This window comes from Megalobrama amblycephala, unplaced genomic scaffold, assembly GCF_018812025.1.
Source record: "Megalobrama amblycephala isolate DHTTF-2021 unplaced genomic scaffold, ASM1881202v1 scaffold338, whole genome shotgun sequence".
Taxonomy (NCBI): Eukaryota; Metazoa; Chordata; class Actinopteri; order Cypriniformes; family Xenocyprididae; genus Megalobrama; species Megalobrama amblycephala.
Window position 1 is genome coordinate 350,150 of NW_025953346.1, and position 72,089 is coordinate 422,238.

Here is a 72,089-nt window from a genome sequence, read left to right on the forward strand (position 1 = left end):
ACAGTTTAATTAAGCTTTCTAAGTAAACTCAACTAATTACATTTTACAGTGGCATGCTTTCATCACCAGCATGGTGGATTATTGTAATGGGCTCCTCACTGGTCTTCACAAAAAGACCATAAGACAACTGCAGCTCGTACAGAACGCTGCTGCCAGGATTCTGAGCAGAACCCGAAAACATGAACACATCACACCAGTCCTCAGGTCCTTGCACTGGCTTCCAGTTGCATTTAGAATTGATTTTAAAGTACTGTTACTTGTTTATAAATCACTCAATGGCCTAGGACCTCAATACATTGCAGATATGCTCATAGAATATAAACCTAACAGATCACTCAGATCATCAGGATCAAGTCACTTAGAAATACCAAGGGTTTACTCAAAGCAGGGAGAGTCTGCTTTTAGCTGTTACGCCAGCCGCAGCTGGAACCAGCTTCCAGAAGAGATCAGGTATTGTTAAAACATTACGTTTTTTTTTTTTTTTTTAGAAAATTAGCAATTGTTTCTCTAGATAAGACCCTTATTTCTCATCTGGGATCACTGTAAACTGTAATTTTGACCTTCAACCATTTGGGCTCCATTGAAGTCCACTATATGGAGAAAAATCCTGGAATGTTTTCATCAAAAACCTTAATTTCTTTTCGACTGAAGAAAGAAAGACATGAACATCTTGGATGACATGGGGGTGAGCAAATTATCAGGAAATTTTAATTTGAAAGTGAACTAATCCTTTAATTGAAATCAAAAGATGACAAAAGTTTACTTTAAAATCAGTGGCCAGCTGATTAAACGGACAGCAAACATGGACGTTAAAATCACCACAAATCAAAAGTTGATCATATTTAGCAACAACATAAGCTAAAAACTCAGAAAACTCTTGGATAAAATTCTTATTGTGTTTAGGTGGACGGTAAACAACATCACACAACACAGGGCGTGTAAACTCAATTAAAAATAACTGAAGTTTAAAACAAGATTAATTATTTATAGATAAAAGTCAGCATTTAAAATAGAGTACCCCAGGGATGACGTGATTTTGTAGGCCAACCCGGAAGTTAGTGGCGCACGGGTTCCCTCGATTGAAAGCCTATGCATTTTTCCCAGACTTTTGGAAAATCGCAGAAAATAAGCTCTGTGTTTAACAAAGGGTTATGACACTTACACGTTTTGTCTATCAAGATAATCTTTACAAGTTAACACAACATTTATAGATTTTGAAGCCTAAATAAAGTCGTCAGATATAAAAGGCTAACAGTAGGCTATAAACGGACTACAGCACACCATGGTCGCGGATCAACGTCGTCACCACCAAGCTTCCTCAAACTGTATTTATAAACATGCTTGTTAATTATGCTCTGGGGGGTATTCCAGAAAGCAGGTTATGTAACATACCTGGGTATGTTTAAGAGTAAGTAAGCGGATAACTTCAACTTTCGGTTCCAAAAACAGAGGTAACTTTTAGGGTATGTAAGTAGCAGGAGCAGGTTATGTTCAATGGTTAGTTAGCTTAAGAGGTATTCAGATGCGTGTAATATTATTAATATGGTTATATTAATGTATTTAAATTAGTTATATAGTTACAGTTATATACACAATGTTATATTATACAATATATAAATGTTTATTCAATTCTAATATATGAATTTATTTTATTGTTATCTCACACATGGATCTGCTTTTTATCTTTTATAACAGGACATTTTCTATGCTATAATTTCTATAATAAAATACATATCATATATGTGATATCTTATTAAATAATTATCAAATTATTGCACAACCAATAGGTGGTGATGTGCACCAAGTAGGTTATGTAAATCGCCATTAAACAAAAGAAGAAGTATGAAGTAGAATGGTGCGCTTTTTCTTAGCGTCTGTTTCCATGGTGAATCATTGATTCGTCGCTCTGTTGAGAATGTCTTGTGTGTTAACCGGGAACATACTCTGGGTTTGCTGAACTTACTCCCGGACGCATTTTTGGAACCAGCATACCTCGAGTAAGCAAGGTTTGGGTTAATCAACTGAGAGTTCAGGGTATATGTGACAGTAAGTTAACCCTGCTTTCTGGAATACACCCCTGTGCTGTTATGAATACTTATCCACTTTTTCATGAGAAATGCTGTCCAAATGTCCAGTTTTTAGTGATGACGTCTAAAGTCCCCGCCAAAGGAAGTAGTCCCTTTTAGCAATTTGTTAGCAACCGCCGATTTTAAGACACAGTAAAAGTTTAAAAAATCACAAGTGGGTTATAACTGGTGTGTTTTATGTCATAGATCAATACGTGAAAGTATTTAGAGGCTTTGTTAACCACAGACCTTATTTCAAGTGATTTAGCAAAAACCCATTCAAAAATCCATAGTCTTTACGGCGTTGGAATCGGAAGTCCTAAAATGCTAACTCGCTTCTGGAGTTTGCCTACAAAAATGCGTCATCCCTGAGGCACTCCCCACACAGCAAGGGACTCCTAGGCGGATCCGCATTCAAGTCGCCAAACCCGCGTGACTGTCACATCCGTTTTGGCGCCGCCCAGAGGATCAGGTCCGCATCCGGACGACGCCATAAATTCTACTGTCAATCAGCGGATCCTGAGCGGACCCATGTCGGATCTGCGGACGCGCACGCGCCTTTACTGTAACGGTTGTATCAATTTGCGGGTCCCAAACGGACCCGCCGCGGAGGTAAGGTTTTAATCGCGGATGCGGAGCGGATGCAGCGCAGAGCCAAGGCGGGGTCCGCGATCCGCCTTCGTTACAGATCCGTCAGTGCGCGCAAGTGGACTCCGATACGGGTCCGTTCGTGGCAGAGGTAGAAAGTCCATGGGTCAGAAAGTAAAAGTCCTGCTATATTTTTTTCCACCCGCTGAAGCGCTGTTAAAGTCAATGAGATAAATAAGTGTTTAATTGAGTGATGATTGACCATTATTGACACCTGATGATAACGAGCAGAATCACCAAAGGAGAAAATCACAATTTTTTTAGACACCATCACAGAGGTCATGGTTTGCTTTAGTTGAGCTCTTGATCCTTCACTTTTTAATATTAGATTTTGTTTGGGCTGTTGTAACAGCCAGACAAACAAAGAGAAAAGATGATCAGGTGGTGTTGGTGATGTTTTCACATAATCATTATTTGATCTGAATCTCTGAGCTCATTTAGAGCCCAAGTTAGATTTACATTATTGATTACAGCAGCACTGTGATTCTACAACAGAAGATCAGCTTTATCAATAAAATATGAAGGATTTCTTAAAAGTTGTTCTGATCAAAAACAATGTCAACAACGGTGACAAGCAACATATTCTGATCAACAGATCAACTCTGAACATTAGAAAACAAGCTACTAAAAAGTCACATAAAAACAGCAAAATTTAAATAGTGAGAATAAAGAAAATTACTAAGACAATTCAGCTCATAATTTATTCATGCAGCAATGCATGATGGGAGCCATGGATGAATTTTGATTGGTGGCACCCAGAATGCATTGCAACATGCTTTATTATTCTCACCACTGTTGAGATTCACAGGCTGATTCTTGATGTCTGTGTGTCTAAATGAGAGCATTTTTTTTTTTTTCTAAGAGCAACTTTTGATGAAACTTTTGAATTATTTTGAAAAAAAAAAAAAACTGGATCTTCTGCAGTATAATCACAGTGCTGCTGTAATCAATAATGTAAATCTAACTCAGAGATTGGGCTCTAAATGAGTTCAGTGATTCAGATCAAATAATGATTATGTGAAAACATAACCAACACCACCTGATCATCTTTTAACTTTGCTTGTCTGGTTGGTTTTAATGCAGTTAAAACTGCCCAAATAAATTCTAACATTAGAAAGTCAAGGATCAAGAGCTCAACTAAAGCAAACCATGACCTCTGTGATGGTGTCTTAAAAATTGTGATTTTCTCCTTTGGTGATTCTGCTTGTTATCATCAGGTGTCTTCAATAATGGTCAATTATCACTCAATTAATCACTTATTTATCTCATTAATGCTTCAGTGGGTGGAATACAAATATGGCAGGACTTTTACTCTCTGAGCCCTGGACTTTCCACCTCTGCCGCGATACCTCCGCGGTGGATCCGCCACGGAGTCCTTTTGCTGTGTGGGTTATCTCATTAACTCCAGCATGTTTCTGTGTTACATTTAACAGCCTGTAGTGTGCACACTGAACAGTGTTCAGTTCATCTGGGCTAACCCATGTGGGGCCTCCATGGAAACCGTGGACAAAAATGTCTGTTGTAGTTCTTGTGTTTGTCTTTTCTTCAGTGATTCTGCTTGCCATAAGAGCAGGTGTTCATCATTAATATTCAATCATCACTTAAGTAATTGCTTAATTATCTGATTAACATTAACTCTGTTTCAGTGTTACTTTATCACTATTTAAAGAGGGACCATATATACTCTGAGCAGAGTTGATTTAACTCTGGGGATTTTACTGTGCTGTTAGACAGGTTGAAAGGCCACAGGTAAATATGACACTTATTATAATGGGTTTATGTGAAGATTGATTTAAGTTTACTTAAAAGTTATTTTTTAAAGCCTAATAAAAAATTGATAGCTTTTAGTTATACTGTAATGTTCAGTGTCTATAATTAACATTTAAAAAAAAATCAGTTTCATAGAGACATCAGTGATATAGCCTTCATTCATAAATGCCATTAAACAAATATTTAAAATATACTGTGTTTAAGTTGTTTCTTGTTCTAGGACAAGATTTTTGTCTTTCAGAATTATCCATGATTTCTGTGAAATTGAAACTTATTGGCTCTGTTTAAACAGGTTGCTCAAATTTCCTGTGTAGGTGTTGGCCATATACAACTAACTAGATATTATTCTATTATTTAACTGCTTCCTGTTTCAACTTCCCATCCTCCTCACTGAATCCTAATCCCTAAAGCCTTTCTAATTAAATAGAATTTTCTTTCTTCTGCAGAACACAAGCAGATATTTACTTTCTTCTGTTGAACACTTCTGTGTTCCAGACATACTGGATTTGAATGACATGAGGGAAATAAAAGATGATAGAATTTTCATTTTTGTGAGAGCTATCACTTTAAGAATGTTGGTTAGACCTATACATTTATTGCAATTCCTTATTAAACCTTCCTTGATCTTTAATTGCCATTAAATTAAGTAAATTATGTAAGCTTAAGTTTCTGTTTCAAGAAATGGGTATATTTCTGTTACACTTTCATTTTCTCATGAAGACCCTCCCCTTTTGATAAGCTATAAAATGGGCACTGAAACAGACGTTATTTCATTCTCCTCCTGATCAAAGATGGATCTGCAAATCTCAGTTTTTCTTCTCTTCATTCTTTTCACTGCAGGTACAAAGACAAATAATGTTTGTGAAGTTACTGAGAATAATAACAGATCACTGATGCATCTCTCTCTGTTTTATTACTACAGGACACTCTCTCGGCTGTTATGAGTGCAAGAGTATAACGGGTTCTTGTGCGGGACAAACGGTAAAAACATGTCCCAGTGGATCTCTTCAGTGCGCGAGTTCAACAGTTGTGGTACAAAGTAAGTCCAATATGATTGAAATTTATGCTATTATTTACTGGTGCTGCAACAGAACAACTACTCGTTTTTCTGGCAGAATTTACAATTACAATCACAGAATACACTGTTAAAAATAAATGTAAATCTACAGGTAATGGTCTGTATTTTTTTTACAGATTTTTCCCGTTTTGTCATTATACACTGAAATGCATGTTGTTTTACAGATATTTGCTGTAATTTAATTTTCCACTATTAAATTTACAGGGAATTGCATGTATTTTAGTATTACATTAAATTTCTGTTTTTTAAAAGAAATGTTCTGTATTTTTACAGAAAAATTTGTAAATTTACATAAAATGTTGATTTAATATTTTACAGATTTTTTTTCTGTAAAAATAGAAAAAAGGGAACAAATGTATAACTACAGAAATCAACAGCCATTCAACATGTTTTTCCTCTTCCATTTAAGATAATGAAAGTTGAAAGTTAGTTTTTTAAGGTTCAATTATAGTATTGGTACATATGGTGTGTAGGCCTTCTATATATTATGCATTGTTTATTTTAGTAATATTTTAACCTCAACTTGCACATATGCTTATTTTGAAACTGCTGATTGGCCTTGACTTATTCTCCTCTAAATTTCCTGAACACATCTATTATTGATATGTACATTTTATGTTTTTCCAAATCGAGCTGCAAATGCGTAGCTTTTTGTGTGTGTGTGTGTGTGTGTGTGTGTGTGTGTGTGTGTGTGTGTGTGTGTGTGTGCGCGCGCGCGCCGCCGATTACTTTTCCGTTAGTCCCGCCCACAACAGTTCCCGGTAAGGGGTGCGTTTCCCAAAGCGAACTATGGTCGTAAGTTCCGTCGTTACCAATAGAGTTCAATGGGACTTACGACCATAGTTCACCAACGATGCTTTCGGGAAACGCACCCCAGAGCCGTACAGTGATGGAAGGGCGAGCGCCGCGGGTAATTTGAATTTATTTCAGGGCAGGCTATGCTTTTGGGTCGTGAGATTAACAGTAGTGTAAAGGGTCCGTGTATCTTTTGGTCATTCGTTTTTTGATGTAATAATGAAATCGGAAAATGAAAAACTGCACCTTTTTCGTTTTTCTTTTTTTTCAAACAAAACGAAAAACAAGAATTCGGCTTGATTTTTCGTTTTTCGTTCAAGGGTAGAAAATGAATAAACAACTTGAATATTTGATCTCAACACGTGGGCGGGAATGAAACGCCCCTTTCCGCTGATTGGTCAACCAAACATTAAACTGTGCCGTCATCAGTTCTTCCGCTGTTCAGAGCAGCAGAATAATAGTCCTTCGCTGCGATGGACTTAATGCATTTATTGCAACTATAAAATCACTTTTAAATTTACATTTAATCTTAATCTCTATCTCTTGATCTTTATCTCTCAAACAGCCAGATAAGACGAATGACTTAAGACACAAATCGAGGCAGAGCCTATAGACAAGGCTTTCTTCTGTGTGTCCATAAAAACGCGTGTTTAGCTCAGAAATAGGCTATTATAATCATCATACCTCAGAAATAACAATTTACTTCGCATCTGCACTCACAACTACCTAATAGCCAACACCTTTTACACACTGCCTGTTTTATTATTGCTGACCACCTATCAAAATCTGTGTGGCAACGCTGCGCGACTCAAGCGACAGCACAGAGATAGCGGCACGCACTCAAGAATTGCGTGCGCAAATGCGCCAGCGCGCGCTGCATTTAATTACTTTATTATAGCTTAAATAAAGCGCAAAAGAAACTACGAGCAATGACCGTCGTTGTTCTGTTGTAAGCTAAGTCATGAAATTACCAAACATGCGATTAAAGCTGCCTCAAAACTGAGCATGCATGTATTTGTTGACATGGTTTTAAATTGTCATCCAATTTGTTGGCCTTAAAGGGATAGTTCACCCAAAAATGAAAATTTGATGTTTATCTGCTTACCCCCAGCGCATCCAAGATGTAGGTGTGTTTGTTTCTTCAGTAGAACACAAATGATGATTTTTAACCGCTGCTGTCTGTCAGTGGTATAATGCAAGTCAGCGGGAACTTGGACTATAAGAGTAAATAAAACACGACAGACAAATCCAAATTAAACCCTGCGGCTCGTGACGACACATTGATGTCTTAAGACACGAAACGATCGGTTTGTGTGAGAAACCGAACAGTATTTATATCATTTTTACCTCTAATACACCACTATGTCCAACTGCATTCATCACTCGATTTGTTTGGTCTGATCGCGCTCTGACAACGGCAGTGATGTCTCGCGCATATACTTCAATGAGAGCGAGACATCACTGCCGTTGTCACTGCCGTGTTTTATTTACTCTTATAGTCCAAGTTCCCGCTGACTTGCATGATACCACTGACAGACGGCAGCGGTTGCAGTTAAAAATCATAATTTGTGTTCTACTGAAGAAACAAACACACCTACATCTTGGATGCTCTGGGGGTAAGCAGATAAACATCAAATTTTCATTTTTGGGTGAACTATCCCTTTAAAACGTCTTAAACATATGTACACCAGGGAAATCTAAATTTTCGGGGGAGCATGCCCCCGTACCCCCCTAGCAAACTACATTTTCTGACCTCGGTTTATGAAACCCTGCGTACGGCCCGGCTTATTCTATCTAATGAAATATGAGGTAAATGTGCATTTCTCCAAATGTGCTCACTTTTGGACTTAAAGTTTGTAAGTGTGTATGCACTGTGATCAAAAATAAAAAAACCCTATTGAATGTAAAGGTTTGTGTCTCGTTATTCTATTAATTACTGCTGATTGATTTTGCATTTCTATCAGAAATTAAGAATTATTAGTGTCATTGTAGTGGTGCAAATATCTCAGCTATCTAATACTTCAAATCTCAAGGTTAAATCAGAAGATGTTTTGTAAAAATGTTTCTGTAACAGCTGCCAAAAATAGTATATAGCTCCACTGCGGTTTTTAACAATTAAAAAATAAATAAATAAATAAACCTTTTCAAAACATCCCCCCCTCTGTTTTTTTTTCACAAATCGCACCCTGCACAGATGTCATAACTTTTGTTTTAGGCAATACGCTGAGATTATTTAATTAATATTAAGTATTGGCCGGCTAACAGATGGCATACAGAATGGTTATTTTCTCTGCAAACTAAACCTCCAAAGCAAATAAAGTCACAGAACCGTTGTGCGACTGACTCGCATTAGGCACACAGTGTTTCTTTCCTGAATGAATAAGAGTCTTTGAACAACCCATTGACGATATTCAGTGACCAATTAATATAGATAATTAATACAGCCACTTGATTTTATTCCTGAATGAATCAGCACTTTGAACGAATCGAAAAATTAATAAATGACTCCTTCTTTAACACAATGACTTACCGCCACCTAGTGGCGATATTACTTTCAGAATCCAATTATTATTTAATCTTGTCATTTCATATTTCGGAATAAAAATGTTGCTTAAAATATTTATCTCATTATATTATACAGTTGTAATTAATGTGTACATGTATTTACTGTAAGTAGCTCTGAAAGCATCATGCAGTTGACTGATACTGATTTAACTGATAGCAGCCTGTCATATTATTCTAATTTATTTGACTACATTTAAGAATTTAACATTATAGATAGCATACATATTTAATAAGTTTAGGAAAGAAATATATAACGGTAAAAAAAATAATACCCCTGAAAGTAATTTGTCCCATATAAGTTAATTTCTGACACTGGTAGATGGCATTAAATATGAAAACCTTTCATCTCTGGTTTATTGTACAAAGTCTTATTTCAGGGTTTTATTCATATAACTCAAACAAGTTCACCGTAAAATCGTTATGTCAAATTCAAGATAATGACATTATGATATCCATCTGTTGACTGAATAAAAATCATAATAGAACTATAATAGATGTGCTGTGAACATTATCTACGATGGTGGTCAGCAATAATAAAACAGTCAGCGTGTCAAAGGTGTTGGCTATTAGGTAGTTGTGAGTGCAGGTGCGAAGTAAATTGTTATTTCTGAGATAAACTAACAATGATTATAATATTTCTGAGCTAAACGCGTTTTTATGGACACACAGAAGAAAGCCTTGTCTATAGGCTCTGCCTCGATTTGTGTCTCAAGTCATTCGTCTTATCTGGCTGTTTGAGAGATAAAGATCAAGAGATAGAGATTAAGATTAAATGTAAATTTAAAAGTGATTATATAGTTGCAATAAATGCATTAAGTCCATCGCAGCGAAGGATTATTATTCTGCTGCTCTGAACAACGGAAGAACTGATGACGGCACAGTTTAATGTTTGGTTGACCAATCAGCGGAAAGGGGCGTTTCATTCCCGCCCACATGTTGAGATCAAATATTCAAGTTGTTGTTCATATTCTACCCCTGAACGAAAAACGAAAAATCAAGCCGAATTCTTGTTTTTCGTTTTGTTTGAAAAAAATGAAAAAAACGAAAAAGGTGCCGTTTTTCATTTTCCGATTTCATTATTAAATCAAAAAACGAATGACCAAAAGATACACGGTCCGTGTACGTTTTGATAGTTTGTTTTCCAATTTGAAATGAAATACGCAGAAACGAGAAAATGGTCGTTTCCCGTTTTTTCGTTTGTTAAAAAAAAAACGGAAAAACGAGATTTTGACTCGATTTTCGTTTTTTTCGGGTCACGGATAGAAAACGGAAACACGACTTCAAAACTCGTTTTCCACATGTGGGCGGTCATTACACGCCCCTTTCAGCCGACTGGTCAATCAAATCTGAGCCAGTGACGTCATCTTCAGTTCGTTCAACAAAATAATAGTCCTCTGCCGCTATATCAGTATGTTAACCTTTCCTGTTTCTGTTTCCTAACTGTGGTTGGGAGACACAGGGGAGATCCGTCTTCTCCAGGGCCGGAAGTTCTCCTCCCGGGGTTAACTCCCTAAACTTCACGCTGCTTAGTGCGATGGTAGCATAAAAAAAAACAAGGAGGCCGTCTTGCCGAAGAATTTAGGTGCTTTATTTTGCTGGCTGCACTGAAATACGCTGCACACAGCTAACTACCTGCACCGGTCACCGTCTCCCTCTCACACACACTCTTCCGCTGCTCGCGGGGATCAGACAGGAGGGGAGGGGCGCGCCTCGGACACGCGCTCTCACTCACTCTCATTCACACAAACACACTGAGCTGTCCTAAACTAAACACGTTGAAGACACATCCCACAACAAGTAGATGTCATAAATCGGCTTTCTTCTGTGCAACCTAACGCGTATTTCACAGAAATATGTTTGCACACCCTAGTGAAAAAAAAGTATACTTTATTGTATTTTAAATATATTCGCTTTTTCTATAGTACACTGCAAATATACTAACAAAAAATGTACTATCATTAAATATATAAAAAGTATATTAGTATCATATTTTCACAATGCAACTTTTAACACACTTTAAAATAATTGTACTTTAGTATATTTTCTAAAAATATATTTTAGAAAAATATACTTGAAGTGTAAGTTCAGTTTATTTTTTAAAAGTGTATTTATTTGCACTTTATAAAAATATATTTGAGGTATATTTTAACAGTGTGCTGAAAATGTTCATTGTAACAATGCACTGAAAGTATATTTAAAAAATACATTATTTAATATCCTGAAGTTGTAGTGTATCTAATGTTAAATTTGAGTATATTTTTTAAGTTTACTTCTTCATCCTTGGAATTCATTATATTACTTGTGCTATTTATTTCAGTATGAATGCATTACAAGCCCATTTAGTATATGCAGTGTAGCCTATAGAATTTCCAAATAAGTGTAAATGTTTAATTAAGTTTACACTGGCAGAATCATTTTACAATCGTACACACAAATCTATATTAAACAACACACCAGCAGCACAAGTAATGCGAAAAAATATGTTGAGTGGTTAAACTTATAGGAATTCAAATGTCTCTTCAACTTGGTCTGTGACCAATCAGATTTTGTTGCTCACTGCCTTCGGCCAATCACAGCTGCTGACGTCACGGTCGTCGTCTGAATCTCCTCGCTCAGTCACTCAGGTGAAGTATAATGTCGCAATGTATAATTTATTTAATAAAACACTGAAAGCGCAATATAGCGCTCAATCTTGGGAATTCTGACCAGTTCAATCAAGTGACATCGCAGGCTGACCGTGATGGCGACGACAACCGGCTAATCTAATGGCCTACGCGATCCTGAAAGAACCGGAGAAAAGTGCTGCTATTGGGAGGTGAGTTGTAGTCTACCAGTTAACAAACTTTATTTTATTTTCTTTAACAAATGGAGAGTGATATTTCGGCTTGATATCTCCTTTTTGAGTTTGTGTGTGGTGGTTTATGGCACATGTTTGTATGCAGCACCAAAACATTCATATGATTGGTCAAATCGGCCCGTATTCTGTACGATATTAATTCATAAAGTGTTTTATGCTTGACTATGTACCGAAAACAATATCGACATGCCATTCTGATACAGTTCCCTGCTGCTAATCCTCATTTACTGTTCAAAAATAGTATTGGTTCAATGTAGGATTTAGACAGACTATTGTAAACGTGAATAAAGAGTTGAACATGCTGTCTTATATCTTTGGTATATTCTGTCAACAGATGCTGTTCTTCACGAGTCTCTGCGGTCATCATTGTGCCATCAGACACAATGAGAAGCTCATCAGAAAATGGAATATAATGTGTAATTTGTATTTGTGTATAGAGGGTCACCATGGTCCAATATATATATATATATTTTTTTTTAATGAAAAACATGGTAAGTTTTGCTGAATCTAAGTTTAAATAAAAACTATTGGATTTGTCAATGAAATATGTCTCTTCATTATGTTCTTATATTTTATTTAATTTAGTGGCCTTGAAAACAAATGCATTCAACTTTGGGAAAATGTGTTAAACTGTATTTAAATAGTAGCACAACTGTATTGTGTGAGATTATGTAATTCAAAGTACAGTAGTCAACATTTGAAGTGGATCAAAAAAGTTAGGACAACTTTGATTAAAGGTTTTGATCCGCTTCAAATGTTGACTATATTATACAAAGTAGAAGTAATAGCAAAGTGTATAGTTATTGACTGCAAAGTGTGTAATGTTTAATATTTGGAATAAGCCAAAGGTACTGCGCATACAGTATATACTATAATATATTCAGTGTATATTGCTTTTGTTTTGTAATGTACTTAAATCACAAATAAAGTGTACTTGTAACACAAAGTGTACTCATAACAGAAATAAAGTATACTTATAACACAAATAAAAGTATACTTATAATGCAAAGTATATTATAACAAAAAATTATACTTTTAACACAAATGAAGTATACTTATAACACAAATTAAGTACACTTTAATATCACTAATCAAGCATGCAATTAGTCCCTACACAGACATATACTTAAAGTGTACTAAGTATACTTGAAGTTGTTCCAATTTAGTACACATAATTATACTAAATATACTTAGTTGTATTTTAATACTACTTAATTTCAACTTAAATATACTTAGTACAAAATTAGTTGTTTCAAAATAGCACACTTTAAATGAACTAATCATTAACACACTTGAAATATACTAATAATTAGTCTTGCTGCAAGTATACTTAGTATACTTTTTTTTCACTAGGGCAGATAAAAAAAAGTTTAAAAACCCTACAGTAAATTTAATTAAGTCTTTTTTTTAAGCTGTCATTGTTTTTTTTATAATGTAAAATGTAAATGCCTCTACATCTGTTAAGCGCATGACATCCTTTGGGATACTACCACCGATCAATAGGCTATAGTACATAATGATAGACTATTCTCTATAGATCAGTGGCTACTGGACTCATTTTTTTTCTTATTTTAATGTTTTGTTTACATTTTATAGCCTACATTTAAATTCAATCATTTAGCAGACGCATTCCTTGCATGGCTATATAGTAGACTATGAAGTCATATTAGAAAATAGGCTATCCACTGTGTGGCAACACCTAATAACGGTATCACCATCGGGGGCCTTGTTAGTTTTCCTTACTTATAAATGGCCATGCAGATTTTATCTCTTAAATTAAACACTTTTATGAACACAGTGAACATTATTATACGTCACAGTTTACTTGCTATCCTCACTTTTTCTGTCTTTCCTTCGCTTTTGAATGAATTAAATGGCCCTGAACATTTTACTTTCAATTTCGATTTAACGGCAATTGGCGATTCTGCGTCAGCTGCTTTAGTGGACAACAGCAAAAAAAAAACTCTTGTATATTGAACATAGAACTTTTATTATCTTTGTAATTATTTTATTTTGTAAATATTCGTGGCTTAAACAGCGGGAAAATTTACTGTATGCATATATGATAAATGTCTGTGAATCATTAAAAAAATCCCAGGGGGTTAGTTTTAGCCTACATGTACAAATAGCAGAATAAACAACAGAACATGAGGATTCATCATCATCACGCACCTGCCGCGCTTCTGTGAACGGAGAAAAAAGGATTCAATTATATAAAACGAATAAATAGGCCTATGCGCGAAATTTATTTCACTTAAGTAATTAACATATTACCAAAATGAAAGGGGAAAAAAATGCGACAATATGAGTGTCGGTTCATTTTTGAGACGTTCACAGAAAGGAAACCGAGACGGCAGAAAATTTCTTTGTTTATTTTACGAGCAGTGTTTTGTTTTTATTGTGAGTGTACAAAAATAATAGGCCTATTTAACCCTTCGCAGATTCGAATGGTGTTACATATAGGCTATTTGACCATAAATGTCTGAGTATTTTAAGTTGTTTCCGCTTTTATAAGAAAATTCAAGTGAACGCGTCGGCGCCTAACGCGCACACACATCAGTTTTAGTAACTTGACATCACAGCCTGTTAACTGTCAAAATAACATAGCCTATTCAACCAAATATATAAAAAGTTATACTGCTCATTTTAAGTAGTCTGTAGGCTATACAATAAAAGCGTTCAAATAATAAATATAGTTTAGCCTCCAAATCGTGAATATTGAAACATTTGGATTTGTGTCAAATTAGAGAGGTAGTTATAACGCCGGTTTCTGTTTCAGTTCAGCTTTAAATTAATTCGTTTTATATATATTATTTTTGTCATAACTGAAATAGCTATGTAGCTGTAATTTTGATCTTTAATGTTTGATCTTTACATATTCCCTCAATCTTTTAACCAAAGGGTTATTAACATTAGCCTATATATTCAGCAGGCAATGTTAGGCTATATAAAATAAATAGAGAGATGAGCTATTGTTCGTTTTTCAAAACTGCTTACACTACTTATTTATTGTGATTTATTCTATTTATTCAAAATAGAATAAAATAAAAACTAGATTTTTTTTTTGTTGTTTTTTTTTTTTTTTTTTTTTTTTGGAAAACAAACTATCAAAACGTACACGGACCATACACGGACCGTAAAGCAATCATAAAGAGCAGTCGTCGTGGGCAGGAGAATTTATTTGAACGGTCCGTGTACGTTTTGATAGTTTGTTTTCCAATTTGAAATGAAATATGCAGAAACGAGAAAACGGCCGTTTCCCGTTTTTTCGTTTGTTAAAAAAAACGGGAAAACGAGATTTTGACTCGATTTTCGGTTTTTTCGGGTCACGGATAGAAAACGGAAACATGACTTCAAAACTCGTTTTCCACATGTGGGCGGTCATTACACGCCCCTTTCAGCCGATTGGTCTATCAAATCTGAGCCAGTGACGTCATTTTCAGTTCGTTCAACAAAATAACAGTCCTCTGCCGCTATATCAGTAGATGTCATAAATCGGCTTTCTTCTGTGCAACCTAACGCGTATTTCACAGAAATATTTGCACAGATAAAAAAAAGTTTAAAAAACCTAGAGTAAATTTAATTAAGTCTGTTTTTAAGCTGTCATTGTGTTTTTAAAATGTAAAATGTAAATGCCTCTACATCTGTTACCAAGCGCATGACATCCTTTGGGCTACTACCACCGATCAATAGGCTATACATAATGATAGACTATTCTCTATTATAGATCAGTGGCTACTGCACTCATTTTTTTTTTTTTTTTTTTTTTTTCTTATTTTAATGTTTTGAAACATTTTATACATTTAAGTTCAATCATTTAGCAGACGCATTCCTTGCAGTAGACTATGCAGTCATATTAGAAAATAGGCTATCCACTAGGTGGCAACACCTAATAACGGTATCACCATCGGGGGGCTTTTTAGTTTTCCTTAGCTTATAAATGGCCATACAGATTTTATCTCTTAAATTAAACACTTTTATGAACACAGTGAACATTATTATATGTCACAGTTTTCTTGCTATCCTCACTTTTTCTGTCTTTCCTTCGCTTTTGAATGAATTAGCTATAAATGGCCCTGAACATTTTACTTTCAATTTCGATTTAACGGCTATTGGCGATTCTGCGTCAATTGCTTTAGCGGACAACAGCAAAACAAAAACTCTCGTATATTAAACATAGAACTTTTATTATCTTTGTAATTATTTTATTATTTTTATCATCTTTGTAATTATTTTATTTTGTAAATATTCGTGGCTTAAACAGCGGGAAAATTTATGCAGTTCTGTGGATGTTTTGAAAAACTTAAACTAAACGAAAATTATTGTTGCCTTGTCAATATAATTTCAGTTCCCCCCCTGACTTTCAACTGATGCGATCATCGTTTCATTAACCGACAAGATTATATTAAATTAGAATTAAACGAAATTTGATAAATGTCTGTGAATCATTAAAAAAAATCCCAGGGGTTTAGTTTTAGCCTACATGAACAAATAGCAGAATAAACAACAGAACATGAGGATTCATCATCATCACGCACCTGCAGCGCTTCTGTGAAGGGAGAAAAAAAGGATTAACTTAAAAGGAATAAATAGGCCTAGCCTATGTCTATGCGCGAAATTTATTTCACTTAAATAATTAACATATTACTAAAATGAAAGGGGAAAAAATGCGACAATATGAGTGTCGGTTCATTTTTGAGAAGTTCACAGAAAGGAAACCGAGACGGCAGAAAATTTCTTTGTTTATTTTACAAGCAATGTTTTGTTTTTATTGTGAGTGTACAAAAATAATAGGCCTATTTAACCCTTCACAGATTCGAATGGTGTTACATATATTTGACCATAAATGTCTGAGTATTTTAAGTTGTTTCCGCTTTTATAAGAAAATTCAAGTGAACGCGTCGGCGCATCACACGCAACATCAGTTTTAGTAACTTGACATCACAGCCTGTTAACTGTCAAAATAACATACATTCAACCAAATATATAAAAAGTTATACTGCGCATTTTAAGTAGTCTGTGTAGGCTACAATAAAAGCGTTTAAATAATAAATATAGTTTAGCCTCCAAATCGTGAATATTGAAACATTTGGATTTGTGTCAAATTAGAGAGGTAATAATGCCGGTTTCTGTTTCAGTTCAGCTTTACATTAATTCGTTTTGGCTTAACATTTATATATTATTTTTGTCATAACTAAAATAGCTATGTAGCTGTAATTTCGATCTTTAATGTTTGATCTTTACATATTCCCTTAATCTTTTAACCAAATGGGTTATTAACATTAGCCTATATTCAGCAGACAATGTTAGGCTAAATAAAATAAATAAATAAAGAGAGATGAGCTATTGTTCGTTTTTCAAAATTGCTTACACTACTTATTTATTGTGATTTATAATATTTATTCAAAATAGAATTATTATTATTTTTTTTTAATCTGTGCTTTTCATCCGCTCCTCTGTGTGGGTAGTGCAGTTTCACTATGCATATTAAACTACAAACAGCATTACAACAGTCTGTGTGCTGATTAACATTTCTGAAATAAATATTTCTGTGAAATACGCGTTAGGTTGCACAGAAGAAAGCCGATTTATGACATATACTGATATAGCGGCAGAGGACTGTTATTTTGTTGAACGAACTGAAGATGACGTCACTGGCTCAGATTTGATTGACCAATCGGCTGAAAGGGGCGTGTAATGACCGCCCACATGTGGAAAACGAGTTTTGAAGTCGTGTTTCCATTTTCAATCCGTGACCCGAAAAACGAAAATCGAGTCAAAATATCGTTTTCCCGTTTTTTTTTTAACAAACTGCGTGTTTCATTTCAAATTGGAAAACAAACTATCAAAACGTACACGGACCTTGAACACATCCGTCCATCCATTCTTTGGAACAGTGTGAGGAAAAACGAAAAACTAACACGTCCTTTCAGCGAGAAGACCACAGCGGACATCATACCAACCGATCACTGGCTGAGGTAAGAGTAAAATTCTACATGTGTGTGTGATATTTTATATCGTGTGCCTACACTTATTGTTAATAGTTTTGAAAAAGCTAATGTTAGTATTTCTAAACGGTGTTCAGACACATAACGTAAGGTAACTGCCGTTGAAAGCAAAACTGCAGCAGGTATCTTTCAATTTGCCAGTTTTAAACCAAGAAAGGTAAGTTATTTATGAAGTCCATTCAAGTGTTTATATCTTCGTTCAGATGTGATAGTACCGCCATTTTTTCAATCTCTTTTGATACACTGAACGATTAACACTCTTAATGTGGCTAACTGCCACTCTGCAGCCTGTACAACTTAACGTTATACTATAAGTCTATACATGAAAGCAGATGAGAGTACAATATGAACAACATTATAAATTAAATATTCTGAGCGCATCTGCTTGCAAACATGAGTAGTATGCATATATTAGTGTTATAATAAATACTAATAATAGAAAAAAATATTACATGACCTGAGTAAATTGTAATTCCAGATCAAAGAAGGTTGAGGATTTGCATTGTCTCAGGAAAACATATGCTGGCATGTTTGAATGAATGTAATATACAACTAATTTTTTATTTCTTTATGATTTCAGGTCATGTGGAAAGACTGGAGATCTACAGCAGCATTGCAGTCCAGGTGTGGAAAGTGTACTATTCTTATACAAAAAATTCTTTGTTTACATCTTTCATGCTGCTGTTCTGTACAGTATTTTTTGTTGTAATTGTAACTAGAATCATTCAGAAACATGGCTTTTCCTATCACTGCTATCCTGACACACATCTCTACTTTTCATTCCAGCCAGATGATCTACCAGTTAGCTGCTCTCATCTCAGCCTGCTTGATAGAAATGACCTTCACCTTCAACTCCACCTTGCCAAGACAGAAGTTCTTGTGGTTTCAACCACCCATCCTTTGTGTTATAATCAATCCGTTAAACTTCACAGACTACAGTGCTGGAACTGCTTGATCTTGAAGATTTGCCCAGTACAACATTGGGAAGACCAGGCCATTCCTATCGGAAAAAGCTACACAACAGAACAACAACTGGCTCTGCAAGCCATATACGCCCTCCAGAAGCTTGCGCTCTGAAAGTGAACAGCATCTTGTGGTGCCATCCCAAAGGGGCACAAACTCACTTTAACTGACCTTTACCTGGACTGTTCCATGCTGGTGGAATAACCTGACTAACTCAAACCATTTTCAAGAGACTGCTAAAGATGCATTTTTTTGTGTGTGAACAATTGTCCTGATGATACTATCTGATTAACTGAAAAAAATAATTTATATGCATACTGTGCTAGACTAACTGGAAATTGTCATTGTACTTATTGTTGCATCCATTCCCAGGTGAAAAAAAAAAGTACATTTCTATAATGTACTTAAAGTGCTCTATTTTCGTGCACTAATTTTGTACTTAATATACTAAAAATGTATCTTTAGTACTTCTTAAGATAATCTTGAGAACATCTAAATGTACTCAACTGTGCTATTTTGAGACACCATGAAATATGAACTAAAATGTTCTTTTAATATACTATCTCTGTATTTAAAAAATATATTTAATTACCACTTGTAGTACACTATGGATTCAAATGTACTATAAGTGGTATCTAAATACATTTTTTTTAAATACAGAGATAGTATATTAAAAGCACATTTAAGTTCATATTTCATGGTGTCTCAAAATAGCACAGTTGAGTACACTTAGATGTTCTTAAGATGGTCTTAAGAAGTACTAAAGATACATTTTTAGTATATTAAGTACAAAATTAGTGCACTTGTACTTTTTTTACTTTTTTTCACCTAGGTTGTACTCCTTGTAGTCACTTTGGATAAAATGTAATCCTATGTATAAAATAACAGCAATATTACAGTATAAAAGTATACAGAAATTGTCTTTTAATGTAGATGTTCTATATACTAAGCTTTAATTTCCTATAGTTTAAGTAACTTACCATACATGTGCATTTTCCTTTGATTAAATGTATTTGGTACTATATTTTGTTAATTTAACAGAAATTGGTTTATATTTTTATGCTGTAGCGAAAATTAACTCAAAGGGGAAATATTAATAATTATTCATAACTCATTATGATTATTAATTATGATTAATTATGAATATGCAAATCCGTTAATCAGATTAACTGGACGTAGCTACATTAAAATTAACATTACAATCAGTTCACCTGTTCGTCCAGTGAACGCTCAGTGTTGATTGTTTATTAATTCTAAGAAATGTCAATTTCCAAGTTATGGAAAAATAATATTTCTTATTGTACTGTACTACTCAGAGCACGTAGTCCGGATCTATCACTTAAGAGGCAATACATTAGCAGACGGAGTCAGAATTAAACGTGTATTGTGCACAATCTTTATTAGCTAACTCACAAACACATAACTAAACTAACAAACACATAACATAACATACATAAAGGGTCACACACACACACACACGCACACGCAAGTCAGAATGAGTAATGATAGAGTTGAACCGGAAGAGATGCTGTTACTAGAGCTACATGAAATGTCAAAGGCAATCTGGAAAGGACTCATCAGTTTCTTTTAGCAATAGCAAAGGTAAGTCTTTACAAATCAATACTAAATCGCTGTTTAGCATTAAAATGTATGATACTTGCAAGATGCCTTTAGGCTGAGGAGCGTCGGATCTGCAGGTTGAGGATAACTCTTGACGTTATCGTCTGAAGTTGTTGCCAGTCTGTTGGGTGATGAGCACATGGCTGGGTGTTGTAGGCCAGGGGCCTACCAGCCTTGCGGCCGGGCCTAGAGAGGCCGGCCGCAAGGAGATTTGTTCGGTCCAGAAGCAAGGAAGAAGAGAGAGGAGTGTCACTGTTCACTGGGTTTTAACCTCTGGTCAAAGTCACACCTCTCAGTTGTTGACCGGACCAATGAAGATGTTGTAATTCTGGGTGGCAACACCCCTCCTGTCAGGGCTTTTACAACCCAGAAAGATTAACAAGCTGAGTTCTTGAATCAGATCTATTAAAGATTCTTGTAATACTGATGTGTTGCACAGGTATGGACATACCGCATACACAAGCATTTAAATCTTCCCACTACGAACGTATAGACACTAAACATGGCATGATTGAAGTTACCGTGCAGGTCATAACATTTAACAATCATCAAACATGTAAATACAATGAGTACAATACAACATCAGTAATAATGGATACCATTTCCTGAGAAGGATTCATTTATAGCACAGTCTGTCTATACATTAATGCCATAGAGTCTGTGTTCTGTGTGGAAAATGCAGGGAAGATGCAGATTTTCTGTGTCTCTACTCTGTTCTCCATGCGGCAACCACATTCCTCAGCGCAATAAACTTGTAACTGAAAACTTCCCGGGGGATGGGGACAGACTCCAGAGTGAGCTTAAAACTGTTAGTTAACTAACCAATAATTGTGTCTGATTTGCCTCAGTCATTACAATGCATTTCTAAGTAATTAATGTATAGATTGATTGTAGTTGTGAGTGGTTCTGTAAAAATAAAGATCAATACTGTAAAATGCAAACATTTGTTTTTGAATTTGTGCTAAGTGCATTTTTATAAATAATTTCTTAGTTATTGTACATGGAAAATCTATATTTTAAAAGTAAATAACTGTAGATGGACAGAGCAGCTTGATAAAATAACTCATAAAAACCTCATTTTCTATGTAATCTGACATAATTTATCAGTTTTTTTCACGGTTTAATAAATTATTATTAACAGTAATATACTGTAATTTAATGAATTTTGACTGTAAAGTCTGTTCTGTATTTTTACAGTTTTTGTATGTAATTTTGTGAAATGGTTATTTGCTGTAATTTAACGGAATCTGTCTGGAAACTCTGCTGCCAGACTTTTTACCGTTTTATTACAGGATTTTTTTTTACAGTGTATTCTACATATTTCTGATATTTAATCTGTTTTCTCTGATTATTTTGCATAATTTTTGAAATGAGAAATGCAACATTTTGACATACAGTTGTAAGAAAGTATGTGAACCACTTGCAGAATCTGTGAAAATGTGAAGAGAAATTAACAATAAGATCATACAAAATGCATGTTGTTTTTTATTAAGTACTGTCCTGAGTAAGATATTTTACATAAAAGATCTTTACATAGAGTCCACAAGAGGGGGAAAAAAGCTGAATTTATTCAAATGGCCCCATTCAAAAGTATGTGAACCGGGGTGTTTTTTTGTTTTTTGTTTTTGTTTTTTGTGATGGTTGTTCATGAGTCTCTTGTTTGTTCTGAACAGTTAAACTGAGCTCTGTTCTTCAGAAAAATCCTCCAGGTCCTGCAGATTCTTCAGTTTAAGAAACTTAAGAAAATTTTAAGAGAAAACTTTTTTTTTTTTTTGTTTGGTGCATATTTGAACCCTTTCCAGCAGTGACTGTATGATTTTGAGATCTGTCTTTTCACACTGAGGACAATTGAGGGACTCAAACACAACCAGGGGCGGATCTAGAAAATTATTTATAGGCAAGGGGTGGCATGAGGACTATGAGGGGTGGCAACACCAAAGCAAGCGCCCATGCATAGTTTTTGGAGATTTATGGCCTGACATACACAATTGTGTTCACAAACATTGAATTACCAAAATAAATAACAATATTTCAATATCCATCACGGCACCAAGTAAAGGCACTATATGAAAAACATCAACGGATTTAAAATGAGTCTGACCTTGTATCACTAAAGGAGATGAGCAGTTTTATTAATATTACACAGGTTACTTCGATGGCATAAATCACATGTTTTAATGCAAGTTAAAGAACAACAAAATCTTGTTTTTTGCAAACAATTTTTGAGTTTCTGTTATTAACAGAGGTGGGAATGTCTGTGTGTGTTCACCCAGAACACCCTATCAACTACATACTCTAGCAACACCCCAGCAATTCCAGCAAGAGCCTAGCAACCACCCAGAATCTCCTAGCAACCACCTAGCAACACTTTAGCAATCACCCAGAACATCTATATTCTGGCCTAACTGACCAAACTATTTATGTTTTTTAAACAAGACTTTAAATTGGCTTTATGACAAGCCAGCATAAATTTGTCTTTTAAACTTTTAATCTAGTTGAAATGAAACAATTCAACATTTTCTCACAACTATAAACACAATCTCAAAACTATGCACCAACTTGTACAAACCACAGACTTCCAGGTCAAAATAAAATGTTTTAGTCAAAAACTTATTCTTGTCTGACAAAATCAAACTTTGGTCTCAGATGACACACAAAAAAAAAACCACTAGAAAAAAGAGAGTCTCTGCAACAGAGCGATAGATTGAAGCGCTGTAGCGCCTCTGATAGCAGCGACAACGAGCACTCAACATGATTTCAAAAACAACACATTCTAGCGCCAGATCGCCTATTATTAACACAAACTGATAATCAACTAGAGCTGTTTCTTTTGTATTACATATCCGTGCCGCGAGAGGTTTCAAAACGTGGTCGGGACAATGTCGACCCTTTCAAAAAGTGGTACACTGTAAAACACTTCCTGTAGAAATTACAGTAACTTACTGGCAGCAGTTTGCCAGTAACTTACTGTAAATTGAATTTACAGTAAAAATACTGTATTAATACAGTATTTACAGTACCATTTAACTTGCTGTAAACATATTTACAGTATAGTATTTTTTTGCTGTAAAAAATACAATAATTTTAAGGTCTTTTCTCTAGAAATATATTTTAATACAATCAAAAACATATAACTTTACACTGTAAAATTTCCTGTAATTCATTGTCCACTGTTTCTATTCACTATAAGGCTGTACAAATTGTAAATTACTGTATTTTAACAGGTCTCAGTAAATAATAAAAAGACAATGACAACTGTATAACGTTTATAATTTTGTTTTTAATTGTTCAATTGTAATACTTGAAATAACATTTTAATATTCTTGCAGACTGAACTTTCAGTTTCCTTCACAAAATCTGATATTCCCCAAGCCTGCAGTAACATTTATACATAAACGTTTAACATTACAGCATTTTAAAACAATTAATGAACAAATTCAGTCATAAGAACAATCTTAAAAACGTACAAATTTAAAATAACTCCGCAGTGGAATGTGTTTGCTCTCATACACTGAAGCGGTGTTAAAGTTAATGAGATAATTGAGTGATGATTGAGTGATGATTGACAATTAGTGGTGACACCTGATGTTAATAAGCAGAATCACTGAAGAAACAACAAGAGAAAAAGAGAGACACAACAACTACAACTGACTTCCAGCCATTAAACATTATTACACTTATTATTAACCAGTTTGATTTTATTTCTGTCATACATCAACAAAAGTTCTTACTGAGAATTAACAGATGTTTAGATGTTAATGTTTTAATGAAAGTTTAGTTTGAAGTCACCATGATGGTGAAAAGCATTTCCTTTAGTTGGGCACTTGACTATATTTATTAACATTAATTTATCTCTGGCTGCTCCAACTTTATGTTTGTAAAGCACATTTGTTATGGCCAGAGAAACTGGACTGCATTTCCCAAGTGTGCTGTGAGCGAAAATTGATCAATTTAGGTTTACAATGCTTTGGGAAGCACTGTCATAATGATTGTGTTTTCATGATGATATTCTCATTGTGAAATGGCCAGATTCATTGGAGACATCCAGTATTACCCGTTTACATAGATTTTATAATATTTCTTTACAGTACATCACTGTTACCGCTTGAGATCCAGCAGAGCTTTTATAATCTGAAGGGTTTTTTTTAAACACACACAGACATCAAGAATCAGCATATGACCCTCAACAATGGTGACAATCAAACAAAGTGCTTCATGTTGCAGTGCATGATGGGAGCCACCAATCAAAACTCATCCATGGCTCCCATCATGCATTGCTGCATGAATAAATTATGCAGCTGAATTGTCCTGTAATTTTCGTAGATTGTTCATGTTTGCTTTATTTTTCTGTTGTTTTGTTGTGACAGTAGCTTGTTTTGTGATGTTCAGAGTTGATCTGTTTGTCAGTATTTTGTATTTATTTATCGTCACCGTTCTTGAGAATCACATGCTGACTCTTGATGTCTGTGAGTTTAAACACTGAAGCTTCAGTGTGTAATGTATTTTTCTTAAAAAAAAAGTTTCTACTACTATTGGATCTCAAGCTGTAAAATCACAGGACTACAATCATTAATACTAAAGCTACACATCAAGCATATGGTCAGAGATTTCGACACTAAAGGACACCAGGCCACTGCATGATGACAATATCATCACCAAAACATATTGTGACCAGATCTTATTTTCTCTGACCATAACAAATGTGCTTTACAAACACAAAGTTGGAGCAATCAGAGAAAAATTAATAATAAAAGGTAAAGAGTCAAGAGCCCAACTAAAGCAAACGCTGACCTCTTTCATGGTGACTTGAAATGAAACATTCCATTAATTAACACCTTTTTTCTCTCTTTCCTTCAGTGATTCTGCTTATTAACATCAGGTGTCACCACTAATTGTCAATCATCACTCAATCATCAATCAATTATCCCATTAACTTTAACACTGCTTCAGTGTTACATGTCACATACAACAGAACTTAGATTTAACATCAGAAAAATAGCATAACATTTTAAATCATCAATATATAAAACAGAACAAAACATCTTTCATTCGGCTGAGAAAGGAGACGCTGGTGGAGTGTATTATAAATATATAAAAATCAGAAATATTTGAACATACAAAACAGATCTATGGCCCATTCAAATTTTGTCTTGGTCATCATGGCTTTAAAATGCTCGCCTGTTACAAATAGACATGCTCAGCAGGTATATTTTAAGATGTCAGTGCAAGTTTCTTTTAGTTAAAACAACTGACAGTTAACATTTCATTTAACATAAAAACAAACAAGGTTAACTAGTTGCTAACGATATTAAACTAAACTAACATTATATAGTTTAACCATACATATTTTGGTCCAGTGTCCTGTCGTCTTCGGCAGTGAAGCATGTCAAAACCCCATAAAGTCATAAAACTTTAAAACGCACACAAACATCAGCTGTCTGTCACACAGCTAGCCATGTAACGATGCTCGGCTCATTGTTGCCACGTCTGGGATTGGGATACTTTTACACTGTGCTGTGATTACACTACGTTTGGGATGGTTTTGTTGCGCAGACCTGGCAACCCTCCACTCCAAAACCCCACCCCTTTCACGCACTTCGAAGTGCGCGGCACCTGAATTGGGACACAGCTTACGATTTTATATTTTTTAAACAAATGAAAGGCAATGTGGATAAACATTCACAGCCACGATGTACAGAACACTCTCAAAGATATAGAAGAAAATAAATAAAAACATTCTGGATCAATAAACTTTAAAATATATATATTAATAATAACTACAGAAAGGCCATACTGCAGATAGATATACATTTCATATGTCGGCAAATCAAATTACATCGGCTAAATTATCTGTGCGAGCAAGCTTTAACTAATCTACAGCGCAACATTGATGCACCAAAAAACAAAAACAAAAAAATAATTAATTTAATAATAATAAAATATATATATATATATATATATATATATATATATATATATATATATATATATATATATATATATATATATATATATGTATGTTTTTTTTTTTTTTTATCAAACATTAATTTACAGAATTGAATTAGAACAGAATATACCATTCTAATAAATGAAAATAGCCTACTTAAAAAAATGAAATCTGTTCAAGTCAAACTGCAAAATGTCTGAAGTGCAGGGGAACATGTATTCAAAACACAAGCCAGAAATAGTTAAATTAGATAGCCCAGAGTGATTATGGTGAAAATGAAAGAAATTATTAAAATAACGAAAGTATAGCCAGAATTGTCAACTTGTCTTTTTAACTGCAGAGACAATAAACTGGAGTGGCAGTCTTTTTCCAAAAATCAAATTACATCCGGCTGAAATAGTTTGAAATCACTTTTAGCTACCCTGCCTGATGGAGAGAGAAAAATCCAGTCTTTCACGCGATCTGTCCAGTTTGGCGTTATTTTACTGTCAATTGTCGAGAGCACATTATTGTGACGCGAGAGCATATCAATGTAATGCGCGAGCGCAAATCTGTCCGCTCGCGCGCGGATTTCCTTTGCTCTCGCGCAAATCTGGACGCGCGCGCTCAAATATACAGTGCTCTCTTATGAACTGCCTCTCCTCTTGCTCAGATATTGCGTGTGCACGCTCAAACTGTTTCCTGCGTGCTCAAACGTGTCCTGCGCGCTCAAACTGCACATGTGCGCTCACGAATCTCTCCGTGCTCTTGCAGAAATTAATTTGCCTTTTGGATTAAATGCTGTCAAAAGTTATAAACCAATCAGAAGAGACGACTGATCCATGAAAATGCTACATGGAATCTTATTGGCTGAGAGTGAACTGTGCCTGGAATTCTTTCGACAAAGATATATATTTTATTTCTTTACAATTTAATAATATTTATCAAATGTAACCTAGTCTAACTGCATCACATTACAGGTCAAACCCCTATTTATCTAAACAAACAAACAAAAAATGTTTCTTAAAGTTATTGTGGTCATACGTTTTGTGTTGATTTAAAAAAAAAAAAAAAAGGTAACATTTTACAATAAGGTTTTTATTTGTTAACATTAGTTAATGTATTATCTAACATGAACTAACAATGTGCAATACATTACTGTAATTATTAATCTTTGTTAACGTTAAAAATACAGCTGTTTGTTGGTTGTTTACTTCACAGTGCATTTAATAATGTTAACAAATACAACATTTGATTTTAATAACGTATTAGTAAATGTTGAAATTAACATTAACAAATATTAATAAATGCTGAAGAAGAGCAATTCATTATTAGTTAATGTTAACTAATGCAGTTAAATAATGTTAACGCAACCTTATTGTAAAGTATTACCAACAAACATCTTCTGATTTAAGACCGAACAAGATCAGGGTCAAATCGTCATTCCCTTAATACTTAATATGGAGATCATATACCACCATAGTCAATTTCTTTTGAGGTCTGGTATAAAACATGACATACAAAAATACCTAAGCTCTTGTGTATGCACGATTAAGCAAAAGAACGCAATCTTATTCCTAAATGACAACGATTCGGTTATGTCTATTAAACCTTTTGAAATTACAATCATACCAGAATATTTAAACCTGCTTTTGCATTGCTGCTGAAAGCTATTGTCATGTGAAAGCTAAAGTCATGTAAGCTATATGTTTTAAACAGCTTCACAAAGTGTTTTCAACAACATACTATTGCTACATCTGTGTTGCAAACATTAAATAATAATGCAAGTATTGCAATAACAATTTATAGTCTGAATATACACTGATTTCAGCAATTAAAATAAGTAGCTAAATGAATGTTGAAACTAATGTTGTTACACTGTTCTGCCAGTAGGTGGTGACCAGTGACTGTTAAAATGTATTTGATGTATCAGAATGTATTTGATGTATCAGAATCATTAATTCCAGACCTCAAAAGAAATTGACTATGGTGGTATATGATCTCCACATTAAGTATTAAGGGAATGACGATTTGACCCTGATCTTGTTCGGTCTTAAATCAGAAGATGTTTGTTGGTAATACTTTACAATAAGGTTGCGTTAACATTATTTAACTGCATTAGTTAACATTAACTAATAATGAATTGCTCTTCTTCAGCATTTATTAATATTTGTTAATGTTAATTTCAACATTTACTAATACGTTATTATAATCAAATGTTGTATTTGTTAACATTATTAAATGCACTGTGAAGTAAACAACCAACAAACAGCTGTATTTTTAATGTTAACAAAGATTAATAATTACAGTAATGTATTGCACATTGTTAGTTCATGTTAGATAATACATTAACTAATGTTAACAAATAAAAACCTTATTGTAAAATGTTACCTATTTTTTTTTTTTAATTTCAACACAAAACGTATGACCACAATAACTTTAAGAAACATTTTTTGTTTGTTTGTTTAGATAAATAGGGGTTTGACCTGTAATGTGATGCAGTTAGACTAGGTTACATTTGATAAATATTATTAAATTGTAAAGAAATAAAATATATATTTTTGTCGAAAGAATTCCAGGCGCAGTTCACTCTCAGCCAATAAGATTCCACGTAGCATTTTCATGGATCAGTCGTCTCTTCTGATTGGTTTATAACTTTTGACAGCATTTAATCCAAAAGCAAATTAATTTCTGCAAGAGCACGGAGAGATTCGTGAGCGCACATGTGCAGTTTGAGCGCGCAGGACACGTTTGAGCACGCAGGAAACAGTTTGAGCGTGCACACGCAATATCTGAGCGAGAGGAGAGGCAGTTCATAAGAGAGCACTGTATATTTGAGCGCGCGCGTCCAGATTTGCGCGAGAGCAAAGGAAATCCGCGCGCGAGCGGACAGATTTGCGCGAGAGCAGAGGAAATCCGCGCGCGAGCGGACAGATTTGCGCTCGCGCATTACATTGATATGCTCTCGCGTCACAATAATGTGCTCTCGACAATTGACAGTAAAATAACGCCATATCTTTTCAAATAGCGCGCTATAGTCAGCTCGTTGGCCGGCAGAAGCGCGCCGCAGTGTTTGTCGTTGTTGAGTTCTAGGACATGAGCTGTTGGCACAACTTGCATCATACGTTTTTTTGATCATCTTTTACCATTTCAAAGTGCATCCAATTGTACACTTTATCCCAGACATTGTTGAAGATTTAATCCCTGCCGTAAAGATGCTCATCTGCCGGTCGGATCATGAAAGTGAAACTTAAATCGGTCACAGGTTGGATTTATTCACGCACATTCAAAAAATATATTAAAAGCTTCTTTCTTTTAACATTTTTATTTATAGTATTAACATAATAGGCTGTATATTAACCTACTGGGAAAGAACCAGTAGGCTATATCTATGTAAAATCAGATATTGAGCACCCCATATCTCTCTCATAACACCTCTGCGACGATTCGACTGTGAGATTGGTAGTCTTATCAGGCTCCTACTATCGAAGATTCGAATCGTCGACTATTCAGGGTCACCCCTAGTAAATTGTACTTATTTTTTCTTCCGGGAAACATGCAAGTATATTCTGTTGCTTCCCAGGGCAGTTCTAAATAAAAAGGAATGATATTTCAATAAAAGAAGAATTTGGACGACTTCATCCTGTTCAAAAGTTTTCACCTTTTTTCTGAAGAACAGAGCTCAGTTTAACTGCTCAGAACAAACATGAGACTCATGAACAACCATCACAAAACAAAAAAACAGTCATGGATCATCAGGTAACCACACACAGTATTGAGAATCAATGGTTCACATACTTATGTTTGAATAAATTCCTTGTAGACTATATGTAAACATCTCTTATGTAAAACATATTACTCAGGACAGTACTAAATAAAAAAATAAAAATATTAAAAAATTTTAAAAATAAATAAAAATGCTTTTTTTTTGTATGAGCTCTCACTTTTTCACATTTTCATATTCTGCAAGTGGTTCACATACTTTTTCTTGCAACTGTAGTTATAATTAAATTTTCCATTAAAAAAATGTGCAGTTTAATTGTTCTTTCCTGTATCATGTTTTTATATGTGACATCACTTCAAAAGTGAAGGCTAAAGATTGTGCTCCTGCCTGTCAAAGTGTGTCCCTGAACTTAGGCACTGTAAAGGTGACTTCTTCCTGCTGTAACACGGACAAGTGTAACCTCCAAGATCCTCCAGGTATTGTCCTTCAATGATCATGTGCAAATAACTATTCTGCAAAGTCAACACTCACTTTACTTCCAAATGACATTCAATCAGGAAATAAAACGCAGGGTGTGACTTTCTGTCACAAACTGATTGAATGGAGCAGCTAAAGGAGTGTTTCATTAGATGCTATATTTTATACAGAAAATTGTTTTCCTCCTGTAGATCCCTCTAAAAATGGAAAGACATGTTACACCTGTGATGGACAGAGCTGCACAACCATTTTGAGCTGTTTGGGGACTGAAGACCGCTGCATTAAAGCAACAGGTGAGAATATGGAAAAGAACAAGGATTAAAGTCATGATCTTTTAAACTCTCTTAGGTTTAAACATTTGACACAGATCAGATAAACCAACGTCCAGCTTAAACTGAATCAACCTGTTTTCTTTCTTTTCATCAGTGAGTTTCATAGGCCAGTCAGCTGTTGGAAAAGGCTGTGCCTCTAAATCAGTTTGTGATGCCACAACATCAATTGCTGGTATTGAGAACATCTCATGTTGTGAGGGGGACCTGTGTAACGGTGCTCAGAGTGTCTCCCAGAGCTTCCTGTTCCTCTGCTGTTCTCTGCTCTCCTACTTCCTGCTGCACTAAATCCAGCAGCTCTTCATCCTACAATGAGACATGTATCAAATCAGCTATCAGAAAATGTTAGAATTATTTTGATTTAAAAAAAGTGTATATATTTTTCATGAGTTTGTAAACAATTGTGCTCTCAATATCAGAATTTTCCTGTTCAGTTAAAGATGACATTTTACAAATACTTGGTAAATGTTTGTCATTTTACCTCATGCACATCATGCAATTAAAATTTTTGTATACAAGTTTTTGTTTTATCTGACAATAGCAATTTGATTGAGCTCTGTTAATAATTGTTACAGCTTTTCTTTAAGCCTTTCTTTGATAACAGGAGTGAGCAAGTTTTTCATGTGTACAGAGTCCATAGAAGCAAACGATGTCTTTTTGTTCCAATGAATAAACATTCTCAAATCCACTTCCTGTGTCTCTCATGCCTTCATTTTGATGACACCTAATAAAAAAATAAAAGTTAATTGCAACTTTTAAATATCACAATTCTGATTATACAACCCTGATTTTACAACCCACTCTTGCCTCTCTAGCCTGTGTAAATGTGGTTTTGTGCATGTATGTGTGTTCAGTAGTCAAGGGCGTAGATTTAGACATCTATCTATCTATCATAACTTTATGGAATTTATCTATAACCATTCATCAAATTCTAATATAACGGAGTAATTCTAAAAAGAAAGAAATTATGTTAAATATTGAAACCACCAGTAGGTGGCAGCGATTCGACTGTTTAATGAGTGAGCTACTTAAATCGTTCATTCAAGCCAATTCGTTCAAAAGTCATATTAATTAAGGAAGAAAACAAACACCGATGTGAATACTTTTGTCATTGATAAGACACTATTGAAAAATGAAGTAACAAAACAGACGGCTGTTTTTGGTAACTGGTTACAGTTACACTGATAGTTATGGCTAAATTGCAATGGATTAGCTAGCTAAAATAATGCTAAAATATATGTGGAGTGTACTTAGCTATTACAATGTTTTCATACCTCCTTCTCAGTACATGCTTTATTCTTTTTAACATCCCTCTTTGAACAGAAGTTTAATATAGTCGGCTGGGCAACGGTTGTCTTCATTTTTTGGTGCTACAACACAGTCTCACCCCCTACTCGTCAAATGTCTGACGCATGGTCAAGAGACCCTGGCGTCACTTTTTAACGCACTGGGTATACCTTTGGCGTTATTTTTCGACGTGCAGGGTAGTCCGATAGACTTCTATAGAACTCAACAGCGTTGAAATTTGACGTCTTGGGTCAGCACACCGCAACCCGTTGTCTGCCTTATGGGTCGACACTACAATAAATAAAAATAAAAAAGGAATAGGCTACAAAAAATGATTTATGCCAGGGCGAGTCAAATGGCGGCTCCCAGATCATTTTTATCTGGCCTTCCAACTGTTTTTTGATGTTTAAAAACCCTTGCAATCTGATATCAAAGTGCCCTCTGCATAAAGGTTTAGCGCGTTCATCAGCGGTGAGTTTAACAACGCACACGGTGTACAACCGCATTCAGCGGTGAGTTTAACAACAATCAACTGCAGGTAAAACGGCGTTCAGAGGTGAGTTTGACCAAAGCAACGCTCAACTGCAGGTAAAATGGCATTAAAAGGTGACTTTAACAACGCTTCAAGGCGCGTGCAAGTAAGCATTTTAAGAGTTTTCTTGTCATAGGTTGGACCCCAGCTAACACACGACGTAACAGTTACGTAATGTATTCGTACTTTTTGGTAATGTCATGACTTACTAACTGACAACGTAACTACGACGTCGCATGCCAGTAATTTCATTACCTTCAGATTACCATCTCACAACGTCGTCAGTACGTTCTCCTAACGTTATAAGATTACCAAGAACGTTCCAGATACGTACTCTATTCGTAATATATTGGTAATTCCACGACTTACTAGTAACGTAACTACAACGTTGTATGCCCGTAATAATATTACCATCAAATTACCATATCACAACGTCGTCAGTACGTTCTCCTAACGTTACAAGATTACCAAGGACGTTCCAGATACGTCCTCTATTCGTAATATAATGGTCATTCTATGACTTACTGGCAACGTAACAGCAACGTCATATGCTCGTAATTTCATTACCATCATTTACACATTCTTTATATGTTATTATTACCAGAATTTGCAATATAAAACGTGTAATTAAATGTCAGACACAAGACTGAAATGTCCCTTAAGAAAAAAAATGTTTCTTTTCACCAAATCAGAGTATGGATATGGATGACTGCTTTTATAGTGACGTGACATACAGCGCGCGCCTCCACAAATGGAGTGCGCGTGCCCACAGTATGTTGATAAGAGTGTAAAGTTAATTTTTCTGAGAGAAGAATTTATTTTTATGAGGTGACAACGAATAAATGGCTTTTATAAAAATGTATAAAGTTAACTTTGGAAAGACGCAAAACCTTTTTTATTGTTATGTTTACGTTAGTGCAGGTGGCCGTTAGAGTTGCCATGGCAACCGGGAAAACATTCAAGCTGCCGGAGAGGACAGCATCAACGTTTCTCCGTGTTTCTCGTCAGTTTTATAGCAATAAAGTTCAACAACTGCGTCAGATTGGTTAAGTAACATTACCCACAGTCTACTTTAAGTACTTTTGTTAATATTTTTACCTCTGTGATTTCCTTGATCGTCTGAAATATATGTTAGCAAAATGGTACGTTAGCATAGCATATGTTTTTAATGATACTGAGAGCAAAACGTCTTGAATGCTTTTATTTCATGTTTCGCTGTAGGCTATATGTTTTTATTCATAGTTTGAGTGTATTTTATTGTTTTTATTTGGAGTTTTGTTCATGTTCTGTGTGTTTTTCAAAATAAATGAATTTAATTCATTTCGAGTCTGCATTCATCGTTCACAGCTGTTGGAATAGCCTTTACATTAGTTTGGGCAAATGAGGACATAAATTAGGTTAAACTACTGCATAGAAAAATAAATAAATATAAGAATTACCAACTGATGACCAACACACAACTATTGATACACAACGTTGCCACGACGTCGCAGTTACTAACTGGCAACGTCACAAAGTTACGTTGTGGCGACGTATAGGCACCTTTCACTTTTCCGGTTGCCACGTCGCCACGACGAAAGTTTGGTCACCAAATTACGTTGCAGTTACGTAACAGTCACGTATTTTGGTTAGCTGGGACACTGCTTTAATTATAGCATGCTGGATAACGTTTTTATCGGAGGTTTGTTGATTTTAATAAATATATATAATATGCTACGATTGAGTTCAATTAATCTTTTTTTGTTGTTGTTGTTTTATTAAATTCTCTAAATTAATAACGCTGACGTCAACGTATGGGCGATCCCAAGGTCCATTGCGATTTTACACTCGGTAAGTAGAAGGGTTAACGTTAATTAATAGAGATTGAATACACATCAAAAACTGTTGAATCAGGACAAGAAGTTGTGTTTAGAAACTTTAGATTTGTAAGGTGGCCATTTCTGATGACTGATGATATTTCTGATAAAAATATAGCTTTCTGCACCACATGTGCGGGCTAGCAAAGTTAGCTAATTGAATTCAAGTTCATTTTTGTCGCATATAATCATGTAAGGTACAATTATTGGGGAATGTAAGATTTTCAGTATTACATTAGCCCACAACTATTATCCAACATTATAAATGTTCAGAATGAAGAACGGTGTTGCCAGATTGGTTTGTTTTACAGCCCAATTGTTAAAAATCCACGCAAAATTATATAATACACAACCAAAATAAATCCATAATTAACAATACAAATTAATTCATAACTACTACATTGTGGCATCACAATTTTTCAATATGAAATAAAACAATTCATATGTATAATGTAATAAGTAGTGCTGTCATAAATTATTGACTGATTCATATATATATATATATATATATATATATATATATATATATATATATATATATATATATAGTAGCTTCCAAAATAGGTAAATTAGAAAATATATAACAATGACATGTATGAAAAATGATCGATTATGCCAATAAGTTGTGTTTTGTTTGTTGACGCTGTCTAAAGTGCACTGTAGAAAATGTGTGTGTGTGTGTGTGTGTGTGGTGTAGATTTCAAAATGTCTCAAAGGAAGTTCAAGCCTTGCCCTTCCTGCCAAGCACCTAACCAGGTGAGGGAAAGTGGAATAGAGCATTATGTCCAAAATTCAAATATGTGGTTTTAATGTTCTACATTTCTCATTATTAGGTCAATTGAACACTAAAGTATGCTCCTACTAAATGACCCTGTATGATATCTGTACTGTGTTACAAAACCGTGATAATGTAAGGCATCTGGTTGATATCAATTTTGATTGCTTGTTTTGCAACAAACGCCAGAGGCAACATTGATTAGAGTAGCCTGGGTGTCTCCTACATCTGCCACTTTCACTGTATGATTATAATAATAATAATCCTGTGTCAGTCTAGAGACGCATATTCTGAATTGCATTGTGCTTCATGTGTTCCTCTCTTTCCTGTATACAGCCAAATTAAACTGTATCTTGATTTGTAATTCTTATCCGTGACTGTGGATCTGATGTCTCACTTTGGTATACTTTTACCAACACAGGTGAGCCGCAAAACCTGCAGCTCTTGTTTCTCACCCATCTCCCAAAAAAACAAAGTAGCTGCCAAAAAAATGACCCTGGACAGGAAGTGGGGGGAAAGGGTCCTAAAAAATAGAAATGCGGGAAGAGTGGTGGACTCTGCCCATATTGCAGTAAGTAGAAATGCTCATATTTCATCAAGCAATATGATTTGTTTCACTTTCATTAATATTGTGTGATAGGGCAAGGGCCTCATTTTACAAAAATACGTATAATCTGTCAGTGAATGAATTTGAGGTAGTCATAGATGGCATTGGTGTAACATATTATTTTAATTAATTTGTAATTTGCTTGACATGCATGGAATAGAATGCGCACGCGAACGCCATCGGTCTTTATTCAAGAACCGCCAAAATATCTTTATTCAAGAACCGCTATGAAGTCAAAACAATCTCTGTTACCTAAATTATCCGTTTATCACTGTAAAGCCGCTTTGAAGCAATCTACATTGTTAAAAGCGCTATATAAATGAAGATGACTTGACTTTCTTTTTGACCAGTTGCTCATGTACATTTGTTTACATATACAACTGGCTACATTGTAAATATAACCTTGCTTTAGTACCACACAGGTACTGCAGTATGCGTGTTACTGAAGTCTCTGTCTCTGCTAAAGGCAAATCACAGAATTCAGACCCAGAGTCACTATTAAAGACAGTCTTGCATGATTATGTAAGTAGATAACATGCTCCTACTTGCATCTCACACTTATAGTGCCTTGCGCTGCATTATTTTTAGAGAAAGTGCATGACGATGTGGCAAAATAACTCAGGACATGCGTGAAAGCCATGCTGTGTGCAACATATATGTTGTTAAAAGCAAGGCCATATTCCAGGTGTCCTGTTTCAAAGCCACAACTTAAAAAAGCATTTGAATTACTACAGGGGAGATAGTAATGTCGCGTTAAAAGTGGAAAGGATTCAACCATACCTACTGGAGTAAGACCGAGACCAGGTTCTGTAGAGCGGCTGGCTATTTTATGTCCGTTGGTGGCATTCCCAAATTAGCGTTTCTGTTTGTCCCCCAAGCTACATTTGCCGTGGGCAGAGACAGGTAGACCGACCAAGGGGGGAGGAGAGTGTTTGGACCAGGTGGATAGGTGGCCATAAAGAGGGAGTCCAGTCAAAATGTATTTTTGTTATCATATTTTGTTTTGTGTGTGTCCAATCAATATAATTATTTTTGAAGGGTGTCAGGACTTTTAGTGTTCCCTTTAGAAACCCAGATTGCTAAATACTAGACCACCAGCATCCAGCACAACATTACATGAATATTGTTTAAAGCAGGGGTTCTCAAACTGTTTGTGCCAAGGACCCTTTGTGTGGTAGAACAATTTCCAAGGACCCCCTCATAATCAAAACAATTAAGCTTTTGCTTGCTACCATTTGTATACTTTGATGCCATTTCTATTCTCTGAAGTTGTGTTCGGGTTCACTATTCCGTGTTTTCTAGCTGGTGTGTACTAACTTGGTCTTTAGTCAACTTTGGATTTTGAATCACTTAATGATGTGGACTGACTCAAACATTTATCCACGTTCATCAGCTATCTTAATGGCAAATAAGCCAAGCTAAGCAGCAGGAAGAACGGTTCATCATGACCTGAGTGAAGTGATTCAAGTGATTCACAACAGATTGACTTGATTAGTCATAATCACAAAAAAGTTAAATGTTAATGTTTTAATTTATTAGTGCATTTATAATCAAGATTTTATATGTAGATTCTAGATCATTACATTGTCATTGATAAGCATTTCTTAACGATAAAGCACAACTTTCTCATTCAAAGCAAATCCACTTTGAGAACCACTGGTATAGAGTACATAGAGTTCACACTTACATCGATTAAACAGAGTAAAGATTATGCGTATTTGGCGTGCTGTCCGGGGGAGGGCTCCGAGCTTGGGATATTTAATGCAATTTTTTTCAATAGGATGGAAAATAATGCAGTGGGAATAACTAATGTTTGCTGTCTGCGTTTATTTATTACAGGTAAAAAAACTAAGTGCATTGGGCTATGTCCCAATTCTATTTTTCGGCAAGAAGGATAAGGCCTCTGGAAAGTGGGTGGCCGATGTGGTGACTCATCTGCCACCCACTGAGGATAACCTAAAAATTGTGGCCACCATGAGAAAGGCCTACAATTTTGTATTGATCAAAGAAGGTAGGATTTGTGTAATTTAAGTCATGACAGTTTTAAACTGGGTTTTTTTTATGATGGTGAAATATTGAAAATTAACATACACATACAATATTGTAGGGAACTCCACGACGACATTGCCCGAGCCCCAACCTCAGGCCCAGACCGAGCCCCAGCCTCAGGCCCAGCCTGAGCCCCAGCATCAGGCCCAGACCAAGCCCCAGCCTCAGGCCCAGCCAGAGCCCCAGCATCAGGCCCAGACCGAGCCCCAGCCTCAGGCCCAGACCGAGCCCCAGCCTCAGGCCCAGCCAGAGCCCCAGCATCAGGCCCAGACCGAGCCCCAGCCTCAGGCCCAGCCAGAGCCCCAGCATCAGGCCCAGACCAAGCCCCAGCCTCAGGCCCAGCCAGAGCCCCAGCCAGAGCCACAGCATCAGTTCTTGGCCCTGGCTGAGTCCCAGCCTCAGGCCCAGGAAAAAGAGACATTTTATCTTTTAGATTTATACCCCGTCTCTCTCCCTGTGAAAGAACAACCCCCCCCCAAAAAAAGAAAGTGTAAGTGAACTGTTAAGGAGATTAAACCAATCAGTGACAAGCTTATTGGTGATGTTGGAAAGGACACTAGGTGGCGAGCTAGGAAACTTCCTGAACAGTCAGCCAGCGGAGCACGCAGAACACGCAGCACATCGTCCTACACTTTAACCTTCAAAGTTTACCTCATATGTGTGCGTTCATGATAAAATGTAAGTTTGTTTACATATTTGTGCTCTTTAGTATAGTTATCTGCTGTGTTACAGCTTTGGTTAACGTAAATTATAGAGTTGTTTATCTCCTTCATAATCTCAGCTTCGCGCTGTACTCAAAGCAATATAATAGAGATACAAAGTATTTAAGTTACTTAAGTTAGTATTTCCTTTTTCCTTGCTTTGTGCAATGTTAACACCTTTTAATCAGTTTCAAGTTAATAATATTTGTCGTATTTTCCCATGGCTCTGCCAATATGATGATGACGCAGCTTTTTCTCAGAGTCATGGAGAATTCGCGATCCCTGATATATGGGCTTCATGCGCCCTCTAGCGGTTAATTTCGGTAGCGCAGTACAAACCCTGAGGATTGTATTGAATGTAGAATGGCATGTAAATTGCTATTATGTATGTATATTGTGATTATTTATTGTAATATGTTATTTATCTGTTTATTGCAGACCACACGCAACGAAATACAAAGTAAAGATGAAAATGCTGAATCCTGTGATGTGTTTTTACTGACACTCTGGGGCGAGCACAATTTCCTGATCAGCACATAGCTGCAAACTCCTTTACATTGTGGTCCTACGAGCCGGATATGTGCTTACCACGGAGACAGGATGTCAGAACAGCCTTCCCAACAGAGTGTACGCCCGCGTCGTACAACCCAGCCTCCAGTTTATTTCAGAGACTATGAAGTCCAATATCCTATGCAGCATTCACCTGAGCAAGAAGAGGAACCACAACAAAGTGCAAGGATAAACCAGCCTGACTCTCCGCATTCATGTTTACGTGGTTACAGCATTGAAGCAGCAGGTGGAGTGACGAGTACTCCATTTTCCCAAATGACTGCTGATAGACAAACTGACAGACGATGGTCCACTGCACCGCATGATGAAAGTGATGAAGAGGAGGAGCAAGAGTATGATACTTCACTCACATCTGTAAGACAGAGGTTGGAGGTTCAAGACCTGAAAAGGGAGAATAGGCAACTTCGTGAAGCTCAGATGGTCCTTAAAGAGGAGATTCGGCAGCTACAGTCTCTTCATAACAGTATGCAAGACTTAATGATACAGCAGCAACCAGCCTCACTAACTCCACAAGCACCGCAGACAAACCAGACTCCAGTGCCATTACCCAGAACCATGTACAGACTACCTCAAATAGCAGCACCAAGTCCAGCACCACGCATTCCACAACCTACTCCACGCAGAGTTCAAGTACAACCCAGAGAGAGCTCCTTTAAGTCAGGTGCTGACATTCACACCTACAAGTCAAGCCCACAGCCTGCCACTGTTCATAATTCGCCATATTCTTCTCCCACGGGGCGGCCTCAGAGCACTATATGTCCAGAGACATCCTACAGGGGCCCACAACCAACAATTCCATGCTTCACACGCCGTGACCCTAGCGAGTTCTCTCGTTTAAAGTTAGCCCTTGACAATTTGCTCCCTAATGATGCATCTGAGCTCTTTAAGTATCAGGTCCTTTTAGATCACCTGAAGTTTGAAGAAGCACGCCTAATTGCTGACTCATTTCTCAATTCCCCTTGGCCATACACAGACACCATGACTGCACTTACTGACAGGTTTGGAAGACCTCACCAGTTAGCCCTAACTAAAATAGCAGCAGTCATGGATGCCCCCGATGTTCAGCCTGGAGATTTGGCCAGTTTCGATAGGTTTGCCCTTCAAATCCAAGCTCTTGTGGGTCTACTGAGGACATTGGGTCCTGAAGGTAATGTGGAATTACAGTGTGGGTCACATGTAGCCCGTCTACTCACTAAACTCCCACCAGATTTACGTGCATCATTCAGACGACATATGCCCTATCAATCTGGTGCAGTCTACACTTTACTGGATCTAGCAGAGTGGCTCAAATTTGAATCCTGGTGCCAAGACTGTGAGGACTTAAGTTCAAAGAAGGAACAGAGACGTAAAATGGTGCAGTCAAGATCAGGCCCTGTAGCTAAGTCCAGATTTGCTACTGTTCTACATGGAACTGATCAAACACAGGTATTATCCCCTCCACACCAGCCCAAGACAGTACAGAAACCTGAACAGAACAGAGTGTTGTGCCCATACTGTGACAATACTGATCATTTCCTAAGCCAGTGTCCCACCTTCCAGAAATTCAGTAAAGAGGAGATGATAAAATGGATTAAAGACAACAACCGTTGCTGGAAATGTGGACGGTCGCATTTAGCAAAACATTGCACCCTGAAAAAGCCCTGCCGCCTGTGCAATGGGAAACATCTTCAAATACTTCACGAAGTTAATGACCGGTCTCGGACAGAAGGTACCTGCCTAGTTAGTTCCACAAATGAGCCCCTGTACCTGGACAGGCCTGAAGGTTCCAAACATGTGTTACTGAAAGTGATTCCTGTTGTCTTACAACACAAGAACCAAACCCTAAACACCTATGCAGTACTTGACGACGGATCTGAAAGAACCATGTTACTCCCAGCCGCAGTTCAAAAACTTAGGATTAAGGGACAGACTGAGACCCTTGCATTAAGAACAATCCGTCAAGATGTCAAGAAACTTCATGGTGCCTCCGTTTCCTTTAGTGTACGTTCAATATCCCTACCACAAAAGAGCTACCAAATCCAGAACGCCTTTACATCAGAGCACTTAAGTTTGGCTGAGCACTCTTACCCAACTGCAATGCTCCAGCAGAAATACCGGCACTTGAAAGGCATCCCTTTGCAGCCCATACACAAAGCACAGCCCCTCCTTCTAATAGGTGCAGATCATCCTCATCTGCTCGCACCCATTGAGCCTGTTCGCCTTGGCCCACCTGGGGGCCCAGCGGCAATTAGAACTAGACTGGGTTGGGTGCTACAAGGCCCAACACGGCTTCTACAGCAACAGCTTCAGCCTCAGCAATGTTTGCACCTTTCCGTCACCCCTCAAATGGAAGAACTGTTCCGAAACGTTGAGAGGCTTTGGCAAGGAGATATCATTCCCCACAAAAATGAAAGACTGGTCACACGCTCCAAACTAGATCAGAAGGCAATGGACTTGCTACAAGCCAAAACCACCAGAGTGATGGTAGATGGAGTGATGCGCTATGCCACACCACTTCTGCGCAAAGCCGACATGCCTCACCTCCATGCCTGCAAAGACGCCGTCATGCCCAACCTGAGAAATACAGAGCGGCGGCTAGCTAAAGACCCTGTTAAGGCTACTGCGTACAGAGAAGAGATCAAAAGGCTGGAGGAAAGCAATTATGTGGTTAAACTTGAAACAGACTCTGTGACCCCTGAGGAAGAATCATGGTTTATTCCTCACCACATGGTTCATCATAACGGCAAAAACAGAGTGGTGTTCAACTGCTCCTTTGAACACAAGGGGCATAACCTCAACAATTACCTCCTTGCTGGGCCTGCACTGGGCCCTTCTCTTCTGGGGGTTCTATTGCGTTTTAGGGAGCATACGGTCGCGGTGAGTGGAGACATAAAGGGCATGTTTCATCAGGTCCGCCTACTGCCTGAAGACAGGAACCTACTACGCTTTGTCTGGCGTGACCTTGAAACAAATAATCCCCCAGCATTTATGAGTGGCAAGTGCTTCCCTTTGGCACAGCTTGCAGCCCGTGCTGTGCCATATATGCCTTACAGTGTCATGCTCTGGGTAATACCAAGTCAAATGACATCCTCAGATCAGCGGTTGAAAATAACTTTTATGTAGACAACTGCTTAAAGAGTGTAATGTTCCCAGACGAGGCCAAGGAATTAGTGGATGGGTTACGTGAACTTCTTGCCAGTGGTGGCTTTGAGATCCGTCAATGGGCTTGCAACATGCCAAATGTCATCGAACACCTACCTAAAGAAGCTCGTTCAGACAGCACTGAGCTTTGGCTGTCACATGACAAAGTTGAACCACAAGAATCGACCCTTGGATTGAGATGGAACTATGACTCAGACATCCTTGGATATAAACACCGGCCAGTGCCGAAAACCACACCCACTATGCGCCACATTTATAAGGTGACAGCAAGCCAGTATGATCCTCTGGGATTTATTCTGCCTTTCACCACCCGTGCAAAAATCTTGATCCAACAGCTGTGGAACAAACAAAGAGATTGGGATGATCCCATGTTACCAACAGACCTATTGAAAGCCTGGAACGAGTGGGAGAATGAGCTCCCCAGCCTTTCTGAAGTTTCGCTTCCACGTTGCTATGTCTCAGTAGATATGGACCAACCCAAAGTTACACGACAAATTCATATCTTCTGCGATGCCTCAGAACAAGCATATGGAGCTGTGTCATATCTTAGAACTGAGGACAATGAAGGAAAAATTCAACTTGCATTCCTGATTGCCAGATCCAAAGTTGCCCCAAAACGGAAACAGACTATCCCTAGACTAGAGCTGTGTGCAGCGCTTATTGGTGCTCGACTGGCAAAGCTGCTAGAAACCGAACTCACAATGGAAATAAACCAAGTGGTCCTGTGGTCTGATTCCACAACAGTCCTTTCCTGGTTGAAATCGGAGTCTTGCAACTTCAAAGTCTTCATAGGAACTAGGATTTCAGAAATGCAAGACCTTACTGATCAGCATGAATGGCGATATGTTGATTCCCTCAGAAACCCTGCAGATGACCTCACAAGGGGTCGCAGCCTAAAAGATCTTACATCGCCCAACAGATGGAGTCAAGGCCCAGCATTCTTGCTACAGGCTGAATCAGAATGGCCAGTTATGCCGGTCCTTAAACCACCTGAGGATGAAGTTGAGAAGAGAAAGAGTGTATTCTGCGGTATCACCAGAGTATCAAACCCCTTGAACCCCAGTGAGTACAGTACATGGAAGGACCTTATTGAAGCCACAGTCCAGCACAGTCAAAGTGACCCAAGTCAATCCAGTCCAGCTACAGCTGAAGACTACGTGATGGCAGAACGCCTCATCTTCCAGAATATCCAACGTGACAGTTTCCCAGAGGAATATGAACAATTGAAAGCTGGTAAGCCTGTTTCCAATACTAGCCGATTACTCACTTTATCCCCAGAGTTTGATGAGGCCAGTCAGCTTATACTCGTTGGAGGACGTCTATGTCGTGCTGAAGGTCTAGAATTCCAGACAATTCATCCAGTTGTCCTGGATCCTCACCACCCAGCAACCAAACTGCTCATACAGGACTATGACAGTAAGCTCTGCCACCCAGGAACAGAACGGATATTTGCCGAAATGAGGAGAAACGTGTGGATACTAAGAGGTCGTGAAGCAATTCGCAAGTTCCAGCACAACTGCATCGAATGTCGCAAGTGGAAGGCCAAAGCTGAGATCCCTAAAATGGCTGATCTACCTCCAGCCCGTCTAAGACTTCACAAACCTCCCTTCTTTAGCACTGGGATGGACTGTTTTGGGCCCTTCCACATTAAAGTAGGACGGCGCTGTGAAAAAAGATGGGGTATAATATTCAAGTGTTTGACCACTCGATGTGTACACATTGAGCTCCTCGCATCTTTAAACACCGATTCTTTCCTTATGGCTCTGAGGAGATTTATTTCACGTAGAGGCACCCCATCTGAACTGCTTTCTGACCAGGGCACCAATTTCCAAGGTGGAGAGAGAGAGTTAAGAGAAGCTTTAACCAACTGTAGCACAGAGCTTCATCAACATCTGGCCAAACAAAAAATCACATTCCTCTTCAACCCTCCTAATGCTCCTCACTTTGGTGGCACCTGGGAGAGGGAAATCCGATCCCTCAAAAATGCCCTACGTACAGTAGTTGGTTCATAAACAGTGACAGAGGAAGTGCTTCATACAGTGCTTATTGAGATAGAGGGAATTCTCAATAGCAAGCCCCTAGGATATGTCTCCTCCAATATAGCTGCCCTGGATCCAGTCACCCCAAATCTCCTGCTCATGGGGCGGCCAGACAGCTCTCTACCTCAAGTGATGTACCCTGCAACTGAGCTTATAGGACGACGTCGATGGAGACAGAGCCAAGTCCTCACTGATCATTTCTGGTCAAGCTTTATGAGACACTACTTGCCAAACCTCCAGTTACGACAGAAATGGCATGCAGAAACTAAACCCATTATAGTTGGATCTGTTGTAATGCTGATTGACCCTCAGTTACCCCGTGCCCTCTGGTTAATTGGTAGAGTAGTCAGGACATTCCCTGGGGTGGATGGACATGTCAGGTCTGTAGAAATCAACGTTAAAGGCAGGTTATATACACGGCCTGTTGCCTGTCTCATTCCCTTACCAGAGATTACCGAGGATGATGGCACAAACCCAACTGACACTTAGTAACTTGGATACAGGAACAAATATGCCCCTGCATATTTGGGGGCGGCGATGTTAAGGAGATTAAACCAATCAGTGACAAGCTTATTGGTGATGTTGGAAAGGACACTAGGTGGCGAGCTAGGAAACTTCCTGAACAGTCAGCCAGCAGAGCACGCAGAACACGCAGCACATCGTCCTACACTTTAACCTTCAAAGTTTACCTCATATGTGTGCGTTCATGATAAAATGTAAGTTTGTTTACATATTTGTGCTCTTTAGTATAGTTATCTGCTGTGTTACAGCTTTGGTTAACGTAAATTATAGAGTTGTTTATCTCCTTCATAATCTCAGCATTCGCGCTGTACTCAAAGCCATAAATATAATAGAGATACAAAGTTATTTAAGTTACTTAAGTTAGTATTTCCTTTATTCCTTGCTTTGTGCAATGTTAACACCTTTTAATCAGTTTCAAGTTAATAATATTTGTCGTATTTTCCCATGGCTCTGCCAATATGATGATGACGCAGCTTTTTCTCAGAGTCATGGAGAATTCGCGATCCCTGATATATGGGCTTCATGCGCCCTCTAGCGGTTAATTTCGGTAGCGCAGTACAAACCCTGAGGATTGTATTGAATGTAGAATGGCATGTAAATTGCTATTATGTATGTATATTGTGATTATTTATTGTAATATGTTATTCATCTGTTTATTGCAGACCACACGCAACGAAATACAAAGTAAAGATGAAAATGCTGAATCCTGTGATGTGTTTTTACTGACACTCTGGGGCGAGCACAATTTCCTGATCAGCACATAGCTGCAAACTCCTTTACATGAACTATGGTCTTAGCACACTATGTATGAATTTCCCCTTTTTGTAATCATTATTCATGAAATTTAAATTTCAGGTGAATTTAAATACAGTCAATTAGTTAATAGTGAGTAATTTTCAGTGGTCAGTCTGATACACAAAGGAGTTTGTCCTCGCATACATACCTTTCAGTACTGAACACACACTCTAGGAGTAAAGCAATGAGCAATACACACTTGAGGAGAGATGAATACACACACACACACACACACACACACACACACACACATCAATAGGCAGCCCAGGTAGCTTCCCCCCCCCCCTTTCATTCCAGGAATGATAACTATAACCATAACGATAAAAGCATCCAGACTGACCAACAATAAGCAAAGTCTCGCCTTGTGTTAATAAATGTAATGGCTAAAATGTGATGGGTTCTTATTGGCTGTTAGCTTTTTATCATTCTCAAAATTGCTTTAAAAGTGATCCCCAACAATATTGTTCTCCATGACGTTATCGTTATAGTTTATCATATTAACGAGAACAATATTTTTTTTATAGTTATCGTTCTTGGTGTGAATGGCCCTTAATATATGTATTCTTTAGTTATTTAGCTGTATTTTCTGATGTTTTCAAAGTTCAAGGACAATGTTAATGTTGTTCCCCAGGTTTTATGAAACTCGGTTAAGAATTTGTTAAAGTTTCATTTCAAGTTTTTTGACATTTATGGTTAATTAATATATATTTATTTATTTATTTATTTTTGTCATTTAAGGTTGCCGGAAATGTAGTAGGCAAAAAGTTTTCAAATATGACTCCATAACAGGAAGAAGGATAAATGAGGTAAGAAATATATTTTTCATTAGGCTCTGATCATCTCTCCATTGTCTGTGGCTCATCTGGCATTTCACATATCACAAAATACTGACCATTTAAGCAAGTGGTAATTTGAGTCCATTTAAGTTCAACTGAAGGCCAAGTGGCCTTGCCCCAAAAATGATGATATTCAAAACCTGATTATATGTTTGTGTCTTTCTGTAGGGGCAAGCAGAAGTAAAGGTGAAATGGTTACCTTGCTCTGCATGGTAAGTACTGCTTTATATTGGTTTATATTGCCTTCATAAATGTCCTTTCTGTTTCCACTTTTAACCATCTCATAGGTGGTGGATAAAGGTTGGAACGTAAGGTTGGAATGTATATTGTAGCACACACAAATTTAAATGTACAGGTGGGTCTCAAAGTTTTGCAACCAACAAGCAGCGTTGAGAGAATTGTGATGTCCACTAGGTTTTAAGTCCAGAGTCAATGCAGCCTTCTACCTGGAGATTTTAGAGCATGGTTCCATCTGCTGACAAGCTTTATGTACATGCTGATTTCCTTTACCAGCAGGACTCTGCCCCTGCCACAGTGCCAAAACTGCTAGTAACTGGTTTGCTTAGCATGGTATTGCTGTGCTTAACTCATCACACATGAACCCCATAGAGAGGACAATGATAGACACCAAACCCAACATTACAGACAACCTCAAGGTCACTATCAAAGCAACCTGGGATTCCATAACACCTCAGCAATGCCATACACTGATGGCCTCCATACCACACCACACTGATGCAGTAATTTGTGCAAAAGTAGCCAGACCAAGTATAGAGTGTATGCATTAACAATTTTTGATAAGTCAGATTTGTAAATTTATTTTCAAAAGGTCGACATTTCTGTATTCCTCTTTATTCTTGTCACGGTGGCTCACACACGGAGACGAGAGACAGATCAAAATCGTAATCAAAATTGGGTAATCCAAAATCGTAGTCCACAAACAAGCATGGGTCAAAAGCCAGGTAAACAGTCCATCAAAAAACAAGAACAAAACACGGGAACAGGAAACAACACAGACTGGGGAATGTGAACTGAAAACTCCAGGATGTGAACAGAAACAGACAGGGTATAAATAGACAGACACTGATTACATAATGCATGACAGCTGGTTGTAATAATGTGATAAAGGGATAATGAGTCCGGCAGTGCATTATGGGTAATGTAGTGAATGCAATGGGTGGAAATGAGAGTCCGGGATGGAGTGCCCTCTAGTGGCTGATAGGGCACTCTCACTGGTGATCGTGACAATTCTAATATTTTGAGTTCATGATTTATGGTTTTCATGAGCTGTAAGCTGTAATCATCAAGATTAAAACAACAAAAATTGCTTGAAATATTGCACAATATTGTAATTTTGTAGACCCATCTGTGTATTAATTACACTGTTGGTTACACTGTTGGTATTGGATGGATTAAATGCAGTGTCAAATATTGCCTACAGGATTTAGCCACTTGCTCTTTTCAGTACCATGCATAATTGCCCCTGTGTGATTATATGTAGGAAGTAGACATTCACCAATATATTGGCAGAACATCAGTATCGGCCAAGATCATCCTTGTTGACTGATATCGGCTATTGGCTAGTTAACTTTCTATGACTTTATCAATGAGAGTGGCTGATGTTTATCTGTTACATTGCATCAAGCACTATATATGTATAGGTTTGTATAAAAACAATAAAATACAAGACCGTACAATTTTTTTGAAAATATTTATGCTGTGAAACTATATATATCATTTTTTTTTTTTTTTTTTTTTTTTACTGATACAGTGGAAAAATCTGGGAGGAGACATGGGAGCCGGCCTGCCAGTTCCCACCAGGTGCCAACCATGTGTGACGTCACCCATTGGTCTGTAATTCAATATGAGTTGAATACCTGCTATGAGTTGTCGAGTTACCTGTTACGGGCACAGCCATCCTGGTTGCGGATGTGACTATTTTAGACGAGAAGGAGGAGCCACGTTACGTTACACACTTTCAATGGTTTCCACCCTAACATGCTGTCATGCTGGTTTTTTTCTTTATTATTGATTTTTGTACAAAAAAAAAAGCTGTGTTCAAATAAATCAAAGTATACCTATATTTCTGTTTGTCTTTCCATTCACTTTGTGGGTTAGCCAATCAGCTGAAATCTTCTTCAATGCGTCAAATGATATATTGCAATATGATGCACAAAAGTATGTAGGAAGGTGGGACATGTTTTCATTTATATTAATTAACACCATTAAGAGACAGTTGATTCCACCAGCTAAACCATATATATTATGGGGAAGCACAGGCGAAGCACTGCTACTTGGGCGCAGAGATATTTGTGGATTTCATCTGTTGCGTGATATCTCTGCGCCCAAGTAGCAGTGCTTCGCCTGTGCTTCCTCATTATATAGTCCCAAGTCAATATCTGCCTAGGAAATCGCCTAGTCTTAATCTGCATCGCTATTTGTATTCATTGTGAATACGCAGGCCAGTAATTAAGTAATTAGGTGTTTTTTTTTTGTTGTTTTTTTTGGATCACTTTTACTCGGGACATACTAGCTGGCAACATAGGATTCCATTCATTATGCTAAGCTAAGCTAGCGCCGACCCTGCCAAACTAAAACAATGCATGCACTGGGACAAAAATGTATTTGCCCACATATCTAAATGTATGAAAAAGTTGAATAAGCCCTATTTCTAAAAACGGTGGAATGTTCCTTTAAGGGTCATGGGTTTGATTGTCCATTTCCAACTATCCTTTCACCCTCTGCCTTCTCTGCTATCCCTGGACTGTCCCTGTATTAAAAGCAATGGAAATGCCACAAAAGAAGTCAGTGGTAGTGGAATTGCAATGTTGGATTTCTGGATTTCTATTATGTTTGTATTTTTCTCTTACTCTCTTTGAAGATTGTAATATGCAAAGGCTTGAGGATCTTCTTCGGGATTCAGAGAGCATTGATGGGCAGGATTTTGCTCAGCAGCCACCATTGTCCAGTTGGTGTCAAAGACAGAAAGAGGTCCAACAATGTTGGCAACAGGCGAGGCCACAAAACATTGACAACTTGCTGTCAGCTGAGAACATCTTCCAGATGACATGTAATTACTGTCACGTGAGAGAAGCCATCATTCGTTGTGGGGAATGTTTGCCCTCAGAGTGGTTTTGTGCAGAGTGTGATCAGTTGGTACATAAACACCACATTCTGCACAGTAGGCAAACCAGCATGTATGGCTTTTATAAATACATTCCTCCAACCGAGTTTGTGAAACTCCATGATGGCAAGTACATTGTCTGTGAACAAGGTTGGTGTCTCTTTTTCAATTGATTTGCATTTTTTCAGACAACATTAGTAAATCATGCATTATGTTTTCCAAGTACTTACTCACAATCCAAACATTCTTTAATTTCATCCTGATTGTCTTTTGCTCTTGCAGAGTGTTTGCTGCCAACAGCCTTTCCTCAAATGATATGCTCCTGTGACACTCGTGAGGTTGCCATCTCTGTTGGTAGAGAGTGTGTTTGAAACATTTTTCTTTCTTCTTATCTTTAATCTAGGAAATGCAGCATCCAGTCCGGTTGATGCTCATGGTTTGCAGATCTCCATCGAAGCACTCTTTGTGAGTATTTGTCAGAAGAAGCACTACCTTTACAGACAGAATGGTATGTATTAGTAAATGTAAGTAATACAAATTGAAGATATATTGGTTCTGTTCATTAAATGCCATGGCAGCTCTTTTGTAATAGCATTGTTTTTGCTCTTACTACAGACCGCAACAAAAGGTGTCAGAAGATTAGTCAGAAGATTGCCCAAGAAAAGAAACGCTTGCTAGAAGAGATCCAGAGATACAACCAACAACCTGATGGTGATCTTGTGGACACAATCTCAGTTGTGCAGAAACTCTCCAACAAAGCTGCAGAGAGCATGATCTGGCCTTGGCAGGAACAGAACACAGGTGTTGTATGAAGATTTAACTTTTAGTATTTATTTAAAATGTATCATCATCATATTTGCTAATTAATGTATAATGTTTTCATTCCTTCAGATGGTGTCGACATTATCACCAAGAAGAAGCTCTTTGACCAACTAATGCTTGTCTCACGACTGACAGAAGAAAAACAGATCCTTGTGAAGGAGATGATGCAGCACTGACTCAGCAGAAAAGGTTCAGTCACTGATGGCCACCGTTTCAGTGTGCACACAAACAGCAAGTAAGTCAAACTATCTTGCTTTATGCATTTTAACATTCATAGGTCAAACTATTTTCAAGTGAAAAGCAATCATGCCAGTATTGGCTCAAAAACTAAGAATAAATAGCCTTCAAAGATTATTTTAATTTGATAATTTGATTTTGTATTGAAGATTCGTCTTAACATAAATAAGCTCTCTCTGATTAAATGTTTAGTGTGACGGTAATTCCATTATTCTTCACGTGTGGACTTATAGGCTATACGAATGGATTCACAGAGGAGGGGTCCAAGGGCCTCATCAGTCTACTTAAGAGAAGACTGCAAGACCTCAGACTCAGACAGCAGACTGTAGCATGCACATACAGAGGCATTCTCGAACCAACTCCTAGGCTGGTGGAAGAGGAGAAAGGGGAAATGGATGAAGAATTGGATTGGCTACGTGACATCAGCTATGATGATTATGATGATGATGATGCAGAGTTGGGGACTCGAATCAGACTCAGGTCACAGTTGTAATCACTTTTGCTTTGACTTGTACTTTGATGATTTGAAAAGGTTTCTAAAGTCTTGACAAAAGTCTTGACTGTCATTTTGTAAATTAGTTCAATTGCTACATATGTTCTCATATTCTACTCTCTTTTATGTTACTGGAATTGTGATAGTCATGGTTATGTATGCAACTGATAATGTCTGTAAATACTTGCTGATAACTGTATATATGTAAACAGAAATACAAATGTGATTTGTCATCTGACTATTGAGTTGACTTTGGCTCATCAACCCTTAGGATAAGAAAGAACTGGGAACTTTCAGATTCAACCTGAACTACCAACATTTTGGAACATTAGAGGTCACAGCAGGTCCCATATTAAGATGTACGAAACTTACATACTGATTACATACAGTAATCATTTATTACCCTACAGATTACATACATACATACAGATTACTTTGAAATGCACTGAATACAAACAACATGACAATATTAGTAATCAGTTATGCAATATACATTTTAGCAACAACCCAAGCCCATGCAAAGTAAAGGTAATGACCATATCCATCTGGACAAGTGGAAAGATGAACCGGTAACACTTACAAATACAATACAGGTACACTAATATGCATTAATTCATGCATACCTAATGCACAGATAATCATGAGTTAATGTATGACTCATTAAGAACTAAACCATTTATTAATGATCACTGCATCAGCAACTAACGAACATTCTATATGATTCATAGATTAAATAATATATGAATTGCTGTTAATTAAATATGACATTGTGTTAATTCCCAAATAACATTATATTAACTAATAATGTAAATTAATGTGTTAATTATCACAATGGGTCAAAGCCATGCATTTCAACTTTCAGTTGTCTGATTTAATTAATCATTAGCTAACGATTTGCAAAAGCATCATGTTATGACTTTACTTGTTGAGGCACATGACTATTAACTAATTTAAAATTAATTCAAAAGCCATAACCACAAAGACATATGACTCAACAATTAGTTAATGACCAGCACAATTGTATTTTGCAAATATAAACAAAGTTATAATTTCATGCTCAACAAAAATTGGGACAGAGGCATGTTTACCATTGTGTTACATCACCTTTCCTTTTTATAACACTTTCTAATCGTTTGGGAAGCCACGCTGTTGTAGCCTGTGCAGAATAAGGCCTGGAATTGTCCTGCTGAAATAAGCATGGATGTCCTGAGAAGAGACGTTGCCTTGATGGCAATATATGTCTCTCTAAAATCCTAATATATGCCTCTGTGTCAACACCTTCACACACATGCAGCTCACCCATGCCATGGGTACTGGTGCACAAATATCCCAACTTTTCTGGAAATGGGGTTTGTAGTTTCTCACAGTGACAGGTGTTGGAAGGAGGAAAATGTTAATGGAAAAACTATTTGCCCCTTTTTGTACAGATACAAACTAAATCTTTAAACAGAGAAATAAATACAGAGGATGCAACAGGGCCTACAGTATGTGTACCATCATAACAGCATTAACATAAATAGTTATGCTTATAAGCCATGTGTGTGTCCCAAACAGAAATACATGTGTGTGTGTGTGTGTGTGTGTGTGTGTACTTGTTTATATTACATTGTGGGGACCAGCCAGCGGTCCCCACAATGTAAATGGATTAATAAACATACTAAATGATGTTTTTGTGAGAAAGTAAAAGTGTGCACAGTTTCCTGTGATGGTTAGGTTTAGGGGTAGGGGTAGTGTAGGGGGATAGAAAATACGGTTTGTACAGTATAAAATGCATTATGCCTATGGAAAGTCCCCACAATTCACAAAAACGTGTGTGTGTGTGTGTGTGTGTGTGTGTGTGTGTGTGTGTGTGTGTGTGTGTGTGTGTGTGTGTGTGTTTTTCTAGCCTGGTGGGGTGTGTGTGTGTGTGGACAAGGTATTCCTCATGTTGTGGGGTCATTAATTAATCTGTTTACACATTCAGAAACAAACAAACAAACAAACATGTTCACTTTATATATTGACACCTCAAAGTGCTCTCTGAAACTAGACCTGAGATGGCCTTATGTCCATGAAATGAGAAAATTAAAATTTTGTTGTACAGCTAAACAAAATACGTTTTTGGAAAGGTCTTGACCTGGAGAGTAACATATGTTAATATAAAAATTCTATATAGCTCCTACTTTGAAATACTGACCTTTGAAACTTCACCTTGGTGCATGTTTGAAGGCTTATAATTCAGCAACAAAAGGGGCTACATATATGGGATAAACTGGTATAGAGAGCTCTTGACCTCAGCTATCATACTGAGGTATATACAGTATAGGCAACAACTAGGGGCGCTGTCAAATATGGTTAAAATGTATTTAAACCCACTTAACAATTACATATTTAAAATCTGATTACATAGATGTGTTTACCATACCCCTAAACCCCTCACTGTACTTTCTGACAGATAAAGCGATTACCATTTCCAATATGATTTTTTAATGTGAATGATTTGATTCAGTTCAATATTCCAAATGTCTCTTTAATTTGTGCCACCTCTTATAGGTAAGCACAGCCAGTGTACAAGAAGACAAACACCCACTGACCGACTGAAGTTCACCAATCAGAATTTTTGTACCCTTCACGCACTACGCACACCCACCAACCAGAAGTTGCACAGTTAAGGAGGATGACGTGAATATAAAAGTCAAATGTCACCTATTCATGATTATTTGCAGATTTTACCATTAGGCAGTTGCATTGGATCATATTTGAAATTACGATTGCAATAATTGTGCAGCCCTAAATGGGACACTCAAAAAAAGAAAAAAAAAGAAATACAGCTTACCACACTGGGAAAGAGCCCTCTCCACAACACAGGTTGTTGAAGGCAATGGCTGAAAGAATCCAGCTATTGTTGCATCCCTGTTGTGGAACACGTGGTTTCGGTGTATACTGACATCACAATCAGCACAGAAGAATGGTTGTGGTCGGCAGTCACGACAACGGACAGCAGCTGGACTGCTGCCACATTGTTGGCAGATCTGAGTTGTCGCATTTTGTTGTGCCACCATGGTATTCACCAGACAGGGTCTTTCTTTCTCCCACCTCTCTGAGAGGAGACTTTTTCTAGTAGACCAGTCTGAGGAAGCTCGTGGTGGTGCTGGTGCCGTTTCCTGATCATCCAAGTCATCACCCTGTGAGTGGTTTAGCTCTTCAAGGAAAGTCTCTGTTAAAATAGTACATCATATTTAAAAACAATTTTCTACACTATCAAAGTGTGCAACATTTATTTTTATTTAAGAAGAACGGGGGGAACAATGCATATTAATGAACATTAAGACAAATGTAAATATGCCAGATTATAGCCTTAGGCTAATTTCCATCTGCAGACCCCCAGGCAGGTAGATGTTACACATAAAAAGAAAGAAAAGAAAAGAAAAACAAAAAAAACAAAACAAAACAAACAAAGCTGTATACACAACACAATAAAACAACACAAACACACTAATACAACAGTCAAAATTAAATTACAAAATAGAACAACGACAAGTAATTTGCAAATGTCTCTTTAATTTGTGGATGGATGTTGTCGGCTATTCTGACGCAAAAACATGTCATTTACATTCTAATTATTAGAATCTATAAACATAATGAACTAATAGAGACAAAATAAAGAACATACCAACAGTGTCAGGAGGACAGTAGTTGGTCATCTCAATGCTGCTGTCCAACATCCTAGTATGAGCACCAGTCTTACGACTGTAGCTGTGACTAGTAGCTGTAGCAGAAAATAAAACCCAAATCAACCTTTAAAGCATTACAATTCCATAGATTTTGACAAGCTCATTTTATTCCACACAATGATACAAACTTCTATTGGCCCAATTTCGTTGTCTATACCACTTTGGATGAGTATGTAATAAAAACCTCATATCTCATACCAGACACGTTACTGATTCGTGTATTCAATCCCAAGTGGTAAAACAATCTATATCTCTGTTTTAGATATATGTGAAAAATCACAGGAGTTCTCCTTTAAGTAATATGACTGAAAAAAGAAAACTGACCTGTTTGGTTTCGGGACGATCTTGGTCTGTCATAGACAACATTTCCATCACTGTCTCTCTTCAGCCACCTGACAGGTTGATGGCTGGTGGATGGTGGAGCCTTCTGGACTGGTTGATGGCTGGTGGATGGTGCTGCCTCCTGTTCTCCCGGCATCTTATTGATGAAATCTTCCAAGGTCTGGAGTTCATAATTTAATTTAGAATGTTCAACAAGCTCATCAAGCTCATTAAGGACCTGTTCGAAATTGGAATTGTCACTCATGATGAACAAGGACAAACAAGACAACACTAAAGGGATAGGGGGGAAGAGCAAAAGAGCAAGAACAACAGAGAGCAAGAACAACAGAGAGCAAGAACAACAGAGAACCAGATGGACTGACAACAATTAACTACACAAACGTGGCTCTAAAAAGTGCCTTTGTTTTTGCTTTGTAACGAAGCTGAAGTTTTAAAGTAAATGATGAAGGGAATGGGGGACCTGTTGAGAGAAGGGAAAGAATATAAATTCAGATTTGAAGATCATGCTACATACAACTACAAAAATATTTAAGAACTTGAGAAAATGTTGGTCTAGTTTGCCCATGCTTTGGGATGTGGTGGAGGAGGTCTGTGGGTGCTTAAATATTAGGCCAGAATACTGTAGGGCTGGGTGTTGCCTGCGAACTCAATACAATATCTCACTAGGTATGGATGGACTGATCTTGACACTCATGGCTGATATTGATACCAACCATTCACAATGCCAGTTTGGTTGATAATCAGTGCCATTTTTAAATCTGTTTATGTTATTAATTATACTTTTGTATTAACAAGGAAACATATTTCTTTAACTGGATTATTTCCTTTTCCCTGTGATGATTTTAATCAAAAACTTCCCTCAGCATTCATAGTAGTTTAGAATACAAGCTTTTAATTAACACTGATTTAATTTGTTAATGTGCTTTATTTTCATGTCTATGCTTTCATTAGCAGTTATAAGTTACACTGACTAGCATCTGTATAAATGGGCACAAAACACTGGGCAAAGAGCAACGACACACAACCACAAGAAGAATCCCAACGCAGACATACATTACAGCTAACACTTACAGTAAGTCTCATTATGAAAATCTTACATTCCCCAATAATTGTACCTTACATGATTATATGCGACAAAAATTAACTTGAATTCAATTAGCTAACTTTGCTATCCCGCACATGTGGTGCAGAAAGCTATATTTTTATCAGAAATATCATCAGAAATATCATCAGTCATCAGAAATGGCCACCTTACAAATCTAAAGTTTCTAAACACAACTTCTTGTCCTGATTCAGATACAGTTTTTGATGTGTAATCAATCTCTATTAATTAACGTTAACCCTTCTACTTACCGAGTGTAAAATCGCAATGGACCTTGGGATCGCCCATACGTTGACGTCAGCGTTATTAATTTAGAGGATTTAATAAAACAACAACAACAAAAAAAGATTAATTGAACTCAATCGTAGCATATTATATATATTTATTAAAATCAACAAACCTCCGATAAAAACGTTATCCAGCATGCTATATGTCCTACCTATGACAAGAAAACTCTTAAAATGCTTACTTGCACGCGCCTTGAAGCGTTGTTAAAGTCACCTTTTAATGCCATTTTACCTGCAGTTGAGCGTTGCTTTGGTCAAACTCACCTCTGAACGCCGTTTTACCTGCAGTTGATTGTTGTTAAACTCACCGCTGAATGCGGTTGTACACCGTGTGCATTGTTAAACTCACCGCTGATGAACGTGCTAAACCTTTATGCAGAGGGCACTTTGATATCAGATTGCAAGGGTTTTTAAACATCAAAAAACAGTTGGAAGGCCAGATAAAAATGATCTGGGAGCCGCCATTTGACTCGCCCTGGCATAAATCATTTTTTGTAGCCTATTCCTTTTTTATTTTTATTTATTGTAGTGTCGACCCATAAGGCAGACAAAGGGTTGCGGTGTGCTGACCCAAGACGTCAAATTTCAACGCTGTTGAGTTCTATAGAAGTCTATCGGACTACCCTGCACGTCGAAAAATAACGCCAAAGGTATACCCAGTGCGTTAAAAAGTGACGCCAGGGTCTCTTGACCATGCGTCAGACATTTGACGAGTAGGGGGTGAGACTGTAAGAGCAGGAAATGTTTTTTGTTGTTGTTGCTGTTTTTCTTTAATAAAATTTAGCTTTTTGTATGTGATATTCTGAATGAATGAATCTGTATTCAAAATGTAAAAAAAAAAAAAAAAAAAAAAGTATTACATGCTAGAACAAATGTCCTTGAAGATCCTTTAGTCATTGCACGTGATTTTTTGGCCACAAACAGATGTAAGGGAAGTGTTGTGGTTGTTCCTTTTTTTATGGTTACTTGTTTTGCAAGAGAAAAAACATCTGATCACTGAATGTCTTTAGCCCGATACTGAGCCCTGAATGTTAGTCAGTCACTATAGAGTCAATGGAAAAACTCATCATCTAAACTCTTTTATGTATTCATTCAGAAGAGAAAGCTTCCAAACTCAAGAGAACATTCAGTGTTTAAACTGACATTCTCAACTTTTGTTAAAGCAATCACAAACTTGTAAATGTTTGTGGGCGCATGTGTGCAATATGGGTTCATGTGTAACACTTTGCAGTTCTTTGGAAATCAACAAGTGGAAAAACAAAGATGATCTTTCTTGTAACTCTCTATAGAGAGCGTATTAAATGTTGTAAATATAAATATTTTTTTTTAGCATTTAGGTTACCTTACCAGTCTGTAATGCGCTTCCAAAAGACAAAAATACATGTTGTTGGATGAGTTTGTTGCGTAAATGTCAGATGGAATGTATATTTTTTTAAAACAAAGACAGATTTATTTGTGAAATGGTTAGCATGATAGTCTAAAAGATGATGCTTGACGCAGAATGTCGATTAAAAAAGACTTTAATAAACAAAGATCCACACAATCCACCTAACTTTAACACAAGACGGTGAACAGAAGAGAACTGAAGGCTTATATACACAGAGGCAGTTATTAACTGAAAAGAGAAAAGGTGTGATGCTAAAATAGAGAGAGCTTTGATGAAAACTAAGCGAATGTAATTACTACAATAGTAAAATCTTGCTAGAAATTACATCAAATAAGGAAACCGTTGGTTAAAAATGTACGTTACACATAAACTGACCACCAACAACCACAACTTAAAAATGCCATCTTTAATTTTAAGCTCAGCTGTCACGCAGCAGTCAAAGGATACATCTGTGCTGTTCTGATTATATTGATAAAGCTGATCTTCTGAATCACAGTGCTGCTGTAATCAATAATGTAAATCCACCGCTGATGAAGAAAGAGGCAATTACTTGCTTAATTACTTGCGGAGTGATTTAAAAGCAAAGTACTACCTCTTTCTATCCCCGCTAAAAAGTTACCATGTCAAATGTACCCTTTTCATTAAAGACGAGATGCTGACTAAGGAATTATTACGCTTTGGAAAACAGATTGCTCCCATAAAAAAGATTGCTATTGGGAGTAAATCGGAGTTGGTGAAGCATGTATTGTCATTTAGGTGATTCACGTAAACAGAACTGATCTTGACTCAACTTCAAAGTGGATCATTTTGATTATACACGTTTTTGTTACTACAGACACAATGAGGTTGTTTTGGTTGTGGAAAGTCTGGTCACCTGCGGGCGCCTGGAAAACATCGCTCGTCAAAGTGAGCAGAATGATGGTGTTAAAGACAACACTACTGCGCAAAATGAAGGCGTACTTCTAATGAGGTAATGAAGTACTTCTAATGCGCTGAATTCTGGCACTAAAGAGGCAGTTGTGTCAGCAGACAAAAATGTTGAATCTGATTTGACTAGACAAAGTGTTAAAAGTGATGAATTAAATGCCAAAAATCCTGATATGCTAACCTGTGAAGTTGATGAAAGTAACAGCATTGATTGTAGGGCTGTTCAACGATAATCGTGTACAAAATAAGAGTCTGTGTTTACGTAATATATGTGTGTTTGTTTTGTGTATAATTACAAAAACTGTAAATGTTTCTCTTTGTTAGGTTTGGTTAGTGGTGTCTAAAATGCATCTTAACGCACAACTGCCAGCCTGCATGGTGAGGCTCTCAAGACTCCAGAGACACCAGCAGCTTCAAATACCTGTTTGCTGCTCAACACTGGCTTTTTTTATAGCTGCCCTTTTGATGCAATAATTTTTTTTGATAGGAACTTTCATTAATAAGCCTTTATCTGACCGAGTTCTGCTGTGCTCTAAATCACTCACAAATCTTATGATAATTCGATAATCTCCATTCAGTTTCATACAATATTAGTTGTTTTCATGCCTTTTGCACAACATTGCACCATTTCATGCTTTTCATCTTCAGAAAGATCTTTCTTCCTCTCCATATTGCATGAGAACTGTGACTTGCTTAATAATGTGGAACAACCTCTAAGTAGGGTTTCCATAGACCTGGCAAATTATTTTGTCTGAGATTGATACCAGTTATCTAAAAAGACATGGATAAATAAACAAACAAACATTTTCTTAGAAAAACTAAAATCTGAATGTTTATTGTACTGAAATCTTACTGATATGTCAATTGCATAATAATTTGGAACGCAGTGTAAATACACACACATACATGTATATATTTAAGAAATATAAGCATGAAAAATGTAAAAATATATAAATATATTTATATTTTTGTATATTTAAATTATATATAAATGTAAATATTTGTATAGAAACATAAGATATTTTTCTTAAATATATACATGTATGTGTGTGTATTTATATATACATAATAATTATACACAAAACAAACACACATATATTACGTAAACACAGACTCTTATTTTGTACACGATTATCGTTGAACAGCCCTAATTGATTGTGAAGAGGTTCTTGTAAACATGCCAACAAGTCTGAGCCAGCCTTCTGATACTGAGTCACACGTGGAGAGTGTGATTCAAAATGATATAGCATGTTATTAGATATGGATCAGATCATTTTAAAACACCTCAGAAGAGGGAAATAAATGACAAGATCTTGGTTGTGAAACAGGCCAGAATGAACCAAGAAGAGAATAAGGTGGAAAAGTATCGTCTGCCTGTTACCGATCCCGTCTGTTACCCGTGTACGATTCTCTGCCGCCTGCCTTTGTACTGTTTATTGTATCCTGACCTGTGAGTGATATCTGCCTGTCCTTACCATTGCCTGTATCCCGACCACGATTCTGCCTGTCCCTTGCTGTTCCTGTTTGTTCCTGTTTGACCCTGCCTGTATGACCACGCTCACTTTTAATAAAGCACTGCAAATGGATCCCTGCCTGAGTCCCGTTTCATTACAATAAAAAAGTTCTTGAAAGTGACCAACAATATGAGAGGAGTGCAAATTGATGAATATTTTTCAGATCTCAGAAGACTTCTGGAAAATATTAAGTGTTCAATGAGTGAAGGAAGATTTACAGATAAAGAAGTATATCATTTGAAGAAAATTGTCACAAAAAATCAACTAAATGGTTTAGTTTTTATGCCTTTATTTGATGTTGTGCTCTCTGTAGTGTAATCTCATAAAATGTCTCATCAGAATTTAACAGGGGGGAAAAAAAACCCATCAGAACACCAAATACAGTAGAGAGAAAATACAAGCTCTATATTCAGTACAGTGTGTCTGATTGTAGGATGAAGAGCTGCTGGATTCAGTGCAGCAGGAAGTAGGAGAGCAGAGAACAGCAGAGGAACAGGAAGCTCTGGGAGACACACTGAACACCGTTATATGTGGATCTCTGGGTGACATTCTGATCACCGTTACACAGGTTCCCCTCACAACATGTGACGTTCAGAACCCTATGGGGACCTGGTGCTGTGGTATCACACATAGCTTTAGATACACAGCCTTTTGAAACAGTTGACCGGCCTCCAAATGTCTCTGATGAAAAGAAAGAAAACAAAGGTTGATTCAGTCTAAGCTGGACATGTGATCTGTGTCCAATATTTAAACCTTAAAAGATAATGACTTAAATCTTTTTCCAGATTCTCACCTATTAAATGAATGCAGTGGTCTTCAGTTCCTGAACAGCTCACAGTGTTTGTGCAGTTCTGTCCATCCTGTCCATCACAATAGTAACATTTCTTTCCATTGGGAATGTTACTGCTGGGATCTATACAGAGGGAAATTAAGTATTCTTTTATTTTCTGTAAAATATCTAATGAAACAACACTCCTTCAGCGGCTCCATTCAATCAGTTCATGACAGACAAACCACATCCTGTGTTTTATTTCCTGATGTCATTTGGAAGTAAAATGAGTGCTGACTTTGAAGAAGATAGTTATTTGCACATGATCATTGAAGAACAATACCTGGAGCATCTTGGAGGTTACACTCGTCTGTGTCACAGCAGGAAAAAGTCGTCTGTACACTGCCTATGTTGATGGACCCACTTTGACAATCAGGATCACAATTTCTAAGCTTCACTTTTGAACCTAAAAAACATGAATGATGCAGAAAAGACCAATTAAACTGCACATTATGTTGATGAAAAATGTATTTATGTTACAAATTGCTGAAGACAGGATATAAAATATAAACAAGGTTTAATAAACAAGCATAACAGCATACACATAACACAAACAACAACCGAAAACTGAAGCGCAACACAGAGCAACTTAAATACAGGGCAAATGAGGGAACTAATGATTAACACAGTGATCACTAATGAATGTCCATGACAACAAATGAGAATGGGAAACTGAAACAAATGAACACAGGAACTACTGAATACAAAATAAAAGTCCATGAAACTAACTGAACATAATAGTGACAATGTCAAAATGTAGCATTTTTCTCATTTCAAAGATTTTAAAAAAATACAAAATCATAATAATCTAAGAGAAAACAAATTAAATATCAGAAATATATGTACAATATTCTGTGACTGAAATAGTAAATTCTGCCAGAAAAATGTGTAGCTTTTCTGTTGCAGCATCAGAAAATTATAGCAGCATCTCCATCAGTCAATCAGTCAAATATAACAGTAAATTTCAATCATATTGGACTTACCATCTTTTCTTAGTACTGTTGAACTCATGCACTGAGAAAATCCACTTGGACATGTATTTACCTCTTTATCTGCACAAGAACCTGTCAGACCCTTGCACCCATAACATCTGAGAGAGTGTCCTTTAGTAATGAAACAGAGACAGTGAGAGAGAACATCTAATAATCTGTATTAGTAATCAAAAACATCACAAACATTATTTGTCTTTGTACCTGCAGTGAAAAGAATGAAGAGAAGAAAAACTGAGATTTGCAGATCCATCTTTGATCAGGAGGAGAATGAAATAACGTCTGTTTCAGTGCCCATTATATATCTTATCAAAAGGGGAGGATCTTCATGAGAAAATGAAAGTTTAACAGAAGTAGACATTTCCTGAAGCAGAAACTTCAGTTTAATTTACTTGCCAGTTGAAGATAAAGAAAGGTTTAAAAAGGAATTGCAAGAAATGTATAGGTCTACTTAAACCAACCTTCTTAATGTGATAGGCTTCATTTATTTGATCCGAAATACAACAAAAACAGTAATATTATGAAACATTTTTACAATTTGGCCTAACTGTGTTTTTAGTGGTGTAAAAGCAGGAAATGTTTTTTCTTCTTTAATAAAATTGAGCTTTTTATATGTGATCATCAACAAAAAATGTGTATTTAAAATTTTAAAAAATGTATTACATGCCAGATCGAATGTCCTTAAGCAAGTATTTGCATGCAACAAACTGCCATAAAGGAAGTGTTGTGGTGGATCCTTTTTTTTTTTTTTTTGTTACCCAGCCAGCACAGCATGGTGGGGTCCAGATGGGTGTCACCTGGGCTGCCTAACTGGGGCCCAGCCAGTTTTGTCCACAGTTTCCATGAAGGCCCCACATGCAGGGACGGATTACGAACCGGGCCAGCGGGGCCGCTGCCCAGCTGCCCTAGGGGTGCAGGGGGCCCGTGGGGACCCTAGCCCAAAACAATTTGCAACGCTTATCAACAATGTATTTTCGTTTGTCTATTTTAGAGGGCCTACATTCTTTGATCCTCTGCCTACAAGGGCCCCTGACCCTATAGGGAGGGCGTTTGGCTGCCAAGGGCCCTTGAATTGTGGTGGTTGTGGTGGTGGTGCTGGTGGTGGTGGGGGGGGAGGTCGCTGCTTTCAGGGGGCCCCCGGCCCTGCTATAGGAACTTTAAAGGGAAATGGGTGCATGGGAGCCTACTTTTAGAAGGCCCTCCTATTATGGTCCTGGCTTCTGGCTACCAGGGGGCCATAGGGAGGATGGGGGCTTTGGGGGCTTTTAGAGGGCCCTCTGATTATGAGGGCCCTACTAGGAGGCCCTAGGCTAGGGAGGAGGGTGTAGTGTACCTTTAGAGGGCCATCTGATTACAAGGGCCCCTACCATGGGGCCCCTGGCTTCTGGGGGGAGGGGAGGGGGGCATGTTAACAGCCTTACAGAAGGCCCTCTGACTAGGGAGCGGTAGCATGGTGGGATGGAGGCGGTTAACCTGCCCGCTGAGTGGCCCCAGACCAGTGTAGCAGTGTAAGAGTTTGACCAGTGTAATCACTCCCAGGCCTGTAGTGGAGGCTAAACGCAAGTAAACACGGTTTACCCACCTCTGAAATTTCAGAATTAGAGTTTACCCACTTCTCAATTGATCTAAATGCACATCATAGTATAGTTTATGCACAAAATGTGATCACAGAATTCTTATTTTACCACTACACCCCTGATCACTCCGTTCTGTACGGGGATATGGTACACAGGTGGATTCTGGCATGGTTCAGCTGGACACGGTACACATGTAGTGTGATCACTAACCGTGCCCCAACATGGCTCTCACTGTACGTTCACACCAGGAGAGACCAAAGCGAACACGTCGCCAAGGTCGTTGAAGAAGCTTCGTTGTTGAATTTGCTTTATTCACTTTGTTCGCTCATTGGAATGTTTGATTTAGCCTGTTACCGTGGGGCGTTGGTAAATCTATATATTAGAATTGGTTTTCACCGAACCGCGTCATAACTCATTACATAAGGTTAACTGACTTTTAACTTCTCTTTTTCGCTCTGGCCCGCCCAATTCGCTTCGCTGCCAGTGAATTTGCTTTGTTCGGCCAATTCGCCGAGAAATAATGACTTTCGTCGCTCTGGTCTCTTCTGATGTGAATGTACGTGACATCAATAATGACACTACAAATAATAAATATTTGAATTAATTTGAGAAAGTTGGTGTTAATAACAGTTTTTTTTCACATTGGACTCCTTGCAATGCGTAAATCATGGGGAGAGACCTATCTTTTCCCATGGTAATAACCAGGCTGATGAATAGAAATGGGATGATCAGGGGCGGAGCCAGACATTGTAAACATTCGGGGCTTAGACCAAATCTATATTTGTCCAAAGACAATTTAATTTTCTATTAACAGCTTTACTGACATGAAAGGAGCTTTTGTTGACGTATTCTTGTTCAGAAAATGTACATTATTTGACACTGTAATTTGTAAAACTTTGTTGGATGTACCATGTCTAGGGGGGTCCGGGGGCATGGCCCCCCGGAAGAAAATTTTGAAAATTTTAAGGTTAAATGCATCAATCTGGTGCTCTCTGGAAACTCAAAATTAAGAGCTTCAACCCATGTACAGTGTGCAAATTGAACAAAGAAACAGCATTGACTTGTACCTGGACATTAAAAAGGGTTCAAACATCTTTTTTACAATACTTTTGTACGATTTCTTTTTAAAAGATAAATCCTTGAGCTTTTATTTTGATCACCAGATCACCAGCCGATCGCGTGCGCAGATGTGCGCACTTCTCTTTAAAACACGCAGCACAGACAGACTGTATATATAATTAATCGCTGTCTTTTGCTGTTTTATAAAGGCACAAAGCCATATCACGGTTTCGATTTTAGCTCGTTGTAAAACGTAGTATGTTTTAAATGTTCAGTTCATTATGAAACGGTGGCGGCAGTACAGGGTCATTAATGGGAAACACTGAATGAATGTATAGCTGATAAATGTGCTAAAGTTGTCATATCGGTTGTTATATAACAAAAACCCTTCCACTGGACCGAGAGAGAGTCTCGAGGCCTGCCGCTGCTCTGAGTGAGTGACAGGAGGCGTGGCTCTGTACAATTGCGGTGTGCGTAAACGCGCTGTCGGAGAGGAGAGAGAGAAAGCGCTGCCGGTGTATGGTCGGATACTGTATGCAGTATATGCAAAGCCAAAGCGCAATGAAATAAAGCAACTTATGATTTCGGGGGTTTACATAGGCTATTGTCCAGTGTCATATTTGCTCAGTGACAGTCATTACATTCGGGGCTTGACTCAAAACATCCGGGGCTAAAGCCCCGGCAAAATCGGCTGGCGCCGCCCCTGGGGATGATTAGCAAAAGTGCTTTGATTTAGAGCATGAATTGTATGACATTAAAACTGCATGATCAGTTTGCATTGTTGATTAAAACTGGACAAGTTCTAATATTTTCTGACTTCTGTCTGATGGTTATTTCACTCGATGCTAGAACAGCAGACAGCATGCTGTAGTAGACATTTGCTACCCCTCCTCCACTCTCTCACTCAGAGTGTTGCAAAATTGTTACATTTCCTCCAGTCAGCCAATCAGGTGTTGTGAGCACTTTTCAAAATCCAACTGAAAATTCACTGCAGATATTAAACCCCCTGCCAGTATCAATACTCCTCATTCAGACAGTTCAACTTGAGAACTTGCTTTGTACTCTCTATACAGTCTTCTATACTTCTTTGTTATCACAAGATTAACAACCAAAAGCCTTTTTAAAGGCTCATTACCTTTTATATTGCATCTCTCTCCCTCTATCTCGTTGACTTTCTCTCACTCTCTCTTTCCACCTCTCTCTCTCTCTCTCTCTCTCTCTAAACCTCTCTCTTATTCTATATAATTGTATAATATATTATTTGTAATTATATTATACTATATTATATATTGCATATTATATTCTGTACTATTCATTACCAGAAGTAGCCTATATGATTTTCTAGTCTTATAACAGGCTGAAAGTCTTAGCATATTATTTTATACTGTATTATATTTCATAGTTGTAATAACAGTACACCAAAGATCCAGGCCTTTTTAAAGGCTAGTCTAAGTAGCAGTTGCTACCTAGCAACTCACAGCCTTTTTAAAAGGTTGTTGTTCTTTTATATTTTAGCTATAGTGCAAGAGTAATTCTAGTCACCTTATAAAGACACAATTTCCATAAATAACATGCCACAAAAAAGTTGCTTCAAAAAGACAAAAAAAATGAAGGAGGCAGCAGGCAGTCAGCTTCCTTTAATATCAAACTTTTTTGATAAGCCGCTGGATAAAAGTGAGATGAGTATTGCTAATGTTAGCAGTCACCAGAGTTCTAGCAATGAAGATGAGCTCACCACTGGATTATTGTTATCTGACAGTGTCTATGAACCCTTGCAGAGGGCACAGACCCCCTGCCAACTCCACAGACCACCAGCAACAGAAAGATAATCAAATGAAAGTGCAGGTGTGTCAAGCCACTGTCAATGACCAAATGAGGAGGGCACAGACCCCAACTGGTGTGAAACTTTATGGCCCAGTACCATTACCGACCCAGCCAAGTCAATTCTTCTTAGTAGAGGGGTAGCTGCATTTCAAAACAGAAGTGCTAAGTATCCTGCCTCAGTCAGGGATAGAAACATTGGGGGTATCAGTAGAAGCTTTACAAATGCTTTACTCAGTTGTTGTCTACCAAATGGGCAAACAGTGACTAGGCAGTGGCTACTTTACTCCCCTTCAACTGGCTGTGTGTATTGTTTTGCTTGCAAACTGTTTTCCATTAAGGACAATACTTTTGTTCATGGATTTTCTGACTGGAAACATTCAGAGCGGATTGGTGAGCATGAGAGGAGTGGAGAGCATAGAGCTTGCATGCTACACAAGCATTACACAATCGCTCCAAAGGCACAGCAACAATTGATTCTGATATCATCAAACAAATTGATGCAGAGAGACAATACTGGCGGGATGTTTTAAAACGAGTTGTTGCCGTCATCCAGTTTTTGGGGGAGAGGGGACTCGCTTTCAGGGGAGACGATGAGCTACTGGGATCAGCTCACAATGGTAATTTTTTGGGCATCATAGAACTGTTGGCCAAGTTTGATCCATTCCTAGCTGAACACCTCCAAAGGTTTGGTGGCAAGGGAAAAGGCTCTGTGTCCTATTTGTCATCAACCGTCTGTGAAGAATTTATTCATCTAATGGGAGAAAGAACAAAGCAAGCAATTGTTAATGAAATAAAAGATTCAAAATATTTCTCTGTTATAGTTGACTCCACTCCAGACCTTGCTCATGTGGACCAACTCACTTTTATTTTCAGATTTGTTAATCAGGGCGGACATGTAGTTGAGCGTTTTCTGGCATTTGAGCCTGTTGACAACCATAGGGGGGACAGTTTGGCTGAGTGTGTCATTGCTATGGTGGAGAATCTGGGCCTAGACTTGTCTAACTGTAGGGGGCAGTCATATGATAATGCAAGTAACATGTCGGGAAAGTACAATGGAGTCCAAGCTCATCTTAAACGATGAAACCCACTGATTTGTTATGTCCCTTGTGCAGCACATTCATTGAATTTAGTTGGTGTCAATTCTGTAGACAGCAGCTCAGAGGCTGGACATTTCTTTGTGTACACTTTTTGTGCATCATCTACGCACAGGTGGGGGAAGGTCTTCCATAACACTGGTGTCAAACTCACACTGAAATCGCTGTCAGGTACTCGGTGGAGTGCACGGGCTGACTCAACTCAGGCTCTGTGGAGGTATTATGCACAACTGAGAGAGGCATTGAATAATATTTCCAAAGATAAGGAGGAGAAGCGAGAAACTCGCAGTGAAGCCTCTGCACTTTGTGGGAAATTGGATACACTGGAGATGGCTTTCATGGCACACTTCTGGAATACAATATTACAGAGGTTCCAAGCCACCAGCCTGCAGTTGCAGAAGCCAGACATTAACATATGTACAGCTAAATGTCTACTGTCATCTTTACGAGACTTTGTGGCAGCACAAAGAGACAATTTTGAGGTATTTGAAGCGGCCGCTTTAAATATCACCACTACTGTCTCCCAGGACTATAGGCATGACCTCCAGCGCACAAAGAAGCGCCCACGAATGTTTGATGAAAGCGCAGAGCCAGGTGTTACACTTAATGGTAGGGACCACTTTCGGATTGAAACATTCAACGTTGTTATCGACAAACTTGTGTCTTGTCTTAACCATCGTTTGAGTGCATACACACACGTAACTGAGCTATTTGGTGCTCTTTACCTATCTGAAAATATGTCCAACAGTGAGCTCACTTTAAAGGCTAACTCACTTGTTGCAGCATATCCTTCAGATCTGAACATGAGCCTGGCAGATGAACTGATGCATTACAAGTCATTCATGTCAGAAAAAGAGACATGCCCAAGTAAAATGCTCAGAACAATGATGGATTTAGATTTGCAATCAACCTTTCCAAATGTGTACATAGCACTTCGACTTTTTTTGACCCTGCCTATTACAAACTGTGAAGGGGAGCGCTCATTTTCCAAACTCACTGTCACTTCTGGCCATCGAATCAGAGTTGGTTAGACAGCTTAACTTTGATGAATTAGTGGATGACTTTGCAAGAAGGAAGAGTAGAAAGAAAGTTATGTAAGGTAGGCTATTGACAGATGGGTTAGGGTTAGTATTTGACAGGTGGTTTAACATTTTCATTTTTTTTTTTTTTTACTTTTTCACAAAATATCTATAATTAGACCTAAATGTTATCCATATTATACAAAATGGTGACTTGGAGTAGGAACAGTAAAATTAAATGTTATTTCTCCCTTTAGCTGCATAAAAAGTCCCCAAAGTTTCACAACTGGTTCATGGTGAATTAGTTTCCAAATGTATCAAAATCTCCCTCCCTCCCCCTTAAGAACGTGACACATGCTGGCTGCCAGACAGTGTAGAGCCCAGCCCACCGGCTGCTGCCAATACACAGTCTATGGCTGCTTTGCACAGGTTATGGAATGTTGCTAATATTCGGATCAAAGATTCTAGGGTGTTATTCTACTCTAAGAAGTTCTGCATACAATACATTGTTTTAATGCTATTTTAATCCACGTTATTGTAAAATACATTTACATTGCCGATTTTATTAGCAAAATAAGCTAGATCATATTGCTTAGTTGATTTTGTTTACCCATGCCAACGGTTGCTAAGGGAAGAAAAGCCATGCTTTTAAACAAGGGTATCGTTAATTTCAGCCCAATTGGTCAGTAATAGCAAATGCACACGGATTTGACAGAAAATTAAGCAATTTAAATGAAGAAAAGAAAAGAATTATATGGGCGTGCGGTAGACGTTTCTAGTGGGCATTCCCAAGTTGAAATCATGGATATTTTTTTCTTGTCGTGGCGCAACGTGTTTTTTTTTTTTGTTTCAATCTGTATTATAGTATGCTTGCCCTCCTAAATCTATATGGCATAAAGTAAAAGAACAAAAAGTAATGTAATAAAAGTAGATCTACAATCGCAAATTTAAACTGATAAAGACTTCCATGCGCCGGCAAGAAGACAAAAGGATCACACAGCTAACGACAACATTAACTGTAGCTACGAAGTTTTAAGGTAGGACAATAGGTTTCATTTATCATTTGCCAGCCGTGGCTCTAGTTGGCAAGAAATTCACAGCACATATTATTTTGAGCGCATCATATTTCTTGTTGGGTCTATTTGTTGCACCTTATACCATCGTCAGATTTATACATGTGACATGTCAACTTGCATCTGGCAAGCTAACGCCCGGCCACCTCTCAACTACATGAGCGCACTTCTCCACAACATTCTGACAACCCACGTGTAAACCTGCTGTTTATCTAAGTTATTGGTTTATTAAATATGACACGGGTGGGTAGTATTTGTGATTTCGCTTACTTTACCATTTCATTCTGTTGGTGTCCTTGAATTTATTTGTTCCTGGCCCTGCGCATGATATGACTGCCCCCTAGCTACGAGGATGTAATTGTCTTCTTTGGGAAAGCTGCAAAGCAACAATTGCAGATTATAACAGGTACATGGCATTTTGGTTCACTTTTATAGACATTTCCATTTCTATTTCGAACTAGCACATTCTGGATAATTCAAACAAATAATGTTTGTTATGGTACGATCTGGTTGTGCTACGTTGCTACCTGTCTCTATAAACAGAGATGATGGGTAACCTGGTGCTAACATTAATGTGAGGTAATGGCATTAGGCTGTACTGATTATAATTTGAGATCCAACTTACTGTATCAACTTAAGCCACCTTCTTTTCACTTTTTCCGAGGTAAAAAGCGGCAAAAGATAGTTTTGTCAACATCATTCTGCTTTTACAACATGGTACGCGTACGCCGCACTAGTTTGGACCCACAAGTGGCATGATGACGTAACAACTAGCTATCCTAGACAATGCTGGCGTATTTTTTTTTTTTTTTAAGGGGGGGGGCTCGCGAACGTTTTGCCCAGGGGCCCACACAACCCATAATCCATCCCTGCCCACATGGGTTAGCCCAGATGAACTGAACACTGCTCAATGTGCATCATTTAGTGCAGGGATGGGCAACTCCGGTCCTGGAGGGCCAGTGTCCTGCAGAGTTTATCTCCATCCCTGATAAAAACTCACTTGCCTATAACTTTCTACTAATCCTAAAGACCTTGATTAGACAAAATGTGTTTAACTTCATGCTCAAAGTTAACAACACTACTTTTCATATAAAGCTCAGTCATTAGATTAGCGAATAAAACCACTACATGATGACAGCTACATTCTTATCATCATACAGCTGACAACAGCTAAACATGTTTTCTCTTGTCTTTCTTGCCACAGCAAATAGCAAAAACAGCCAGAAAAACACTATAACGATCAAGAGTCAAACTGCCTAACTGAAGTAAGCGCTGACCTCGATCACGGTGACATCAAACCAAACTTATTTTCAACAAATCATCAACATCTAAACCTCTGGTAATTCTCAATAACAACTTCTGTAGATGTATGTCAGGAATAAAGTCAGTCTGGTTAGTAATAAGTGAAGCTGGTAATGCTGTTTGTGGAGATGTTTAATCAGATCTTGAGAAATGTAATCTTTTATCTTCAGTTGATTTCATCGAAGGCTGTGGCTGAAGTTGTAGTTCTTGTTGTTCCTCTGTCCTTAGGTGATTCTGCTCGTTATCATCTAATTATCTCATTATACTCCAGCATGTTTCTGTGTTACATTTAACAGCCTGTAGTGTGCACACTGAGCAGTGTTCATTTCATCTGGGCTAACCCATGTGGGGGAAACTGAGCACAAAACCAGCTAGACAGCCCAGGTGACACCCATCTGAGCCCCACATAGCTGTGCTGGCTGGGTACTTGTTTCGCAAGAGAAAAAAAAAAAAAAGTGCAGTTCTCTGGAAATCAATGACAAACAAACATGATCTTTCTTGTAAGTTTATGTTGCACCCCTACAATTTTAAACCCTTTTTTTCTATGTGCAGATATGTTAAATATTTTAAATGTAAATTTTTCAGCATTCAGGTTTTCTTATTATCCAAATCTGCAATGTGCTTCCAAAAGACAAAATTACAAGCGATGTTGCTGGATGAGTTTGTTGCGTAAATGTCAGATGGAATGTATTTTTTAAACAAAGATTTGTCATGTATGTCATGGAGATACTTCGTGACCATACACAGACTATGAGGCACATTCCCTCATTTTACATATTTGCACACACATAACATACATTCACATGGATTTTTGTGATGCTGGAAAGACATAAAAGGGT

General features: G+C 37.5%; 3 protein-coding genes across 6 annotated transcripts; 1 reads left to right on the forward strand and 2 right to left on the reverse strand.

Moving 5' to 3' along the window:
* The first annotated feature begins 5,118 nt into the window (after window positions 1-5,118).
* Window positions 5,119-51,451, forward strand: LOC125261152 (protein P200-like). Of its 3 annotated transcripts, none has more exons than XM_048179756.1 (15): window positions 5,119-5,324; window positions 5,407-5,523; window positions 30,383-30,496; window positions 30,689-30,790; window positions 30,924-34,475; window positions 35,199-35,257; window positions 35,698-35,847; window positions 37,723-37,894; window positions 37,991-38,422; window positions 46,439-46,506; window positions 46,705-46,748; window positions 48,308-50,168; window positions 50,276-50,461; window positions 50,552-50,717; window positions 50,953-51,451. In XM_048179756.1, exons 5-12 carry the CDS (start codon window positions 34,439-34,441, stop codon window positions 48,372-48,374), a joined length of 1,029 nt encoding a protein of 342 aa, XP_048035713.1. In that variant the 5' UTR covers window positions 5,119-5,324; window positions 5,407-5,523; window positions 30,383-30,496; window positions 30,689-30,790; window positions 30,924-34,438; the 3' UTR covers window positions 48,375-50,168; window positions 50,276-50,461; window positions 50,552-50,717; window positions 50,953-51,451. The 3 variants fall into 3 exon arrangements, with proteins under 3 accessions (XP_048035713.1, XP_048035714.1, XP_048035712.1); XM_048179757.1 differs by having other exon boundaries at window positions 48,308-50,125; XM_048179755.1 differs by lacking the exons at window positions 5,119-5,324; window positions 5,407-5,523; window positions 30,383-30,496; ... (9 more) ...; window positions 50,552-50,717; window positions 50,953-51,451 and adding an exon at window positions 42,326-45,710 and having other exon boundaries at window positions 46,439-46,503.
* A 1,993-nt stretch (window positions 51,452-53,444) lies between these two features.
* LOC125261153 lies at window positions 53,445-56,238 on the reverse strand. Its single transcript, XM_048179758.1, has 3 exons — window positions 55,250-56,238; window positions 54,865-54,960; window positions 53,445-54,408 (listed from the first exon to the last, which is right to left on the reverse strand). Exons 1-3 carry the CDS (start codon window positions 55,509-55,511, stop codon window positions 53,957-53,959), a joined length of 810 nt encoding a protein of 269 aa, XP_048035715.1. The 5' UTR covers window positions 55,512-56,238; the 3' UTR covers window positions 53,445-53,956.
* A 4,515-nt stretch (window positions 56,239-60,753) lies between these two features.
* LOC125261154 (urokinase plasminogen activator surface receptor-like) lies at window positions 60,754-62,614 on the reverse strand. Of its 2 annotated transcripts, XM_048179761.1 has the most exons (6): window positions 62,507-62,614; window positions 62,297-62,416; window positions 61,597-61,719; window positions 61,278-61,397; window positions 61,034-61,165; window positions 60,754-60,997 (listed from the first exon to the last, which is right to left on the reverse strand). In XM_048179761.1, the coding sequence occupies exons 1-6, from the start codon at window positions 62,553-62,555 to the stop codon at window positions 60,936-60,938; spliced, it is 606 nt and encodes a 201-aa protein (XP_048035718.1). In that variant the 5' UTR covers window positions 62,556-62,614; the 3' UTR covers window positions 60,754-60,935. The 2 variants fall into 2 exon arrangements, with proteins under 2 accessions (XP_048035718.1, XP_048035716.1); XM_048179759.1 differs by having other exon boundaries at window positions 60,754-61,165.
* Window positions 62,615-72,089: the final 9,475 nt, after the last annotated feature.

Coding starts and splice junctions, on each gene's coding strand:
- LOC125261152 (XM_048179755.1), top strand. CDS start 42,326: ATGTTCCCAGACGAGGCCAAGGAATTAGTGGATGGGTTACGTGAACTT.
- LOC125261153 (XM_048179758.1), bottom strand. CDS start 55,511: ATGAGTGACAATTCCAATTTCGAACAGGTCCTTAATGAGCTTGATGAG. Junction 54,961..55,249: donor ATCGTCCCGAAACCAAACAG/GTCAGTTTTCTT, acceptor TTTCTGCTACAG/CTACTAGTCACAGCTACAGT. Junction 54,409..54,864: donor CTGTCCTCCTGACACTGTTG/GTATGTTCTTTA, acceptor CTATTTTAACAG/AGACTTTCCTTGAAGAGCTA.
- LOC125261154 (XM_048179759.1), bottom strand. CDS start 62,555: ATGGATCTGCAAATCTCAGTTTTTCTTCTCTTCATTCTTTTCACTGCA. Junction 61,720..62,296: donor AACAGTACTAAGAAAAGATG/GTAAGTCCAATA, acceptor CATGTTTTTTAG/GTTCAAAAGTGAAGCTTAGA. Junction 61,398..61,596: donor TAACCTCCAAGATGCTCCAG/GTATTGTTCTTC, acceptor CCCTCTGTATAG/ATCCCAGCAGTAACATTCCC.